Source organism: Mesoplodon mirus (assembly GCF_964341445.2).
Source record: "Mesoplodon mirus genome assembly, chromosome: 18".
Taxonomy (NCBI): Eukaryota; Metazoa; Chordata; class Mammalia; order Artiodactyla; family Ziphiidae; genus Mesoplodon; species Mesoplodon mirus.
Genome location: NC_138994.1, coordinates 23,555,121 through 23,626,983, shown reverse-complemented (window position 1 = coordinate 23,626,983; position 71,863 = coordinate 23,555,121). Strand labels below are relative to the sequence as shown.

Below are 71,863 nucleotides of genomic sequence, written 5' to 3'. Positions count from 1 at the left end.
TCTGCTGACATGACTTAAGATGTGGGTGGCTGGAAGCTGCAGGGGATTTTAGATTAAAAGAGTTTCTGAAGACACTTCTTCAAGGTCAGTGACAGGAGGGTCCAGGCACATCTCCTGCCTCCTGCCAAGAATTCCAGAGGCCAGGACCCTCTTCTGGGAGCCGAGGTTGGAGACTTTCCCAGGGAGCCCCCTCTCGGGGGCAGATTCCATCTTTCCCCATTTTCTTCCTCTAGAATCAAAAGCTGAGGGACACCTCAGCTTGAGGGGCCGGGGGCAGGAAAAAGGCAGACACGGATATGAATTCCATCTCTCCACTGATGAACTGTGTGATCTCAGGCAACTGACTTAACCTCTCTGATTCTGTTTCTTCACCTATAAGAGTAGATGTGAGGTGAATTGAGACACTGAGTATAGTGCCTGGAGTAGGTGGTAGATGCTCAATGTCATTTTCCTCTTCAGAAGATGGCTAGTGGGGCAAGATTGCATACGTGAATTACACTACCAAATGGGCTGCCCAATCGGATTTCATGCATGCATGTCACAGATAGATTGAGAGCTACTACCTGCCAATCACTGTCATGGGCACTAGGGATTTGGCAGTGAACAAAACAGGATCCCTAAAAGCTTGCACTCTGGTGGAGGAAGACAGAAATAAATAATCTGATAAATAAATCCGATAGACCCTTGAACAACACAGGTTTGAACTGCGCAGGTCCACTTGCATGCAGGGTTTTTTTTTTTTTCCATTAACACTACGGTACAACACCGTCCACAGTTGGCTGAGTCAGCAAATAAGGAACCTAGGATATATGGAGAGTCGACTGCAAAGTTATACACGGTGGCACCCCTAAACCCCGCGTTGTTCAAGGGTCAACAGTATTTAATACATCAATTAATGCTAAGTGCTAAGAAGAAAGGAAGCAGCCCACGGAGGCCAGAGTGCTGGAAACGGGGACACATAGGAGGACCAGGGTGGAATTTGATTGATTGATTGATTGGTTAACATTTTAAATAAGGACACCAGGACAGGTCTCAGATCAGATGACCTTTAAAGAGAGACCAGACTCAAGCCAGGCAGAAGCAGCTACAGATGCAAAGCCCCTGGGCAGATGCAGGGGACAGCCATGAGGTCAGAACAGCTGAAATGCCAAGAACAGAGGGGTGAGGGGTCAGAAGTGAGGTCAGAAAGACCCGGGTCCGTATCATGGAAGGTCTTGTTGACCACGGCAAAGACTTCGGGCTTTATTTGCAGCGAAATAGGAGCCATCTTATCAATCCTATTTTTTTCATAACTCATATTCGTTGGTGCCAGGCCTGGGGCGAAGCACTTTGCATACAATTAACTCTTACAAGAGCCCCTGAGGTGTAAGACCACTAGCCTCATGTTACAGATGAGGAAGGAGGCTCAGGCGTGGAAGCATGAGTTGATTGCCCAGGCCTAGAAGTCCCTGACTCCATACCCTCCTTCCGTCTTGGACTACCTTTCCCACTGGGCCTCCAACTCTCCAACTTATTTCCTTGTTATCCAAAGAAGAAGGTCATGTCAAGACCCGTGTGAAGAAAAACACAGACTGAAGCGAGGCACCCACAAGCCATCGAACCCCACAAGCTTGGAGAGAGACGTGGAATCTCCTTCTGGAAGGAACCTACCTTTCCAGCACCTTGATTTTGGACTTCTGACTTCCAGGACTGTAGAAAAAATAAATTCCTATTGCTTTCAGCCACCAGTTTTGAGATAATTTTCATGGCGGCCGCAGGAAACAGATACAGGTGTGCAGCATAATGGAATGAACCCTGAATTTAGAACAAGAAGACCTGGGTTTGAGCCCGGGCTCTACACCTCCTAGCTGTGTATCTTTGCTCAACTCCTTTACTTTCACCCAGGCCTCAGTGTCTTCCTCTGTAGAATGGGTACACTAATACCTGGCTTCCAGAGTTGTAGTGAGAATAACACGAGATCTAAGACAACATGGGTAAGACCTGACAGACTCGGCAGAGCTCCTATGGCATAGAAGGGTGGGCTTGGGCAGACGAGATGATGAGCTGAATCCCTGCTGCTCAAGACAGCACTCGGGGCAATGCCTAGAAGCAGGAACGCCTGAGCACTTGCTTCCAAACGATCTAGCATGTTGTTGGCAACGTGGCTTCTCCCTGACGTCACCTCCTGAAGAGGAAGAGTGCCAACGCCCTGGCACTGGATCCTCAGCCGGTGCTTCCTGCCAGGAATCTGGGTGTGTGCGGGGGGCAGGAGTCCCGTGCCAAAAGGGGAGTCTTAGGGCTTCAAAGCCCAAGAAAAGACAGTTAAGTTTATGGCGGACTTAGTCAGGAAACTGTAAACCTAGGACATGGCCCCCGTACAGAAGATCCTTTTAGCACCGTCTCAGAACACACAGAACAGTCTAGGACCTGGTTCCAACAAAACTGTCTCTTAAAAATAAATTCAGAGTCTAGACAGGGTCATCAGGACATCTTTGCCACCCCTGGGTCTTCATACGTCAGCAGGTTGGGGATCGTGCCCAGTGATAAACCAAGAAATTCCAAGTCCTGGGCCCCCAGCCCTAACCCAACCCCACCCTGGGTCTGGCTTTCACGAAGCCCCTCCCGGTGGAGAAACACGGGAAGGAAACTGGAAATGGTACCTCGCACAGCCCATCAAGGCGGGCCAAGTATAAGGCTGAATCAGCCTCCCATCAGGGGCTGACTCAGTCACTGCAGCCTTGATTGGTGAAACCAAGTTTACGCAACAAAAATGTTGCCTTCTGGGCCATGCACCAGAGCTAAACAAAATCGTTTCATAATGATAAATGGATCAGTGAATCAAGAGGACATAACAGTCCTGAACATTTATGCTTCTAATAACAGTGCTTCAAAATCCATGAAGCAAAACCTGATAGACCTGAGAGCAGAAGTAGACACATTCCCATTATAGTTGGAGATCCCAGCACTCCTCTCTATATCATTGATAAATCATGTAGACAGAAAATCAGCAAAAATGTAGTAGATTTGGACAACACTATCAACCAACTTGACCTAATTAACTGGAAGTAACCCAAATGCTCATCCACAGGGAATGAAAAAACAAATTGTGCTATATGCCTAAAGTGAAATGCTATCAGCAACAAAAAAGAATAAACTATGAATCATTCAATGAAATGGATGAACCTCAAAATTATTATGCTTAGCAAAAGAAGTGAACCAAAAAGGAGTACATACTTTATGAATCCTTTTTCTTTTTAAATCTTTTGGCCACGCCGCATGGCATGTGGGATCTTAGTTCCCTGACCAAGGATCGAACCTGTGCCCCTTGCAGTGGAGGTGCAGAGTCTTAACCACTGGACCGCCAGGGAAGTCCATGAACCCATTTACATAAAGCTCCAGAAAATGCAAATTAATCTTTATAGACAGAAGGCAGATCATGGTTACTTGGGGAGAAAGGTTTGGGGAGGAGAGAGAGGGAATATTAACAAGGGGCATGAAGAAACTTTAGGGGAACAGAGAGCTGCTCACTCTCTTGGTTGTGATGATGGCTCATGGATATAGATGTACGTCGAAATTTGTCCAATTGTACATTTTATGTGCAGCCTATTATATGTCCATTACACCTTAAGAAAGCTGTTGTTTAAAATGTCTTAAGGCTTTCCAGAAGGCAGAGGAGAAAGTCTCCCCTTGGAATCTTGTTTTCCCAGCTGCACAATCTGCTTGGTGCCCAGGCTCCTGTGTTCTGCTCCTGAGACATTCCTGGTTTAGAGAGAGCATCTCTAAGAGGCCTAGTCCGGGGGCCGAGTATCCCAGGTGAACCCCCCCCACCGAAGAAGAGAAAACAGACAGGGACACTTTGCAAGAAACAACAAAGATTTCACTGGGACAGAGTGACTTAGGGTTCTTGTTTGGACCAGTGCTGGGCATCAGGTTCTCCTGGCATCTGGAGCTACAACACCCAACTCCACAGCTGTTTATTTCCATCTGGGACCTGAGGGACTGAGGGTCTCTTGGGGAAAATCTTCTTGTACACAACTGTCGTTCAGTCATTGGCAGATGTATTTGGCAAACATGGGGCAGTGGTACTGGGAAGGACTGGGTCATCTGAGAATCAGTCGTGTTGGGAAAAGGACTTTAGCCAGAGGGTGGCAGACGTGGCCACAGAACCTGAAGATCAGGGCTGAGCGTGGCTCGGGACGGAGCGTGCTGGCCGGGCCTTGACCATGTGAGCCTGGGAGGGAAGTTTTTTGTGTGAGCTCAATCATCCCACTAACCTGTGATCTCAATGAGATACCATATCGACTCCCAGAACAGGTGTCTATAAACCACAGGCCAAATCCGCCCTATTGCCTGCCTTTGTAAATAAAGTTTTATTGGAACACAAACCACCCCATTCATTTCTGCTTGGTCCATGGTGGTCATACCACCATGGCAGTTATATAGTCGCGTGATTGTGGTAGAGAACATAATGGCCTATAAAGCCTAAAATATTTACTATCTGGCCTGTTAAGGAAACGTCTGCTGACCCCTGGCCCTATTTGCCAGGCTTTATTACGGTGCGAATAATCTGTTTAACCAGTAAGTAAGTTTAAGACATTTTATTTGAAAGAAACAGGTATAGATGAATGGATAACACATAGTGTGTACACACACACACACACACACACTGGAATGTTCTTCAGCTTTGAAAAAGAAGGAAATTCTGACACATGCTACAACATTGATGAAACTTCAAGACATTATGTGAAAAAGCCAGTCACAAAAGGACACATACCATATGATTCCACTTATGTGAGGTATTTAGAGGGGTCAAATTCATAGGGACAGAAAGTAGCAGGTGGTTGTCAGGACCTGGGGGAGGGGAGAGGGGGAGAGTTAGTGTTTAATGGGGACAGAGTTGCAATTTGGGAAGAGAGGAAAGTTCTGGAGGTGAGTGATGGTGATGGTTTCCCAGCAGTGTGAACGTACTTAATGCCACTGAAGCTAAAAACGGCTAAGATGGTCAATTTTACGTTATGTGCGTTTTATTAATTTTTTTAAAACAAGAAAGAAAAAAGAGAAGCAGGTGATGAAGTTGAATGTAATTTTCCAGGAAATTTCTTCTTTAGATAAAATAGAACACTTCAAAGAACTTTGGGACATCTTCCTTCTCCTCTGCTGTTCAGGACACACAGGTGGGCGGAAGCTGTCCCCAAGCACTGCACGTCCAGGGTCACGTGGTAGCTGTCCCAGGTGCTCTGAGGGAGTCATGTCCTCTCCTTCCTCTTTGGTCAAGGCGGGTCCCCTCGGTTCACGGGGCCCACGAAGGCCACTGCGCCCAAGCAGGCTTCTCAGGAGAGGGCGCCGGGGAGCAGGCTGCCCGACACGGTGGGTGGGGTCCCTTGGGGGACAGGTCAGCAGGGAAGAGAGGCAGTGCCAGGACTGGCGTCTCCCCCAACCACGGCATCAGAGATATCCGGGGAGAAGCACACAAGATAACGGAAGTAGATGTGGAAAGGCTCTCACAGGTTGAAAGCACGTGATGATGGTTGGCTGTTTCCTCTGCCTCCGAAGGGTCACGTCTGTTTGTACAGGTGGGGCAGGGGGACAGGCCTGGGCCGAGAGCTCAGAGGGCCTCCAGTCGGGCCCAGCTCCGAGACCTCCTGGTTTTGTGACCTCTGGCGAAGAACTTCGTGAATCTGAGCCTGTCTTCGGGGGTGTAGATGGGAAAACTAACACCTCGAGGGCGGCCACGATGAATCGATGGAGGGTTTATGGAAAGCAGGCACGCGCTCTCCCGAAACTGGACTGGACGCCATGGCCCCCCAGCCTCAGCTCAAGTTCCCACTCCCCACAGCGAGCCCACAGCACAAGGCAGTGGATGGGTTGCCCCGAGTCTTCTCCAAAGACCGGCCTCTCCTCCCTCCAGCACGAGGGGGCTTTCCACTGGGAGGCTGGTGAATGAGGTTATCGGACACCTGCTCGGGTGCCGGAGGGGCTCACGTCTGTGTCAACCTGCCCATCCTGGGCCCCCAGGCCTGTCGGGGTGTTGAATGAAGCTGAGAAACCTACCGCTGGGCCGACTTCTAAGTCCAACTGGGCGGCGTGGCCTGGGGCAGCGCTGATTATTTTGACAAGCTGATGGACGGGCAGAGCCGTGCGGTGGCCGCCACTTCTGTCAAGATGGAGCCTTCTGTGCATGAAAGGCAGAGGGAATAACAGCTAGAGAGCCGGGGACCATGGCCCTGAAGGAGGACCTTCCAAAGCACAAGACGCCCTCCTCCTGGCCACCCGGGGGACTGCGCCTGTCACAGCCCCTGCGGGGCTCCCTGTCTGGGGGTGGCCAGAGCCGACCACTCTGAGTGGGAACCCCCCACCCCGTCACCATCCTTTAGGGGCAGCGCTAGAGAGAGCTCAGCCAGCCGGATTCTTGCAGGACTCGTGCAACGTTGCCCTTGGACACAATCTAGACCTGGGGGGTTTGGCTGCGATCGGCTTCCCCTCCTGCTGGAGCTGGGGAGAGGGTGCGTGGCAGGGGGCTGGGCGTGAGGGCGGTGATGGAGACCCAGGAGAAAGGGCTTGACTTGCTGCTCTTGTGTTAAGAATTGCAGACACCTCGGTCTTCTTAAAAAAACTCGCGTTGACCCCCTTCACCAAAACAGCAGTTAAAACCTAGAAATGAAAACAATAATGCTTCTGTGCAGGTTTTTTAAATTAAATAAAGGGTGAAAGCAAAAGATAAAATCAAGTAGGTGGCTCTGGGCTAATTCTTCTCGTCTGACTCTCAAGCCAGGCTACACGTGCATGAAAGGACATTCACTTTTCTCCTCTTTCTGAGCGCGGTGGCATTGTCAAATGACACTTTGTTGAAAATATTAAAACCTAGAGGTCACGCCAAACCCAGCTTGAAAGCGAGAAGACATTCTTTCGTTTGAGCACCAGTGCATATTTGGAACTGTAGATGCAAATTCTTTGGAGACAGACTTGCTTTCCTGGCGGCAGGCACAGACAGCACGTTTGAAAGCAGGTCTCACTTTAATTTTTGACAAGCGTTAGGAAGACATACCCTTCGCAGCTTGAGAGAGATGGAGAATGAAAACCAGCTTGCGGGTCAGAGAGTGGGGAGGGAGGGCGGGGAGAGGCGGAAGTGGCTTCTGGAACGAACCATCTGACTCAGTTTCCACGTCCACCGAAGGCTCTCTCTGGTGTTAAGGAGGGGGTGGCAGGGAGGTCACGAGGGCAACTCCAGTGACATCATGGCAGCCGTTGCAGTGGTGCAGGTACCTGGGAACCTGACAAGGAATCTGAATTTTTCTAGGGGGGTGGGGAGAGGGGGCAATAGAAGCTTGGATTCCTGAAAACTCATGGGTGTTACCTAGTTTATAGTGGTTTGCATCCAGCCCTGAGCCTTGTGGTCCAGCTGAATTCTTGTAGGGCTCATGGGAAGTTGCCCTCAAAGTCTACACCTGAGGGATTTGGAATGGGATTGTTCACCATCCTTTGGGGGCAGCCCTAGAGAGAGAGCACAGTCAGCCGAATTCTGACATTGCCCTCAGACAAAATGTAGACCTGGAGGATTTGGCTGTAATCAGCTTCCCCTCCTGTTCGAGAGGGTGTGTGAGGTCGGGGGGATTATAACTTGTCCCTTCACCCAGCCTTCCTGTACTCATGCTCGGTCACGTATAAACAAGGCCCTGGGAAGATAAGGAGGAGGGACAAGCAAGGCATTTTGGATACGCACCAGGTGCCCGGAGCTGCCATTGTATCTTCCCACCAACCCACGATGGAGATGAGAAAATGCAGGTGAGGGCAGCCACGTAACCTGCTGAAGGTCCCCCAGCGAGCAAAGGGCAGAATCAAGATGCAACACAACCTTGCCTGGCTTTGAAGCTCTAGTTCCTTCTTCTGTACGGAGCCACCTACGTGTATAAGAGAAAATCAGGAGATGTCCAATGACCGGATTAAAGTCCCTTAGCCGTGGAAGAAATGAGACCAAAGCATGCATGTCTCAGTCACTTAGTTTGGGCCGCTGTCACTACGCATGAGTGACCTCTTGCATGCCTCACTGTTATTTGATAGTTAAGGAAAAACCCTAGTGTGGCCAAGAGAAATGAGTCTTGTTACCTCCTAGGCTCTCACGTGCCCTCTTAGCTTTCCTAAGCCATTCCCCAAATTCATCCCCATGGCCTTTAAAAAAAATTGAGGTATAATTCATGTACCACAAAATTCACTCTTAAAAGTAGACGATTCATGGGCTTCCCTGGTGGCGCAGTGGTTGAGAGTCCACCTGCCGATGCAGGGGACACGGGTTCGTGCCCCAGTCCGGGAAGATCCCACATGCCGCGGAGCGGCTGGGCCCATGAGCCATGGCTGTTGAGCCTGCGTGTCCGGAGCCTGTGCTCCGCAACGGGAGAGGCCACAGCAGTGAGAGGCCCGCGTACCGCAAAAAAATAAATAAATAAAATAAAATAAAATAAAATAAAAATAGACAATTCAGTGGTTTTAGTATGTTAACAAAGTTGTGTAACCATCACCAATATATAATTCCTCTAAAATTATAGAGGAATTTCATCACCTCTAAAAGAAACCTTGCACCCATTGTCCTTTCTACCCCATCTCCAGCCCTCAGGCCTTGGCAATCACCAGTCTACTTTCTGTCTTATGGATTTGCCTATTCTGGGCATTTCATATAGATGGACTCGTATAATATGTGGCCTGCTGTGTCTGGCTTCTTTCAGATAGCATAATGTTTTCAGAGTTCATCTTTGTTGTAGCATGTATCAGTACTTCATTCCTTTTTATGGCTGAAAACTATTCCCTTGTCGGAATAACTTGTATCTATTCATCAATTTGTCCACATCTTTGCCAACATCTGTTACTGTCTGTCTTTTTTACTGTAGCTGTCCTAGTGAGTGTGAAGTGCTACCTCACTGTGGTTTTTTTTTTTTTTTTTTTTTTTTCTTTTTGCGGTATGCGGGCCTCTCACTGTTGTGGCCTCTCCCGTTGCGGAGCACAGGCTCCGGATGCGCAGGCCCAGCGGCCATGGCTCACGGGCCCAGCCGCTCCGCGGCATATGGGATCCTCCCAGACCGGGGCACGAACCCGTATCCCCTGCATCGGCAGGCGGACTCTCAACCACTGCGCCACCAGGGAGGCCCCTCACTGTGGTTTTTACTTGCATTTCTCTAAAGGCTAGTGATGTTGAGGGTCAATCATATGCTTATTGGCTGCTTGCACATCTTCTTTGGAGATATGTCCAAATCCTTTGTCCATTTTTAAAATTGGTTAGTTGTCTTTTTGTTTTTGAGTTACAAGAGCTCTGGATATGAAGCCCTTATTAGATATATGATTTGCAAACATTTTCTCCCATTCGGTGGGTTGTCTTTTCACTTTCTTGATTGCGTCCTTTGAAGCAATTAATTTTGATGAAGTTCAATTTATCAATTTTGGGGGGATTTCTTTGCCTTTGGTGTTATATCTAAGAAGCTGTTGCCCAATCCAAGCTCATAAAGACTTACACCTATGTTTTCTTCTAAAAGTTTTAGCTCTTACATTTAGGTCTTTGACCATGCTGAGGTAATATGTGTATATGGTATGAGGGAGGGGTCCAACTTCATTGTTTTGCACGTGGATGTCCCATTGTCCCAGCACCACTGGTTGAAAAGACTATTCGTTCCCCACCAAATTGTCTTGACACATTTGTCTAAAATCAATTGATCATAAGTATATGGATTTATTTCTAGAATCTCTATTCTATTCCATTGATCCACAGGTCTATCCTCATGCCAGGACCAAGCAGTCCTGATTCCTATAGCTTTGTATACATTTTTGATTACTGTAGCTTACTCTATGTTTTGAAATCGAGAAAGCATGAGTCTTCCAACTTAGGTCTGTTTTTTATTTTATTTTATTTATTTATTTTTAAATTTATTTATTTTATTTATTTATTTTTGGCTGTGTTGGGTCTTCGTTGCTGTGCGCAGGCTTTCTCTAGTTGCGGCAAGCAGGGGTTGCTCTTCGCTGTGGTACGCGGGCTTCTCATTGTGGTAGCTTCTCTTGTTGCGGAGCACAGGATCTAGGCGTGCGGGCTTCAGTAGTTGTGGCATGTGGGTTCAGTAGTTGTGGCACACGGGCTTAGTTGCTCCATGGCATGTGGGATCTTCCCGGACCAGAGCTGGAACCCGTGTCCCCTGCATTGGCAGGTGGATCCTTAACCAGTGCGCCCCCAGGGAAGCCCCTAGGTCTACTTTTTAAAGATTGTTTTGTCCATCAAGCCCCTGACCTCGGCTGCCTTTACAACCACGCGGGTAAGAAACCAAGAGCTACCTACTCGCCCCAACCTCAAACCAAATCCTATTCAGTTGCCTTGACAAGCCAGGCCAGCCAGACACATCGTCCCCTTTCCAAACTGACAAGCGTGGTGCGTTCACGCTGGATCACCGTGGACCAAGGGGGTGACCAGCCAAATCTTGAAGGCTCATCCCTCTTCTGATCATAAATCCTTCCAGGCTTTGAATTTGTCTGTATCAAAAAAAAAAAAAGAAAGGAAAATACATTGCCCAAATCCAGGCATCTTGTGTCTCCTTTATATCTTGACTCTGCAGTGTAAGAGCTGCCCAGAAAGCCCACCTCTACCCGCTTCCTTCCTTCCCCTCCTCCCCTTTTCCCACTACTCCCCCCCCCCAACCCTTTTGAGCTGGGTTGAGTCAGCCTCGCCTGTGTCCCGCCCCTGCGGTCTCCGGCCCAAGCTGCCCGCCACCCCCTGGGCAGTTCCTTGGCAGAGATTTGAAACGTTTCTATTGAAATGACATTTGAACAAACGCGGAGGGGTTCAGTTGTACTTCAATCAAATTCCGTCAGATCCAGTTGGGAGCCGGGTCCCTGTGGACAGTGCACACGGAGTTCCCTCTGTTTTCTGATTTGAATTGCTTTGTTCTTGGTCCAGGAAGGGGGAAAGAGGGGGATGCATTTGGCCTAAAATGAAACATTTCCCTTTTAAGTCAAAAACTTGAACGTGGCTTGAAGGAGAGAGTTTAAGCTCCATAATCCCCGGTCCTGAGCAAAGCAGTAACAAGCCTGCCGTTTCCTTTCTGAAGGAGGGGCGTCAGGGCAACAGCTATTGGGTAGAGCAGCCTGGCATCCCCACGAGCCTGCCTGGAGTGGCATTTCACATGCTCCCGGGGCCACCGCTCAGAAATCGTGTCCCGCAAGGCAGCTGGGCCCGTTTCCTTTCCCAGTCTAGGCAGAGATGCTCTGTGTTTCAACTGCTGGGGGAAGGAACCCCAAGGCAGCTTTTCTGTGGCTCCCAGCTCTTTTCTTCCACTTTGGCTGCCTGGGTGTGTTCCCCCCGCCCCCCACTGCACCATCACAACAGCAGCTGCCACTGGTCTTTAACCAGCCCTGCTGCCTGTAACCAGCAGCGGTTCTGGCACAGTCTTTCTTCTCTCCCCGCCCACCAGCCATCAGCCAGTGATGAAGTCATGAGGGAGTGGAGTGGGTGTCAGGTCTTTGGGTACCAAAAGTTTGGTTGTTCTCACCCCAGACGTGAGAAAATCGGACCAGATAACACTCTAAATTATCATCCATTTTGAAAACCATTTGAATCGTCATGGAATAGCCTCAAAGGGATATGAGCAAGTAGCTAGTTAGATTTTCTCATTTTTCTAATGAAAAAGAGGGCATCTGCCTGAGTCCCAGCCTCCAGGCACGGAAGGCTTATTTGACTGTGACTTAGTGTTTCAAGCCCTCTCCCTCGTGACACCTTGTGCCGGTTATTTATTTTTTAATTTAATTATTTTAATTTAATTTTTATTTTATATTGGAGTACAGTTGATTTACAATGTTATGTTAGTTTCAGGTGTACAGCAAAATGATTCCGTTATACATACACATATATATCCATTCTTTTTCAGATTCTTTTCCCATATAGGTTATTACAGAATACTGAGTAGAGTTCCCTGTGCTATACAATAGGATCTTATTGTTTATCTATTTTATATATAGTAGTGTGTGTATGTTAATCCCAAACTCCTAATTTATCCCTCCCCTAACTTTCCCTTTTGGTAACCATAAATCTGTTTTCTATGTCTGTGAGTCTATTTCTGTTTTGTAAATAAGTTCATTTGTATCATTTTGGTTAGATTCCACGTATAAGTGAGATCATATGATATTTGTCTTTCTCTGTCTGACTTACTTTCTTGTGTCAGCTATTTAAACTCAATTGATATTTGTTTAAATAATGGGCAAATGCAGAGATGGATGGATGAATAGATGAACGGATGGATGGAGATGCTATCAGACTAACAGATGCTTTCTCTCCTGCCCAGGGTTCCATATCACAATAAACATGCTGAGGAGCGTGTTTAGAAACACAGCAGAACCAGCCCAATGTGCCCCATCTTTCTTTTCTTTTTTTCTTTTTTTTTTTTTTTTTGCGGTACGCGGGCCTCTCACTGTTGTGGCCTCTCCCGTTCCAGAGCACAGGCTCCAGACGCACAGGCTCAGTGGCCATGGCTCATGGGCCCAGCCGCTCCACGGCATGTGGGATCTTCCCGGACCGGGGCATGAACCCGTGTCCCCTGCATCGGCAGGAGGACTCTCAACCACTGCGCCACCAGGGAAGCCCCACCCCATCTTTCTTTAGCCATCCAAGTCTCACTTAGCTGTAGGTTCCTTTCTTCCAGGCCCCAGCCTTGCCTCTGTTTTGTCCATTCCGGAGGAGGAGGAGGTGATTTGATTTCCTTGGAACCTTGAATCTTTTTTCCAAGGAGCATCTTGCAAACTTCTGATCCAATTTCTTCATGTTAATACTTATGTACAAAGCTTACTATGTTAATCGAACACTTTGGGTTACAAGTGCCAGAAACTCAACCCAACCCGGCTTAAGGCCTGAGGGGAATTATTGGTGTATGTAAACCAAAACTCCAGAGGTGAATTTGCCTCTGCCTATAGCTGAAACCAGGTCCATAAACGATGTGATCAGAAATCTTTCTCTCACTTCATCTCTCAGCCTTGCTTTCCTCAGTTCTGGCTTCCTTCTTAGGCAGGCTCTTACACATGGAGCCTTCAAAAAACATGCTGCCCAAGTAGCTGCAAGCCTGCTTGGTCCTTAGAGCCAATGATCACAGTGGAAAGAGTAGGACTCGGCCAGTAGTTCTAGCTAAGTTCCCAGGGCTGACTCTGCTAGGCCTGCCTTGGGTCCCTTGACTGTTCCTGAACCAATCACTGTGATGGCGGTGGGGTGGGGAATGGAATAAGCCCTCTGATTGGTCAGGCCAGGTTAAGCAGCTGAGGCTGAGGATAAGCAGAATGGAAAGGTGGCTTCTATGTCCAGAGGGAGAGGTGTGGAGAAAACAGAAATGCCAGCGGCCGCTGCACCCACTCACCCACTCTGTCTCAGGCTGCAGCTGTATTTGTCTCCACGTCTCCCTCCGATACGTTCACCTTCATGAAAGCCCTAGGACTTGCGAAGTAGTTCTGGGGCCCAGGGTAAAGGATTCTGGCCGATGTCATTTTCCAAAGATGGCTGCAATAATGTCTTCTTTCCCCACATGCTCTTCTAGAACCTTGGCATCTCCCTGCCCTTGAACCAGGGTGGGCCTGAGGGCTGCCTGACCAGTAGAGGATGTAGAAGTGACACCATGTGGTGTCAAAGGCTAAGTCATAGAAATGCCGTGCAGCTCTGCCTTGCTCTTTTGGGGTGCTCCTTCGCTCCCCTCCCCCACCCCACACTTCTCTAACACATCTGTTTATGCTGCGGGGTTCACCTCAAAAATTTCCTCCCCAAGAAGGTTTCCGTGATCTGTCCCACCTTCGACACCCACCTCCTTTCTCCACATCCTCAGCCCTCTGCACGTCTGGGACGTGTCCTGCTCCCAGGTGTACACTGCCTGACAGTGGCTGAAGGGATCTGATCATCCTGCCCAAGAAAAAATCCAGGGGGACATGCTTCTGGGATTGGCACAGCATTTCTACGAGGCCCTCTAGGAATCAGGTTCTTTCTTTCCACGTTGTGAAACCCAGCATTTGACTTTCCATCCTTGGTTTGATCCCAATCTAGCTGCTACCTCTCCAAATGCCGTCTCTATACACAACCATTCTCAAGTCAAAAAGATGTGCGAGTGCTCCACACGAAATTCTCCTAGTGTCTCATTGGCCAAATCTGGTCACATGACCACCCCCTAAGCCAATCCGTAGAACTGGGGATTACACTTGGCTTGTCCAATCACGGTTTCTCCCTTGGGTCTGAGAGGGGGCCCATCTGTCCTGACCATGTGGTCACAACAGAGTTTTTTGTCTGTTATCACTTAATGTGAGACAAATATCACTATCTTCCGGCCAGACTGAGTTTTTCAAGGATAAGAACGATATCTGATTTACCCCTTTGTTCAGAGCAGCACACCCAGGGCCTGATATTTTAAGGAACTCAATGAATATTGCCTGAGTATAGACCAAGTTCATCCTGGAGTCAAATCCCTTGTGACTCCCATTTTCTTATTACTCCTGGCTACTCAGGGGGGCCCCTCTGAGGCACCTGGGGAACTAGCTTTTGTCTTCTCAGCATCGCTCCCTGCCTGCAACTTCTCACGAGAAATGCCAGCTCCCTGGTTGCTGGGATGGACACATTTGCTAGGATGGTCTAATCATACACCCCATACCATGGTGATGAACGGGACCCCAGAGCTACCAGCAGTCATGCTCTCTGCTTGAGAGAAAGGAGGTGCCCCCCGCGGAAGAAGCAGACATGGGAGCAGAGTGAGAGTCTCTGACTCTGAGGTCCTCAGAGCGGCCCTGTTACCCGCTCGGTATCCTTCGAATCAAGACCCACTTTCCCTTAAGCTGGTTCGAGTTGGCTTCTGTCACTTACGATGCTGACTAATACAGCCCCCTGCCTAGACTTGGCCTCCTCGGCAGGGCTCAGTTCTTTGAAAACCGGTAGGTCAGCTTTGTTCACTGATGTGTCTAGTTCCCAGAAGGGTGCCCAAGCCATTGCAAGGATGCCATAGAATGAATGATGACAACACGACAGAGGTGGGTTCAAATCCCAGATCTACCGTTTATAAGATGCAAATTACAGGAGCCACTGAAATGTACCGGAATTTAGCCCCCTCCTTTTTAAAATGGAAATAACACACTGTCTGTTTCTCTCCTGTAAATGTTATTAGAAATAACATAAACATATATGAGAAGTCTCCCAGCCTCAAGGGCCTCACAAGAATTCTTTCTGCCATGTCTTTCTCCCTGTGGGCCCAGCTGACCTGACTAACTGGAATAGCATCCATGCCTCGTGATGTCTTGGCCTATGGGAGAGGCATCTGTGTGTATTGGATCTTCTGCCACCATCTCCTTCCAAGCAGAGTGATCAGAAGTGGTGCCTATGCATGTGTTGCTGTGTTTTGAACCAACTGATGCTGGCACAGCCAACTGACATGAGCAGTGGTCTTGGCTGGCCAGTGGCCCTTGCGGAGCTTTGGTGGAAGAGCTCTACTCACCAGGAGTGACCTACAGTGGCCGTCCAATCAGATTCTCTCACTGAAAAATGAGGCTTGTAGAGAAAAAGAGAGAGAGGTATGATTATAGGGTGGGGAAAGCCACTGAAAGACACACAGAGAGAAGAAGACAGGAGATGTCATAGATGGTCTGAGACTTAGAAACTTAACATGGCAACATCCAGGAAACGGGAAGAAAGAAATCTGATGTCACTATGTCAATAGCAGCAGGGACCTACTGGCCAGGCAGCTAACAGATGCCTTCTGCTCAAAGGGCAATAGTATGACCAAGTCACTCTGCTGGATGACTGGCGTTGCCATGGAAATACCCTAACTCTTGAAATGCCCTATTGAAAAACCTGGCTATCAAAATCCCATAACTCCTGTTATGGTATAAGATGTTCCCGTTCTTTGTGGGGCATGGCTATGCAGCTGCTAAGATTGCTATCTCTCTAGATTCCCTGGGTCCCCTTATCATAAACCCCATTAACACAGCCTGAACACACCCCTGTTCCATACAGTTTATTTTATTTTATTTATTTATTTTTTAATTTTTATTTATTCATTTATTTATTTATTCATTTATTTATGGCTGTGTTGACTCTTCGTTTCTGTGCAAGGGCTTTCTCTAATTGTGGCAAGTGGGGGCCACTCCTCATCGCGGTGCGTGGGCCTCTCACTATTGCGGCCTCTCGTTGCGGAGCACAGGCTCCAGACGCACAGGCTCAGTATTTGTGGCTCACGGGCTTAGTTGCTCCGCGGCATGTGGGATCTTCCCAGACCAGGGCTTGAACCCGTGTCCCCTGCATTGGCAGGCAGATTCTCAACCACTGCGCCACCAGGGAAGCCCCTGTTCCATACAGTTTAAAAGAACCTATCATACCTTTCTCTCTGCCTAACATGTGCAGGTCTTACCTCAAAAGAAAGTTTGACGTAGACATTCCAGGCATTAGTGAAAAGACTAGCTGGTACATATATTTTAAGTAAGGAAACATAAAAAATCATACCACACAGACCACAGTGTCCAACTTAATCGACAGAACCAGAATTATACCACAAAGGACTGTAGTAATTATTCTTTAAAATAGCACTCTCTACAAAAGACTTGAACAGGACTTCACACACACAAAAAAAGATATCCAAATGGCCAATAAACACATGAAGAGGTATTCAGGTACTCAGCTTCAGTAAGGCAATGACATACCACTACGTGCCCACTGAAATAGAAAATACCAAGTGCTGGCAAAGAAGCAGAGAACAAGAAACTCTTACACACTGTGAGATGGGATGTAACCCGGTACAACCACTTTGAAAAACTGTTTGGTGAACTCTACCAAAGCGGAACACACATAGACCCTATGACCCAACAATTCCACTCCTAGGTATATGCCCCAAAGAAACACATTCACCAAACAACATGAAAAAAATTAGAAACAATCAAATGCCCATCGGCAGGAGAATGGGTAAAATCTACCGTGTAGACTCACAGTTGATAAATGTAGTTACTCGGTGGATACTGTATGTCAATGAGCTTGAACAAACTTTAGATAAACGTCATGGGCAAATCTCATAAACATACTGTATGATCCATTTATATAATGTTCAGAAAGTTCCATCCACATAAAGTTTAAATCAGGCAAAACTAACCTAAGGTGTTAGAAGTCAGGGTGGTTATTTTCTTTATCAAGGGGAAGAAAACTGGAAGGGGGTACCAGGGAGGCTCCTGGGGTTCTTGAAATGCTTGTGAAAATCCATCAAGCTGTACCCTGGTTGGCTGTGTGAGCCTCTCTATTTATGTCAAACTTCAATAAGAATGTACCTTAAAAAAGAAAAAGACTGCCTGGTTCAAAAATTACACTGAATAGATCAATGTTGATGTGATTCATGTGCCTTTGTCTTTTAAAAACAGTTCAATTCTTTCAAAAACGATTCTTTCATTGTTGCATCAATATAATTCATCATGGCAAGCTTTCCTTTCACACTGTACAGACAGCTGTGTCCTCAGGCCCCATGCTGGCCGGCCCTTTGTGCGGACTCATCTTGTTTATTGGCAAGGCCAGCTCTGCTCAGCACCTGTGCTCTCTTGGAACCTCTAACCCCATCCCAGATGCTTTGGCTAATTTTGCGTTCAGCAGGAAAAAAAAGTTGTCTGATAGACAACAGGGTAAGATGTAAAGAGCAGAGAACCAGATCTGCTTCTGTGGAGCCAGGTCTGGCTGATTAACACATTTCTGCTGCTTCAGGTAAGTTGCTTAACCTCTCTGAGCCTCAGGTTGCTCATCTGTAGAATGTGATGATGGCAGTTGTGAGGAATGAATGGGGTGATATAAAGTAGTCAGCCCCATGCCCGGCGTATTGAACTTCCTGAGTAAATGGGAACCCTTACTGCTGTTGTTGGAGAAAGATCTGAAATAAGTTTTTTTCTAATTTCAAAATTAAGGACGTTCTATTGCCAAACACACGAAAACCACAGGAAAGCACCCAGAAGGAGACAGAAATCGCTCAGCGAAAACCCCCGAATCGTAATTTTATTTTTATTTATTTATTTATTTATTTTGCGGTACGCGGGCCTCTCACTGCTGTGGCCTCTCCCGTTGCGGAGCACAGGCTCCGGACACGCAGGCCCAGAGGCCATGGCTCACGGGCCCAGCCGCTCCGCGGCTTGTGGGATCTTCCCAGACCGGGGCACGAACCCGCGTCCCCTGCATTGCAGGCAGACTCTCAACCACTGCACCACCAGGGAAGCCCCCGAATCGTAATTTTATGGTGTGTCCTCTTACTCCTTTCCTGTCCATACACCCTGGTCCCCAGCTTCAGGTGGGCAAGAAACAGATGTTGATTTCCTCTCGTTCAGCTTGAATTCTGTAATAAGCCCATCCCCCTGCAGGCAGGAATTCACCTCATCAGTTCAATCCCCTTCTTGTCCCTGGCGTCGTATCCAAATTCTCAGGGTGGGTGGAGGAGAGAAGGAGGAAGATGAGGAAGACCTGGGGGCCGGGGGATCTGGTCCATGGGTCTGGGCATCCATCTATGTGCTTTGCTGCCCACTGCCCCTCACTCCCATCTGCAGGCCCCGCAGGTCCCCTAGAGTTGGAGGCAAGCCAGGGCATGCCATAGAGGTGGTCTGAGGTCCCATCACAGGAGCCTCTCCACAAAGCACCCTCTCTCTGGGGTCAAAGGCCTCAGAGGAATTGCCTCCGATGCCCTTGGTTCTCAGAGCCTCTGAAGGATCCTCCACCTCTGCAGCCCCCGGCAGCCTGGGCCTAAGTGATGAGCAAGGCTCAGGGTTTTTTCTTTTTCTTTTTTTTGGCCGCGTCTCTCGGCGGGATCTTAGTTCCCCCACCAGGGATCGAACCCGTGCCCACGGCAGGGGAAGCACGGAGTCTTAACCACTGGACCACTGCGGAAGTCCCAAGACTTTTTCTCAGGAGCCCTCCAGCCTCTAAACTCTCAACCTCTCCCCCTCCCCAACATCCCTCTGTCCCTCCCCCACGCGAATCTTAACCCCAGAGGACATTTTCTGGGGTGGAGCTGGGAGAAAGTTTATCCATCATGCCTTCTGTTGTTGCAGCCCTCAAGACCCTTCTGTTTTTCAAGCCCCAAACCCTGAGACTCTCCTTTTCCACTGCTTCCTGTTTTACATCCCTTCCCTGAGGCAATAAGCACCAAAGAGCTGAACTTTAATTCTGAGATAGTGGTCTGGGAGGAGGTTCAGCAAAGGGTAAAAGGAAATGGAGATACAAAATTATCCCTTAATGCTTAAAAGATATTGTCTACACACACACGGGCGCGCACACATGCACCCCAGGAGGACGCAGCTTTGTGGCCTAATTTTTCCATTTAGCGATGACTTGTGGACCCATGCCTGTGTCATGATGGCATTTTTATTGACTTCATGCTGTGCCATTATATGGGGTGCAGTCACTTACCTTAGTGCACCCAGTGTTGGAGAAATACATGACACATCTTCCTTGAGTTATGATGGGTTTACATCCCAATAAACCCGCTGTAAATTGAAAACATCTTAAGTCAAAAATGCATTTAAATCACCTCACCTACCAAACATCATAGCTTAGCCTGGCCCACCTTAAAAGTGCTTAGAACACTTAACGTTAGCCTGCAGTTGGGCAAAATCATCTAACACAAAGCCTATTTTATAATAAAGTGTTCAATATCTCATGTAATTTATTGAATCCTGGACTGAAAGCAAAAACCAGAATGGTTGTCCAGATCCAGTGTGGTTGTCAGTGTGTTGGCTGTTTACCCTTGTGATCGCCTGGGCGCCGCAGTGGCTGCCTCTGCGCAGCTTCAAAAGGGAGGATCGGATCTCATATCGCCAGCCCAGGAAAAGATCCAAATGCGCACCACCTTAAAGTTGAGAAATCATAAGTCAAACCACTGTAAGTCGGGGACTGTCTGAATCTCCAAATCTTTATTACCGTAAATAACATTGCCACGTTCGTCCCATGGGCAGACCACTCCCAGCTGTGGGTTCTAAGACAAGGGTCATTATTTCTCTAAGCCTTAGTGTCTTGATTTATAAAACACTGGCACTACCTCACAGAGTCGTTGGAAGAATTAAATAAGACAGTAGATATAAAGTGCCCAGCAAAAACGTGTTCATTCAAGGATGATGAAGATGGTGATGATGGTGAAGATGACAGTCACACAACTTCTTACAAATCTCTATTTTTCTCAGGATAAAAACCTAAAAATAAAACTGCTGGGTGAGAGGTTCCTTAAAAAACTAAAAATAGAGTTACCATATGATCCAGCAATCCCACTCCTGGGCATATATCCATAGAAAACTCTAATTCAAAAAGATACATGCATCCCAGTGTTCACAGCAGCATTATTCACGATAGCCAAGACATGCAAGCAACCTAAATGTCCATCAGCAGAGGAATAAAGAAGATGTAGTATATAGATACAATTGAATATTACTCAGCCATAAAGAAGAATGAAATAATGCCTTTGCAGCAACATGGATGGACCTAGAGGTTATCATACTAAGTGAAGTAAGTCAGACTGAGAAAGACAAATATCATATGATATCACTTATACGTGGAATCCAAAAAGAATGTTACAAATTAACTTATTTACAAAACAGAAATAGATCCACATAGAAAACAAACTTATGGGGCTTCCCTGGTGGCGCAGTGGTTGAGAATCCGCCTGCCAGTTCAGGGGACACGGGTTCGATATCTGGTCCAGGAAGATCCCAGGTGCCGCGGAGCAGCTAAGCCCGTGAGCCACAACTACTGAGCCCCCGCGCCACAACTACTGAAGCCCGCACACCTAGAGCCCATGCTCCACAACAAAGAGTAGCCCCCGCTCGCCGCAACTAGAGAAAGCCCGTGCACAGCAACGAAGACCCAACGCAGCCAAAAATAAATAAATTTTTTAAAAAAGAAAACAAACTTAAGGTTACCAAAGGGGAAAGAGAGGGGAGGAGGGATAGATTAGGAGTCTGGGATCAGCAGACACACACTACTATATGTAAAATAGATAAACAAGGGCCAAGAAAACAAAACCGCTGGGTTAAACGATAGGTACGTTTTCTAAAATCTTCTGAGAACTATTTTGATTTACCCTCCATGGCCCCTGCCCAGAACCCCGTTGCCAGCCTGGTGCACCTGTCTCCCACCTGTTGGGTGCGTTGACTGCACAGGGCTCACAGCTGCATTGTCATTTGGAGCGTCGCCCTCTGGCCTATGGGAGCCACCCACGTGAGAAGTGCCTGGCATGTTAGCCCGCCCCCAGGGCAGGCCGCAAACAGTGGCTGACTGACACGGGGTGCAAAGGCCAGCTCCCTGGCCTCAAGGTGGGACAAGCCGTGGTTCCATTCCTGCTCCCAAGCTCCCCACGGGATCAGGTTAAGACCGGACTTCAGCTGAACCACTTCGTGGCTGAGTTTCTTCCTCTAGCCCACTTACTTCACTTCCTTAAAGGCTTTTCTCCTAAGAGCCTTCCTCGATCAGTAGATCATTTCCCTGGGAATCCCTTCCAAAGAATCCATCTTGAAACACCCATCCAATAGCAGTGGGGGCCGTCAGGTGGGGGATCTTAGGTGCATTGTGTGGTTGTCACTCTTTAAAGTGCGTGACCACACACACAGCTAGGCAGCATGAGCGTGTGTGCTGGTAGAATGGGGGTCTCCATCCCAGGACACCCTGCTCTGAATGGACGCATCTCCCCAAACACATTTGCATGGGCTGCCCTCACCCAACGAGCCAGTGAGTGTCGAGGCGAAGTAGGAACAGACAAGCCGTGCAATAACAAACAAGCCAGCGCTACGAGAAGGCGGCGCGGAGCTTCACTGTCCTTCACGGAGAAAGGCCGAGGAAGCCGGCAAACAGAACCTGGGGGTCCAGGAGCGGTGAGGGGGTGGGCAGGCTGAGGCAGCTGAGACAAAGTCCAGAATGGGGCCAATTGAAAAACAGGCACTGACCTCGTTCAAGTACATCCGTGCAACAAAGATGCTCATTGAATAAGCAAAGCACCTGATGCTTGCATGGTAGGAAAAATAATAATAAAACACCTGGCACTGCCTTTGGGTTGATCAGCCAATATCTTTATTCTCTCTCTCTGTCTCTCTCTCTGTCTTGGTTTCTCTCTCTGTCTCGGTCTCTTTCTGTCTCTCTCTCTCTGTCTCTCTTTCTGTCTCTCTGTCTGTCTCTCTGTCTCTCTCTGTCTGTCTCTCTCTGTCTCTCTCCCCCGCGATGACTGAAGTACCCACTCCGTACGGCCTTCTGCTCAATCCACACTGGTAATAGTGACAAGACTTTGATGTACTCCTTATTCAACAGAATGTTGTTTAGTTCAAAGTGAGGAACAGAGGCAATTCTTTGCTTTTAAATTATTAGCTCTCTAAGTCTTCTGTAATGATGTAGTTTGACTGAAGTGTGCAGTTTATTAACTACATAAAGACGACATTATCAGAGCGGAGAAAGGCGGCGGCGAGCCCTGCCATTCAGCCCAGCAGCAGGGGTTCTAGGTGCTTTGATCTCAATCAATGCTAAATGTCTTTGTGAGATAGAGAGCGAGCTGAAATTATCTTTGGCAAGGCAGCAGCATCAATTATTCAAGTCCTTTTCCTTATGAATTAAAGTGTTCAACTTCCACCCCATTTGTGGGTTTGGGGCATTTTTTTTCTTTTATTGTTGTTTTTCCAGTCAGGAAAGGCTCTTGGAATAAACCTCCGAGCGTCTGCTAATCATACCCCAGCTGATGACCTTTGAAAGGTCACATCTCCTCCTCCTCACTAATTGCTTCCCCACCCTCACTCCGAGCCCTGGTCCTCTTCGAGGTGACCCGGAGGACTGCAGAGAAAACAGGGGCATTGTTTCTATCTGGCTTCGTGCCAGGATGGTCAGCAGAGGCCAATGAAGTAGCCCCTTGACAAGAAGTGTTGGTTTGAAATCTGATGAAACGGAGGCATCCCCAGGCTGTTAGAACACCCCCGCCCCGCCTGACCTCAGCTGCCCACTGTACCCCCCAAGGAAGAGGTCAGCTATCAAACCGCCCTTCTGATCAAGACCCAGTTCCTTTGAATACACCCGCCCTCTGGGATGGTGATTTTTCCATCTGCAGGCTGAGACCCATGAGTGAGTCATCTAATCAATGTAGTGGATTGTGTCCAGCAGAACTGAAGAGAAAAGAAAAGGAAAGATCAGAATGCATTGGATGTATTAGGCTAAGTATTGTTCCTTGAAACTCTCTTTCAGATCTGAGTGCCCTGGGTCAACATACAGCATCACCACCACTTCCTCACCGGAGAAACCCTGAGACAAGGATCTGGGGGCAAGTCGCTGATTTGGGGGGGGGTGATTTCAGAAAGTTCTGTGCTAGGCAGGGTAAATGAGAGAAGAAGGAAGAAAGCCAATGAACTGCATGTTCATTACTGGGCTGCCACCATGGGCCACTGGAGCTCCGTCCCTCTGGGGACATTCTGAGTTGTTCCACCAAAAACGAGGGAGCTGAAACCTTGGTCCACAAGTGCTTGTCCTCCATCGGTCAGGGTCTCGCCTGGGTATTAGCTCCCTGTCGCTTCTAGGATGCTCCATATGTAGACCAAACATGCCCCCGTGGCCAGAGAACCCCTTCAGGCAGAGGGATGGGACAGAGTGGAGAGAAACTGTCTGTGATGACGCTGGGGAGACCAAGGGAACGTACATGGAGCACAGCAGCATCTGCTCCACCACGTAAGATGTATTTTGTACCATGGATGGCAGTCAGAACAGTCTGAACATCCCTGCCCTGAAAATAAAGGTAGGAGAGCCATCACCCATACCACTGGAGTATTCTTTAAGCCTTCTAGACTTTTTTGGTTTTTTGCTGTACGCGGGCCTCTCACTGTTGTGACCTCTCCCGTTGCGGAGCACAGGCTCCAGACGCGCAGGCTCAGCGGCCATGGCTCATGGGCCCAGCTGCTCCACGGCATATGGGATCTTCCCGGACTGGGGCACGAACCCGTGTCCCCTGCATCGGCAGGCAGACTCTCAACCACTGCGCCACCAGGGAAGCCCTAGACTTTTCTTGAAAGCTCTGTATCAACTACATTCACTAAATTAGTACATTTACCTTACAAGTTAGTGATGTTGGCACAGCAGAAGCCCATGTAGGTCAATGAGCCCAGCAGACTGCTGGCCTGGAATGGCTACTCAACAAAGGGTCAGTTGAATTTGAAACCAGTTTATGAACCACGGGGGTGGATCACTGAGTACCTACTGAATGCTTGACATGGCGCTTGGTGCTGTGGGCAATCAGGGCATTGAGGTACTGAGGATCTGATCAGAAGACAAAGCTAAGCAAAATGCGCCAGCTGGAAAACATCATGCAGGCAGTCAAAGACTGAATCAGGAAGTAGGACTTGTCCCTGTGTGATGGTTAGGATCGCGGTACCTGGGTATTTGGTCAAGCATTATTCTAAATGTTTCTGTGAAGGTGTTTGGGGATTAGATGAACATGTAAATGAGTGGATTTTGAGTAAAGCAGATTGCCCTCTATAATGTGGGTAAGGCTCATCCAATCAAAGACCTCAGAAGAACAGACTGACCTCCCCCGAGCAAGAAGGAAATCTGCCAGAAGACAGCTTTTGGACTCAAACTGCAGCTCTCCCCAGCCTTCCTCCCCCATCAGATGTTAGACTCACCAAGTCTCCACTATCATGTGAGCCAATTCCTTAAAATCTCTCTCTCGATATCTGTCTATCATCTACCTACCTACATATCTATCTGTGTATCTCCTTTTGGTTCTGTTTCTCTGGAGAACACTGATTAATAACACCTAGATTCTCCCTTTTCACTCACCCCAACCCCCGACAGCCCAGTCACCAAACTCTTTGGTTTCACCTCTTTATTATCTCCAGAATCAATCCCTCTTTCCCACCCACACCATCCCATCCATGCCATCTTCTTACCTGGATCACTGCACTCAACACATAACCAGACTCTGTCTTCCCACCACCTTAGGGACCTATGGCACATGTGTTAAATGTTGGCAGACTGGAAGCTGAGAACTTGACCTTGCCTAAGGTGACCTCAAGAGCTGAGTACAAAGGAGAAGAAGGCCAAGTAGGGGGCTGGAAGAGGAGAGAAGAGAGGTACATAAGATCTTCCTAGAGAAGGTACTGCTGGAAATGAGTCTTGGAAAAATGGATGAGTGTTTACCAGACAGGATGATAAAAGAGTGTGAGAACATTTCTGGAAGAAGGAAGTGGCATGATGGGTTTAGGGAACCAAACTCTATTTAAAGTGGTGTTTTTTTAAAAATGTACGTTTAAAATTGTAGTACCCACAGTAGGGGAAATGGGTGCTTACATATTCTGCTGAGAGTATTTTCCTGGAAGACAAATGACCAACAAGTATGAAGAGCATTTGAATTTTTCCGCTCACTTGACAAGCAATACTTCTAGGAATTTTGGTAAGAAACACCTGTAAAAGTGAAAGATTAGAAAAATCCCAAATAGCCAACAAAATGGGATTAGTTCAATAAATATGCTATATTCCCTACAATTGAATACAATCTGATTATTTAAAATGATGTTGAGATGAATATTTATTGTCATGGGAAAGTGTTCATGACAAATCAAGTGAAAAAAGTAGGTATTAAACTGGGTGAAAGGTACATGGAAACTCTCTGTACTACTTCACAACTTTTCTGTAAATCTAAAACTATTCTCAAATGTAAAAGTTTGTCTAAATACCTTAAAAACCAGATATTTACAGTACTGTCTTCTTTGTAATGATATTTGACATACACACTGAAGAATATATTTGAAGGTGATCATAGTGGTTATTCTGTGTAGTAGGATCAGGGGCACTTATTTTCTTCTTTTTACTTATCTGTATTTTCTATCTTTTCTACAATGACTGTGGAGTACTTTTGTCGTGCTTTTAATAAGAAAAATAAAGTTTATCTTAAATTTTCTTAAATTTATCTTAAATGTTCTTTAAAGGGAGCTTATCAAAGAGGGAAAGAAGAAAGACCAGTGGCTAGAGGAAAATAGTAGCAAGAAATGGTTTAACATTTTATTTTAGTCTTTATTCCAATGCTAAAATAATATATTCTAATCATGTAGAAATCTGAACATTACTAAAACGTACAAAAAGTGTAATCATCACACATAAGCCTGCTTCTCAGAAATGATCACTGGGGAGTGGACTCTGGTGCTCCACTGAGAGCCCACAGATTCCTTCGACCATTTCTGGAGCTCCTCTCCTGGGTCCAGTGTGGCTTTGCTTCTCACCACCAGCACCTGTGACTCTCTTTGAAGGGCTACCTTCAGGATCCTGGAGCTGCTTTGCCCGAATGTGCAGAGAGGGAGAGGTGGCTGGGCAGACTACACACGAAGGAGTAGAACATGTGGTGAGGCATAATTTACACTCCTGAGTTTCCCTGTGGGAGGAGACTGGAGCTACTCTTAACTATACTGAGACTGCATTCTGACTTGGCTTCCTCCCCATCCCTATCCTGCTTCCCCCTCCCTGACCAGGCTCTCCTGGAAGCACTTCCGTAGAAAATCACCTGCACACGAATCTCCATCTCAGGGTCTGCTTTTAGGAAAACAGCTATGTTGTTGCTGTTGATGCTCAAATGCATCTCCTTCCCTTCTTTTCTCTATACATACAACATGTGTTGCATGGCTCTGACACGCTGTACTTTACGGACAACTTGGCTCTGATCTTCCCAGAAGCCAGTGCTGAGAGAGCCATGATTGGTCACATGATTCAAGGCATCCATGGGATTAAAAAAAAAAAAAACAGCTGGAGAGAAGCAGAGGTATGTTCTAGCATTGAATGCAGAGAAACATTTACCCTGTGACTTGCAGAGAGCCACCTTCTCACCAACTGCCTGCAGTGATTACAGTAACAAAGTCCATAAGCTGAAAGCAAAGAGCTGAAATGGTGTGGTTGAGGAAAAGATGCTCTGATAAAATCCAAGGTTTAAATTCAGCATGTAATCAGGGATTGCACAAGCAGATGCCTGTGGAGGCAAGGTGGTGTAAACGAGGCACCAGTGAGAACAAAAATGATCGGAGGGCGCATTTCCTGTAGGAGCCACTACACAGCTCTAATGAGGAGGGGCCATGTGGGAACATTGTTGCCAGATCTTCAAGAGGACCTGAAAATCAGAATTTATATGTAAAATATCTCAATTTTTAAATACTGGAAATCTTTTTTTGTTTTTAAAACACCAGGCCAAACAAATATGATTGTGGGCCAAATTCAACCCATGACTAACAATTTGCAACCACTGTTCTACGGGGGGATATAATGCAGAGAAAGGGAAAAATAAGGCATGTTCTTCAAATAAGCCAACCAAAAAACTACCTCACACAATTTACCTTTTAACTGCATTTTTCTATTGCTAAAAGCATATTGTACAGTCAGCTTTATCCTCTATTTTCATTTATCACAAGCATTTTCTAACACCATTAAATATCACCTATGAAAATAATTTTAATGGCAACATTACAGAAGTACTTAAAGTGCTAGGGAGTTTTTGTTTGTTTGTTTGGGGATTTTTGTTTGTTTTTACTTTAGGAAATAACACTGCATTTCAGATAATTTCCTCCAACTAGACTCCTAGGTGTGGAATTACTTTGTAAGAAATTTTTTTAAGCTCTAAATTCATATCAAGATTTAGAAATGCTGTTGCATATATCAATAGTTCATTTCTTTTTATTGCTTTTTTATTGCATTCTACTGTATGAATATACCAAAGTTTGTTTATTCATTCTCCTGTTGATGGACACCAGGATGTTGGTGGAATAATAAAAAGGTCTTTAGTGCCAAGTTTAAGAACCACTGAGAAACACACAGAACATAGATGATCATAAATACCAATGAGGGGAGGAAAAAATAATATTATTACCTGTATACCTGTATACATCACACATGGTGGGTCACGTGGGTGAAGAGAAAGGTGAAAGAAAAAGTTGTCTGAGGACTAAGCATTTTTTTCTGTATTCTACATAGGAGTGATAACACCAGGGAATTTCAACTATGTCTTGGGAAAAAGAAGGAAGAGTTGAAGGTCACCAAAAATGTGGCTTATGAGGTCAAATATGTAGAGTCAGCCTACAGGGAGAAAGGACTAAAGAACACATATTTAGACACATAAGTAAGTGGTGGGGCTGAGGCATTTGCCTATGAAAACTCTTGTGACGTCGAGTGGCCACACAACACACATCCTCCCTGGGCGCCATCAACGTGCACTCATGGTCTCTAACCACCAGGGGGTCCTCAACGCTGCCAGGCACCCTCCACATTCCTCTGGCCCTTTCTCACTTCACTCTCCTCCAGATGCTGCGCTTGAATCTCTTCTCTTCTCTCCCTCTGCTCTGTCCCTCAATATCCTCCTCGAACACCAGGCCTTCGATGCTCCCATCATGTCTCTGAGGAAGCCCACAAAAGCTACATCACCCTTCCCGTCTCCTCTCCCAGGAACCCATTTGGCATCTTCAGACTCAACGCCATGAATTTATCTCCCCCAAACCACTTCCTCCTCTTGGTTTCCTGGTCCCATCAAAGGCAGCTCCGTTCTCTAACTCACAGGGTTCCCCAGTCTCAGCACCTTTGCCTTCACCCTTTCCTTTCCCCTGATGACATGTTCCACGCCTGTTCGACCTCTGGGCTGCTCTTTCCTTTCTAATCCCATTGCTGCCACCCTTGTGCAGTCTCCTTACCTCTCCAGCCCTATGGAGATTTCACAAGCTTGCTGTGGCTCTATCCATCCCAAACCCTGTCCCCAGATTTATTCTTCCAAAGTGTGGCTCTGATCAGCCACTGTCAGGCTCAGAAGCTTCCTGTGACTCTCTCATCACCTATCAAGTTAAGTCCATCCTCCTGAGCTCAGCTCTGGGGTCAACCTAAGTTACAATATCATCTCCTCCTGGCCCTTTAGTAAACGGGGCTCCTCACTGCTCTGGAAGGCTTCCCCCCTCTATCTCTGGCCACTGCATTGTCCTTGTGGGTCCCTCTAGAACTGGAACCCTTTCCTTCTCCTCTTCCCATCATTTAAGTTTCAACCTAAGCTCATCTATGAAAACCCTGATGGCACCAGTGGGGTGATTCTCCCTTCTCTGAAGCTCTGTACTCTCTAGGCAGTTGATCCCATTCTGCTTTGTATCATTTTAATGCAGGTTTTAGCGCTCTGACTACCCAGAAAGTCCTTGAGGGCTGAGGCCATGCGATCCATTCTTGCATCTTCCAGCAACAGCCATGCAGTAAATCCTCATAACGGGTGTTCAGTGAACCCTTAAATTACTCAGGCTGTTGAGACTTGCTGAGCCAGGCCACATGTGTGGATAAAGAACTCTCTTCCTTGGCTCTGCTGCTAAGCACACACACACACCATCTCACTGGCGTTTGCACACACACACACGCCATCTCACTAGCGTTTCCTCACAAGTCAAGCAGCCCAGACGCATCCCTCATTACAGACCCGCCCAACTGCTCTCTCTTCAGACCCAGATCTCTTGCCCTGAGGGTTTCCAGCCAACACCCACAGACTAGAATCTCAGTCTCAGGCCTTAGATGACTTCTTAGGGCCTCTTTCTTTGTCTTCTCGTCCCCAGCTTTTCACTTCTGGAACAACCCCCAGGCGCAAGAGCAAAGCCAAAGCTTGACCCCAAGGCAGAGTCCCTTCGGAACCAGCTCGAGAGCAAAAGAAACCCTGCCTTCCCCGAGATGAAAGCTCTGTGCAGCCGGATCACCCGTGGCCTAATGCCACGCTGCCATGGCAACATGAATTTTAAGCAGTCATTGGCAGAACCCGCCTCTCCTATTTCAACAACCCTGAAGCCAGCCTCTCCTGGGTGGGTCTTCCCACTATGAGCGTGCTGAGTGCACTTGAGGGACCTGAGTCACTTTCTGGGGTCAGGACGGCCCAACCTGGTAATTGATATCCTGGAACCTGTTAAGTGTGACGTCTGGATCACACTCACATCTCCAGACATAGAGTTTGTTGCTGGGGAAAATGTGGAGGCACCAGCAGCCTCAAGGGAAGAAAAACACCCAAAAGCAGGCTGAAAACAGATTCTCACTCCTCTACACTCCAGGAACCGGACTCTTCTGTATCTTTTACATCCATGCAAAGATGACTAATGTGTACGTGATCCCAAGGACGTCACCGCTTCTAGGGAAAATAAACCACATATTGAAACAACACAAAATGCGTTGTAACTGAGGTCATAATAAAGGCTCTTCCACTTCCTGTTAAGCTGTAGGCTGGGACCCCGGGTGACAGTGACACCAAACAACAAACACCCGCAGCCCCAGCGAGGCTGGGATGCCCCAGAGGACAGGCAGGGAGGCACATGTCCTTCAGTCTCTGTGACCGTCCCCACTGTCCTGTCCCCCAAGGGTCAGGGGTGCTCAGAGAGACTGAGGCCCCAGCACACTTGGCCTTGTGCCCTAGACTCTAGAAAAAAGTGCCCGAGCCCAGGTGGTCTCAGCGATTGAGTAGATGCAGCACAGACAATGTAACAGTGTCAATATCAGCTCTGGCTAGCATGCAAGGAAATGATTGCCCGCAGACCTTCAGGTTGGTAGAAATCTGAATTAGTACAGTTTTTAAAAAGCCAGTTTGGGGACTTCCCTGGTGGCACAGTGGTTAAGAATCCACCTGCCAATGCACAGGACACAGGTTTGATCCCTGGTCCAGGAAGAGCCCACATGCTGCGGAGCAACTAAGCCCATGCGCGCCCCAACTACTGAAGCCCGTGTGCCTAGAGCCCGTGTTCCACAAGAGAAACCACCACAATGAGAAGCCCGTGCACCACAATGAAGACCCACTGCAGCCAAAAAAAATAAAAATAAAAGGCAATTTGTTATGGTGGACTGGTCTTTAAAATATGCATACTTTTTAACCCAGGGATTCTTTTTTTGTTTCTGTCCTGGAGAGGTACTTGCAGATGTGCCCAGAGAGGAATGCACCAGGGTGTTGGTTGCAACATTGTTTGTTTTCACGAAAACTTGGAAACAACTTAAAGTTCATCTACAGGAGAATAATCAAACCATGATACAAACTAAATGTATTGGTTTCCCAGCGCTGCTGTGACAAAGTACTACAAACTAGGGGGCTTAAAATAACAGAAATGCATTCTCTCATAGTTCTGGAGGCTAGAAGTCTGGAATCAAGGTGCAGGCAGGTCAGTGTCCTTGTTTTCAGAGTGGAGTGTCCCTCTGAAGGTTCTGGGGAGTGTCCTTGTTTGCCTCTTCCAGTTTATGATTGCCCTGGCAATTCACAGCATCCCTTGGCTTGTCGCTGCATCGCTCCAGTCTCTGTCTCTGTCTTCATGTTCCCTCAGTGTGTCTCTGTATCATCTCCTCTTCTTAGGATTCCATTCATTGGATTTAGGGCCCAACCGAATCCAGCATGACTAACGTTTCAGTAAATTCACCATTAGGGATTTTTTTGTTTTTTTGACTGCATGGCACAGCATTTGGGATCTTAGTTCCCTGACCAGGATCGAACCAGTGCCCCCTGCATTGGAAGCACGGAGTCTTAACCACTGGACCACCAGGGAAGTCCCGGGATTTTTTTTTTTTAAAGACATAAAAGTTTGGACACCTGTAACTGCTGTGAAGTCATTGACTTTTCACCTATTTCAACAAAAATAATAGAAAGTAATATGAGATATAAAAGTGAGGTAATAATGGGGCCACCAATTCACAGTATTAGTCTCAATGTGTAGTGACGTATCTGGACATTTGCTGTGTCATCAGGAGATTTTTATTTTAATAGGTGACCCGACATCCTCAACCCCCTAAACCCCAAACTAAGCGTGGTACTGCCTTGGGGTCTGTACAAAGATGAGGTTATAGACGTGACTCCTGCCCTGGAGAAGTTCCCTTTGTTGAAACTGATTGAGGTGAGAGTAATGAGTAGTACAAATGCTTCCAGTTCTCTTGGGCCTCACAGCCCAAGAATGAGAGAGTATAGAGGATTCATGCAGGGAAGGACCAGCACCAGGGATGCTGCAAGGAAAGTAGAAACCCATAACCCAGGTCTCTCTAACATCTAATTAATAACATATCAATACATAATAGAAGCTAACGGCTTGGGTCAAAGGTTTGCGCCCTACTGGGAATGAAGCTTGCTCTCCTCCCAGAAGAGGTAGCCATGCTTCCCTGCTGGCTGAAATAGGCTCTGGTCTGTCCTCCTTCCCTGGGCTTCTAGAAACTGGATCCCAGAAGGTGTCTTAGGCCAGCCCTTCACCGAGATGGGTGTCTCCTTCATTCTATGCCTTCTCATTTTATATGGATAGCATCTCACCATGTTGTTTTGCATTTTATTGAAGGTCAGTGCTCTGAGATTATTTTTATATGTTTCACATGTTCCTCAAGGGAACGAAATCCTTCCCCATCGAAGCCCAACTCACAGAGAGCCACATTCTAGGGCCAGAAAGACTTTATGAAGGCTCTTCTTTGCGTCAGTACAACCTTGCATGTAAAACTTGCAAATAGTCGTCGAGCATTCACTAGGTACCAGGCACTGAATGGAGGTTTTTTTTACATAAAATTTCCCATAATTTTCATACCCCTGTATCAGGCAGGTATTACACAGATCCCAATTTTATGGATGGGAGAACCAAGTTTGGAGAGTTTTATTAAATGTTTAAAGTCACTCAGCTAGGAAAGGGTAGAACCTGGATCTGCCCCGAGGTGCCGTGCACCAGGCAGTGTGCTCTCTGCGCCCCCCCTTAATAGAGTGTATTCTAATTCTTAGCTTGAAAGTATGTTTCCCAACTAAACTATAAATTCTTGAGAGCAGGACCTAATTTTATTCATGGCAACATACCAAATGCCTAGTTGGCCTTCTATGAAATTGGATGGATAGATGGATGGATGGATAGATGGATGGATGAATGGATGGATGGAAATGATAGGAAGGAAAAACCTTTTCCCTCTACCAATTTATGTCCATTGCTTGGGGGCCTGCAAATTAACTGACAAAAGAACAGATTAGCAGATGAATTAAGGGAGGTTAATTCTCAGATTGACAGAGAAAAGACAAAGTTTATTCATGAGCATGAGAGCAGACAAAGAAATGGCTCCTGAACAACTAGTTAAGGGTCTATATGTCATCTTAATCAAAAGGGAGGTTAGGACTTCAAGGGAAAGCAAATGGTGGGAAACTAATGAGAAACAAATAGGAGAAACAAGCAAAGGGTATGGAAAGTTTTGATAAGGCTTTGTTTATTAATTTCTCATGCAGGTGCAAGTGGTCCATCTCCTTTCTGGCTGTAAACCTCCCAGAGAGGGGATTTATGGCAGCTGTATTTTTCAGGCTTTGTTTGAGTCAGAAAGAAAAAAAAATCAGGTAAGGTTTTTGCTGCTACTGCTGTTTGTTCAGATATTTTCAGCTTAAAATAGGCTTCATATCACATTGGTGGGTCCAAGTGGATACTATCAGATGCATGGTTGGATAGATGGATGGATGAGTGGATTGGTGGGTGGATGGATGGGCGGGTGGGTGGATGGGTGGATGGAATGATGAAAGTGGATGGTATAAACTCATCTGTGCGTTTGGGGTGGAGAGTAAAGAAGCATTTTACAGCAGGGCCAGAGCCACAGTCAGCCTCACAAGACGCCCCATATAAATCTCCCTGCCACCAAATTACATCCACAGCTTGCTGAGGTGCCTACAGTTCTAAGTTTGGAGATGCATTTTCTTGAGCCAGAGATCCCTGTTTAAATGGAGCTACAATAGAGAGGGAAATAGTATAATTTGAGAATTTATATGAAATGTATACTTATAAATATATGTGTATAATAATATATATTATATATGTTATATGGTATATATACATATATATTATATATATACATATCTATCTACCTATCTATATGTGTGTGTGTGTGTGTGTGTGTGTATATATATATATATATATATATATATATATATATATATATATGTATGTATATGTATATATGTCAGACAGCTGTGCTGCAGTGGAAAAGAAGACCCCAGATGAACTTCCAGTTCCAGCAACAGGACAGCTGAGCTAACACGGACACCCTTCTGTTATAAAATGCAGAAATAATACTAAATGAAGATAACAATTACATAGGCCCTGGGGGAGAACAACAGGAGGTTCAGAGACTTGGCGGATCAGACCTAGGTCCCCTCCATCAAGCTGGAATACCTGAAGGGCTGCCCAGGACAGGAAAAGGGGGCTCAGATAAAAGACAGGACTTCTCCCTAAGGTATAACAAACATATAACAGGAGCTGCCGAAAGAGGACAGAGGAACGTTATTCAAAGGACAGTGGATGAGAATTTGGAGAATGGAAACAAGACACGACTCCTCACATTGAAGAAGCACCATCCTGAGCAGGACACACAGAAGCACGCCCACCTCTAGACACACGGCAGGGAAGCTGCAGGACCCTCAAGATAAAGACCTCTTCTTGGAAGTGAAATGGGGAAGAAAATCTATAAAATAACAACAATTGGACTTCTCATCAGCAGCAAGACAGGGCGGAAGGATGAAATAATATCTGAAATGCAGAGAGGAAACTACTCTCGACTTATTCTCCATTCAGCTAAATAATCATTTAATGGTAATGATAAAAGTCGTGACAGGTGGACATAGAGAACAGACTGGTGCTTGCCAAGGGGGAGGGGGTTGGGGGAGGGATGGAGTGGGAGGGTGGGATGAGCAGATGTAAGCTTTTATATATAAATAGAATGGATAAACTACAAAGTCCTACTGTATAGCACAGAGAATTATATCAATATCCTATGATAAACCATAATGGAAAAGAATATGAAAAAAAGAATATATATATATACATGCATAACTGAATCACTTTGCTGTATAGCAGAAATTAATACAACATTGTAATCATCTATACTTCAATAAAAAATAATAATAATAAAAATAAAGAATAAATAAAACTAAAGCAACACTCAAAGAAAAAAATAGTGTTAGGGTACAATAAGAATGAGGGTAAAACAGAGACATTTTCAGACAAAAAACTCAGTTTCCTAATCAAAGCCATTGATGAAAGATCACTAAAAGATGCATTCCAGTAAAAAGAAAGTGGACCAGGGCTTCCCTGGTGGCGCAGTGGTTGGGAGTCCGCCTACTGATGCAGGGGGTGCGGGTTCGTGCCCCAGTCCGGGATGATCCCATGTGCAGCGGAGCGGCTGGACCCGTGAGCCATGGCCGCTGAGCCTGCGCGTCCGGGGCCTGTGCTCTGCAACGGGAGAGGCCGCAGCAGTGAGAGGCCCGCGTACAGCAAAAAAAAAAAAAAAAAAAAAAAAAAAGAAAGTGGACCTGGACAGAGGAAGTGGGATCCTAGGGTGACGGTGAGCAAAGAGCTGGGTAAACATGTGGTTGAAGCTAAATCAGCATTTACTATAATAAACAATAACAACAATCACAATGACTCATTTGTTTAAAACCGTAATGGTACTAATAATAACATCAAGGTTGGCAAACTTTGACCCCGGAGCTAAATCCAGTCAGCAGCCTGTTTCCATATGGTCCTTGTGGTAAAAATGGTTTTTCCATTTTTGTGTGTGGTGGTAAAATACATGACATAAAAATTACCATTTTAACAATTTTTAACAGTTCAGTGGCATTAGGTATATTCACGTTGTTGTACAACCATCACCACCATCCATCTCCAGAACTTACTTCATCTTCCCACACTGGAACTCTATCCCATTCCCCTCTGACCCTCAGGCCCTGGCAACCACCACTCTGCTTTCTGTTTCTATGAATTTGAAGACTCCAGGGACCACATATAATTGGAATCATACCGTATTTGTTCTTTTGTGACTGGCTTACTTCACTCAGTGTAATATCCTCAAGGTTCATCCATGTTGTGACCTGTGTCAGCGTCTTCTTCCTTCATAAGGCTGAATCATATTCCACTGTATGGATAGACCACATTTCAGTTATCCATTCTTCCACTGATGGACACTTGAGTTGTTTCCACCTTTTGGGTCTTGTGCATAAAGATGCTATGAGCATGAATATGCAAGTATCTGTCCAAATCCATGATCTCCATTCTTTGGGGTATAGACCAAGAAATTGAATTGCTGGATCATATGGCAATTCTGTTTTTTATTTTTTGAGGAACAACCATACTGTTTTCCAGAGCGGCTGCACCATTTTCCGTTTCCACCAACATCACCTGCTCAACGGAGGAGCTGACGAATCACTCAGGCTGAGGAGGGGGAGATGAAGGGAGCTTAATCAGGTTGCGTTGCCAGGAGTTGGAGCTGGACACGGAGAGATGACCCTCAAAGGGAGGAATGCTCTTGGCCGTGGTCCACAGGCCAGCGAGGGAGTTTTCTTTCTGCACGAGGTTTTCGGCAGAGTCTCAACACGTATCCGAAGCCACTAGAAACAGGGCACAGGCCCCTCATCCCCTGAGGGCACAGCAGCCAGGAGACCCTGCGGCGACCCGCCCCCTCCCCCGCCACCAGCCACCATCAGCTCCCACCTCGCCGGCTCCGGGGTCTCTGGGGCTGAGGACGAGGTGAGTGGGGAAGCCCAATCCCCTTTGCTCCCCACGCCACCCCAATCCAGCTTTCCAACAAGGAAAGGACTTTCTCCACAACAGGTCCCTGAATCCCTAAGGGGAAAGCCCAGCCGCCTCTCTTTGGGGAGCCATGAGCCTGGGACGCCCCCTTCTGGTGAAGTGTGGGGAGGGGACTGTCCCCAGAGCGGAGGGCGGGGCCTCTGAGGCTGAGGGGAGGGAGGCCCCGTGTCCCCAGACACACAGACCCTCGGCTCGCCTTCTCTGCACCCTGGGACCCCAGAGCCCTCGGCTGACGCAGACGTCACGATCCTTCTTCCGTTTCCTAAAACTAGCAACGGGCAGCACTGTCTCCTCTAAGGATAAACGACTTCACAGCTTCCAGGGGGCCACTAAGGGTCCCCTCCCCAGAGGGCCAAGGGACGGACGCCTGAGGACTCCTGGAGAAATGGCCCTGATGGTCAGTTTTCAAAAGGAGGAAAATAAGCACATTCCCAAAACTCTGACAAAGGTAACGGGATTCTGTCTCTGTTTCTGCTGTGGCCCCAAAGACTGAGAATAAACCGGTAGGTGCCCACCACTCGCCCAGGTCCAGACAAGGTGCTGGACAGGTGTGCCCACCTGGTGGACCAAAAGGCATCCTTGCAGTCCAGCCTGTTGGGGAAGACGGGTTGTGCCCTCTCTTCAGTTAAGTGAGGGGGTGTCACAGGGCCATTCGGGGCGGCTTGGCTTGTGCTCCAGAGTGAGAAGGGCAGGACTGGAGGAAAGTGAAGCTCAGTTGAGGCCACGAAACAGAGGGGACGGAGGGAGGACCAGGTGTCTGTTGGGGCAAGGATGCTGGCGTCGGAGGGGCTGCACTGAAGGGAGTGGCTGCAGCCATTTGAATCTCGCCCCAGGCAACTGGAGATGTGACCACAACTAAGATGTGGACCAGGGGATGCTCAAGGGCCCAGAGAGGTCCTCATGCAACGAGCAAGGGGACTTGTGGTCCCTTCTGACTATGGAAGCCGAAGCCAGAAAGCCCTCAAGGATCGAGGAAACCCCCCACCTAAGTAAGAGTCAGCAGGACTGGTGGTCTCTGCGCCCGTCAACTAAGCGCTTCCCTGTTCTCCCACCTCCCCGCTCCAGGGGCCAGAGGCTCCACAATGAGTGAGAAAGGAAGAAAAGAAGAGCAAGTCAGACAAGAGAGAAGAAGCTGACCCCTGTCTCCGCAGCCCGGGCAACCGAGGCGGCCCAGTATGGAGCAGTGCAGGCTGCAGGAAGGAAGGGGCTTGACCTCTGGATGAAGTTCTGAGTTCGCTCATTACGCTAACATTTGAACTGCAAACAGAATTAGATCAGGATGGTTTTTGTCACCGACAGTGCTTGGAGGATTTGTTTTCTGAAAGGGACCAGAAAAGATACAGGACTTGCCAGAGCTTTCATTCAGGGTTAGGAAAAGAAAGAATGCACAGTGTAGGTTTAAAGGGAGAATGGGGTGTGTGTGTGTTGGGGGGGAAATACAGTTGTTTTCTTCTTGCACCCTATAAAGTTCTGAACAGACAAAAAGTTACATATGTATCACCTCATTTTATGTATCTCCAAATAACCCTAGGAAGAAGGTCAAATGATCACCTTGGGTTCACAGAAATCAAGGAGCTGTCCCAAGCTGGAAAGGGGCAGGGGGAGCTCAAGCATCTCACAACGCTACGATCCACCAAGGACCCACAGACCCAACTTCCCCACCTTCTTCTGAGCAAGAACAGAGCTCCATAGGTAAGCAGCTTTCCTACCCCCTTTCTTGGTGTATGGCACCTCACAGGCATTCCATCTGAATGAATGAAAAGCCACCCGGCCATGGAATAGAGCATGGCTGCATTTCATAGATATTTACAAACTATTTGGCTACATAAAAACTAATCAGCACTCCAATCCTCTCCTGCCCCACCTCCTGCATCCTCCCATTTTCCCATCCCCCAACCAAGACAGTGTAACCATTCCAGTGTGGGAGTGCCTATGTGGCCACCAATATCCATTCTCCCCACCTTCCTTCCCAGTATTAGAACCTCCAGAAGTTCAGCTAGTCACAAGCTGGACTAACGAAAGACTACAATTCCCAGCCTCCTTTGCACCCAGGTGTTGCCACGTGACCAAGTACAGGCCAATGGGAGGTGGGTGGAAATGACACCCACCCCTTCCTCTCTTCCCACTGTCTTCCCAGGCATGACCATGGACATGGGGCTGGTGAATCAGCTTCAGTCACTACCCCAGGGCAGTGGTTGTCCACCTTGTCTGGACCTTGGGATCACCTGGGCAAAGTCTCTAAAAAAGCCCTCTGATGCCAGGGCTCCACCTCCAGATTCTGACTTGATTGGACCAGAAGATTCTAATGTCCAGACAAGACAGAGAATAATCATACCAGCGCCGAGGGGAGGGGTGGAGCAGCAAGATGGAAACATCTCGGTACCTGGATTTCCACTCTTCCTTGGAGCCCACTCACCCTGGGCCACCTCCTGCCTTTGAGCAAGGATGCGACAGAGATAGAAACTCCTCCACGTGTGAACCACTGCCTCCCTTCCAGGGTTCTTTGTTACTGCTCTTTGGCCTGGACCTCACCTAGTCCAACCAGGGAATCCTCCAGTCTCCCATAATTGATGCCGGGAGCCATGTGGGCTTGGTTTCTCCGTAGGACCCTGGGGGCCTAGGAGTACAGCCCCCTAACACAAGTATGCAACTCCAGGGTTGAAATTCTCCTCATTTCCAGACACACTGGCTGCTGGTAGGGTATGGATTTGCCTTTAATCTCATTGTAGACGAGCTTTGCAAGTAAAGGCATCAAATCAATTGGCCTGCTCGCCTTCCAAGAAAGCGATTTTGGCAGATTTTGCTTACTCTCTGGGAGAAATGTTTCCTTTCCCCTAGACGAGGGACTCTTGTGAGGCCCAAAGAGCGGATTCTGTAGAATCTAAGATGAGATACTCTTTCAGTGGTGAAGCATCTGTGTTCCCTGCAGGGGCAGTGAGTCTGGGTCTTGGGCACACACCTACCTGCGTTCATCTTTAGAGGCCTGCAGAGAGATGGCTCAGTGGCCCCAGTACTTATGGGCTAAATAAGGTAAGTTGTCTGAGGTTAAAAGCAAGTGAGGGGCTCCTACCTGCTAGTTGGATTCTGATGAAGCTGAGGATTAAATGTGAAGAGCATAATGAGTGTTTGGCAAATCACTTACTATCTTTTTTCCTATGAGGACTTTCCAGGCAACTTTTAAGAAATGTTTTATTTGCCATGTAATCTCAACCCACTGTCCAATCCAAGTATGAGCCCAGCGGGACCCTTTGGGGCAACACTTCAGGGCTTTGGGCAGAAACCAATGACAATATCGAGCAGCACAGGGCGTAAAACCCGCAACTTCTATTCCAGGGCTTCTCCACAGCGGCACTGAAATTTTAGATCAGATCATCTTCTGTCGTGGGGCGTGGGCTGCCCCGTTCACTGTAGGACGTTTAGCAACATCCCTGGCCTCTGCCCACTCGATGCCGGGATCACTCCCCGCCCTAGTCATGGCGTCTGCAAATGTCTCCAGGCCCTGCTCAACGCCCCCTGTGGGCAGAGCTGGACTCTGGTTGAGAACCGTCACTCTAGATGAATTCCACGAATTGAGAAGTCACAGCTGCATCCACGAGGGCTCAGCGCAGACTGCACTCATAGGGGGTGCTCCGTCAATGCTTGTTGGGGCTCCATCAAGGCGTGTTGAGTTAATAACTGGAGAAGAGGTGGGCGGGGTGCATCGAGGCCCAAACCTCCAGAAGTGCCTCCTACGTTCGTGCAGCGGACGTGAAAATGTCCGCTCAGGAGGCAAATGGACTGAGGGTCCCCAGCACGTCCACACCAGGGCCAGGCTGCCCACAGGGGCTCCCAGCCAATGACCTTGCTTGGTGGGGGTCCTAAGGCAGAACCATTCTCACAAGACACAGGCTCAAGGACACCCGGGCAGCCTGGCCAAAACTTTCTTGTAAATGTTCCGCCATCTGAGACTCCCTGCCCACCGCCTCCCCAGAGGTCAGCCCCGCACCGTGGTCTGAGAGCCCTCACCCTGTTCTCCAGCCTCCACCCATCATCCTTCACAGGCGTCTCCCCCAGCAATCCCCTTGCCCACCTCATCCCATCTTGGCCTCTGCTTCTGGGTGGATCAGAGCACACCTGGCGTTCTAGAAGGACGCTTTTCCCCAGCCCCCTCTTCCTGTGTGATGCCAGAGCCAGGGGCTTCCTCCCGGGGGGCTCCGTTGATGAGAGCATCACATAAAAACCAGTTTAGACAGGGAGGGAGTTCTTTGAAGTGATTCAGTTCCCTTTGTCCAGAAAACCAAAGAAGACGAGATTATCTCATAAATAGCTAATAAAACCAGACACACACTAACATTGCAATCCAAAAACACTTTGACAAGGTAACCTTTTATCGCTTTTAAGGCAGCAAGTCAAGTCCTCTGGTCCACATGCCTTTCTTCTGACCAAGGGTCAGGGTCGAGGGAAGGGGTAGGCCGGGGGAGCCCAGCCAGCGCACTCTTCTCCATCATCCATCCATCTTGTCTCTCCAATCCCCAAATACGATCTTAATGCACTTTGGTTTAGAGCAAGCATGTCCCGCGGCCCCATCCAGCCGAGTGTGCAGGAGTGACTGCCTAGCCCGGGGCCCCGGGCTCAGCTAGCTTTGCCCTCGGCCAGGCTCTCCCAGGGGCAGATGACCTCCTTTTCTATGGCCTGGTCGCTCCGTTCTCCTGTCCTCGTGTCCTCCGAGTCCATCAGGCAGGTCCCGCTCCCCACAGGCACATCCATTTTGATCTGGAAGAAGCTTCAGGCACAAGAGGAAAGCAGGTGTGTGGGGATAGGAGGTCACCAAATCCCCAACTCACCCTGACATCCCTGAAGGAGCGTGGACACAGGTGCATTTGCCAAAAGCTGTGTGTGCAGGGATTGGCTCGGTGGACCCCTTTCATTGGGGAAGGAGGGAGGCTCCTATTTTCCTGCTGAATGAAGGATAATTCAGAAAATGCTTTACTTTCATTTTCAAGGGGCTTGAGTTTTTATGGTTTTGATGAATTCAGGATGTTCCTATAGGACATGCCAGGACTTAATCCTCAGCCCCTTTAAACTACCTTCTGATGAAGTGGTGGCCACTGAGAACAGAGGTTTTAAAAGCCCCAAGCCTGTATGTGTGGCCTGGCTGTGGCCACAAAGCTAGAACATTCCCTCAGCAGAGCCAGTTGGGAGGAATCAACAGATATGTTCACCCTGGATCCTGACCCCTCCCCTCCCCCATCCCCGGATGCACAGTGCACCGCAGAAGCCAGATACTTGTGTATCCATGGCAACCTAAGACCTCAGCAGGCGCCTTCTTTCAACAAGACCTGGCAGGGCCAGACGCAGGAGCCTGTTGGTTGGTGCAAGGTTGCCCCCGCCACCTGCTGTCTCCCCCCCGAAACCAAATAAAGATGGGGGCTGATTCTTTGTTTTGCATTGTCTGTAACTTTTCTTTCTGCCCTGGTCCGCGAGTGATCAAGCGCCCCTCAGAGCCTCTGTTCTGCACCCAGAGAGCTGCTTCGGGGCAGGGAGTTCTCAGAGGTGCGAGCAGCACCACCCACGATGGGGTTTAGAGGGGCCACCCCTGCGCAGAGACTGGACACTGCCAGCGCCCCTGCAGCCCCTCTGAGCCACCGGGCAGGTGTGTGCAGGAAGGGGTGGGGGAGGGGAGGGAGTGCGGGGCCCCAGCACCACCTGTGGGTCCCACTGCTGCCACTGAGCTTTCCAGCCCTTTTAAAAATGCGATGGATTCATTAGATTAACGTTTTGGGGGTGGAGCAGGGTGTGTGGAAGAGTATAAAAAGGGGAAAAGAAGATGGAAAAGAAAGACACTCTTCTCCTTTTCCTCAGAAAGACAGGAGAGGGCAGCACTGAGTGTCTGGAAACTACCCAGAGGCCGAGGGATTTAATGGGCTTGTGGGTTGTGTCTGTTCTCCCAGAATCCTCCTTACCCAGCCCCCTACTGCCCCCCTAGCCCAGCCCCCAGCCCCCAGACCACAGAGCCTCGGTCCTCACCAGACATCCACGCAGGCCCGCGCGTGTGCGCGCACACACACCCCTCCATCACACACACACCCAAGCCCGCGCGTGCACACACACACACACCCCTCCATCACACACACGCACACGCACACACACACACACACACACACCCCTCCATCCTTACTTGGCTGCTCTCCGGGACCTCGGTCGTGGCAGCTGCCGGCCCGCGTCCCCCAGCGGCTGCACCTTCCCGTGGGGCACAGGGGGGCACCTGGGGGAGAGCCTGGCAAAGACCGGGGAGGCCAAACAGCCTCGTCTCAGGAACCGGCCGAGGGACAGGGTCACACGGGCCTTGGGAGGGGCCCGGGGCCGGGGCTGGTCCGCGGAGGCCCCGCCGGTCTCAGCGTCCGAGCGCCCGCGGGCGGCCTCCCGCTTCGGCTCCTCGCCCGGGGAGCCCTCCAAGGCCACCTCGATGGGCGAGGGGCAGACAGTGCTGCTGGGCCGCCGGAGGAAGCGGCTGGGCGAGGGGCAGACAGTGCTGCTGGGCCGCCGGAGGAAGCGGCCGGGCGAGGGGAAGGGCCTCCGCGGCGAGCGGCAGCGCGGGGAGCGGGGGCTGGACGGAGAGGGGGGCAGGTGGGCCCCGGTGTACACGGCCAGGTGAGGGCTGGGGGCCGCGCGCTGGCCCGGCTGCAGAGAAGGAGGGAGAGAGCGCCGAGTGAGCGGCGTGGCTGGTCCACGGCCCGCGGGCCGCGCTCGGATGACTCAGCCACCTGAGCACGCCGCACACAGACCTCCCACCAAGGGGCCTGACCGTCCCCAAGCCCTGGCTACGTCCCCAGGGCTGGGGGATTGCATCCCAGGGCACAGACAGCCCTTCTTCCAGGCCTGGGACACGGAGTGTGGCCAGGCTGGATTTCCAGTCGGCCTTGGACTCCGCCCCCAACGAGCAACGCCTGCACCCACGGTCCGTCCCGCCCTCCCTTCTCCATCCACGGTACAGCGTAAAGTCTGGAGACATCTAACACCCTTTTCACAGAGCAGCGGAGGTGCCAGGGGGAGAGCTGATCCTTCCAGGCCTAAGACCACCCGTCTTGTCCTGAGCCCTGACCCATGTCCACGGGTCACCCCTGGGGATGACCGGGCCCACCCTTTCCCATGCCCTTCCCCGCAGGCAGCGCAGCAGGACCTGGACCTTCTGCGGAGAAGGAGCCTGGAAACACAGACAAGGAGGTTATCGGTGGGGTAAAGGGGAAGTAGGTCAGCAGGTCAGCCTCCCTGGGCCATGGGGGCCAAGCAGGGGGCAGCGGCATGGGTTCAGGCACGCTGTCGGGAAGGCGCCCGAGAGAGCTTCATCTGAGCTGACGGCGGAAGTGAGAATCCGGATCCTCAGCAGGAAGGCTCTCTGCTCTCACTTCTCCTCGGCCTGCTTTGTGTCCCGCCCCTCCCCCGTCACCCCGAAGGCCTGCCCTGGCCACGTGCCACATCAAAGCCCAGTGTGGATGGAGCTGGGGGCTGTGCTGGTCCTGGCGGGGAGAGGGCTCCAGGGACAGCTGGACCAACACTGCCTCCAAGAGAGAAATGCCTTCAGGGAGGAAAAACCCTTTGAAACTGTCACAGCCACACAGATGTCCCGCTTAGAGGGAGCCACCTGCCCCCAGGGGCCTGGGCACTGCCCTGGGGCCCAAGGAGGGCAGCTCCGGGCGCTGAGCTGGAGTCTGCTGGCTTCTGAGGAGGGTGCTGGTCCCGACCTGAAGAGGGAAGGGCACATCCGAGAACAGCCCTGAGAGGAAAAGCAAGGCCAGGGGGCCACAGGGAGCTTTGCTGCCGGGGTGGGGGAGGGCGGTCTCTACTCTCTTCCACCAGCTCCCTGAAGCTCAAGCAACACTCGGTTCTGAAACAGCAGCTTGGAGGCACTGATGCTGTTCCACTGCTCAGACAGGCCGACAAACCAGAGCCAAGGCCCAGAGCCGAGGCAACTGGGTTATTATACTAATCATCATTGTGATTATTGTTAACATGCAGTGACAACTTAGCAAATGTGAGCTTTTGGGCTGAGCACTTTATGTGGACTATTGCATTTATCTCCCAGAGCCACTCGGTGAGGCAGTCAACTCTTATTATGCCCATTTTACAGATGAGAAAACTAAGGCTTCCAGAAGCCAAGCCCCAGGAACGCGGGGAATGGTGATCAGATTTTGCAAAACCAGGCTCACTGGCTCCGTAGTTTGCATCGCGCAGGGTGTCCGTTACAAATGCAGATCCCAGGCCCACCCCAGACCCACTGGAGGAGAACCTCACGGGGGGCACTCAGGGAAAGCAAAGTCTCACAAACTTTGCTTGTGAGAAGGAGATGCTTTGCAAGTAAGCGAGACCCAGTAAGTTCGGGGAGCTGTGCACTGCGCTTCCGACACCTGTCTCCTACAGGGCACAGTCTGCAAAGGAGAATAACAAGAGGGACGGCTGGGCCCTGATGAAGGGTTTGGGAGATGACTGTCAGGTGTACGGCCCTGCAGTTTATGAAGCACTTAAGATGTGCCAGGTGCGCAACGCATCTATTACCACCCCATTTTAGAGACCAGAATACTGAGGACCAGAGGGGTTCAGTACCGTCCCCAGGCTCCTACCACAGACCAGTGACTGTGGAACACAGAACTCTAAGGTGGCACCAAGATGCCTGCCCCTGCCCTTCAGGATGGGTGTGAGCTGTGGATGTCATGGGGCAGTCATCCCCCAAGGTCAGGCTATGGCATACGGCATAGGCGACTCTAAAAAGGGATTATCCCGGCGACCCTGATCTCATCACCTGTTCCCTTCAAATCTGAGTCTAGAAGCCAGAGAGACAGACGTCAGAGAGGTTCGGAACATGATTAGGAATTCAACGAGGGAGGTGTTCTCCATGGTTGGCTCTGAAGATGGAGGGTGTGGAGCACACAGCAAGGAGTTCGGGCGGCTTCTGGAAGCTGAGAGCAGCCCTCAGCCGACAGCTGGCAAAAAAAATGGGTCCCTCAGTCCCACGACAAGAGACGGAATCCTTCCAACGTGGAAGAGCCTCCAGATGAGAACACACACAGCCTCGCGACACCTTGACTGTGTACCCTGAACAGAGTCCTGCCCAGTCCCACCTGGCCAACTATGAGCTGGTAAATGGTGCTTGTCGGTGCTAATTTGTCCCTGGGGGATCGCTAACTAATCCAGTGACCAAATGAGACTCTGACTCCAGGTCCTTGTAACCCCAAAGCCTTTGTTTTTCCTACTGATCCACGCTGCCAGCCCATTGCCTGGGGGCTTTGTACGGGACTTGGGGTCCTGAGCCAAAACGCCAAACTAGGAACCAGGCTTTATTCAGAGAGATGGAGAGGCCTCAAGTTAAGCGAGGACACACCCACCCCCAGTTCGTTACCTTAAATCCCACTCACTCAGAATTTGCGGTCAACTCCTGCTATAATCCTCACTTTACAGATAAAAAAACAGAGGCTCATGGAGATGATGCAGCTTGACCAAGACGATATAGCTTAGCACAGCCAAGCCCCGCCAAGCCCCGCCACATCCCCCCGCCCAATTCTGGCCCTTCCTCTCCACCCCACCCCTCCCCCCAGCACCCGCTTTTTTCCAGGATGAATGACAGGACACGTTAGGAAGGTGGCTACTGTCCTGCTTCAATTACCTGGCCTGAGAAAGTCCCTTCTTCTGGGCAAACAGGCATCAGCCCAACTGGCCCTGGACACTCTGAGCAAGATGCCTTTTTCTACCCACTCCCACCACGACCCTGGCCCCTCCCATACCCACCACGGGTGTGAAGCAGCAAAGCAGCGGCGTGCGAGGCACGTGGCAAAGAAATGACACAACAGAGACACAGTGAAGGAGTGCTTGGCTTTGTTTTGTGCTGCTGTTTTATTCTGCTGCAGAAGGAGCATGACATGGAGTGCGTTCAGTGGCACGAGAACATGAGCACAGGCTTTTAATGAAAGGCAAAGCAGATGATGCAGAGATGCAACTCACTTTCCGTACAGAAACTGGCTGAGAATTTGCAGGAGACCCTGTGGCCACTTCCTGGGAGCAGGTAGGCGGAGAGGGCTGCCTTCCGGGGGCCGCATGCCATGCACCGGTTCCCCCTTCCCAGCCCCTCTCACTCGCCCTTTCCCTGCTGCCCCCAAAAGCAAATGAGCACAGTTGGACCTGTGGGGAAAAATCCACATGGGCGAACACCCCATTTCTCCTACGGGTCAGCTCATCTGCCACCGCCCAGCGCAAGACCTTCCCATCTTGAACAGACGAAACTGGGGACCCACAGACTGGCCAGTCACTACACTGCTGCTGGTCAGCCCTCTCCTAGGAACTGCGGACATACGACATGACATCAATTCCCCACTCTCTTCCCCTCAAATATATCCTAATGGTCCCTGGAGAGCTAGACTCTGAGAGAGAAGAGAAAGTAAGATGGTTTGGGTCAACAAGGCTTTCAATACACCTCAGGAAATGCCCTAAATAATAAAGAATAACGAACCACTGTACTGGGCAACACTGACAAATGCAAGGAAGAACAAGATTACTTTAAGACCATGAAGCTACTAGGGTTGGTGATGATGATACTGATGACAACAATGACGACAGTGATGGCGATGATGGTGATGATGGTGATGATGATGATGGTGATATTGATGATGATGATGGTGGTGATGATGGTGATGGTGATGGTGATGATGGTGGTGATGGTGATGGTGATGATGGTGAGGATGATGATGATGGTGGTGATGATGATGGTGATGATGGTGGTGATGGTGATGGTGATGATGGTGAGGATGATGATGGTGGTGATGGTGATGGTGATGGTGAGGATGATGGTGATGATGGTGATGATGGTGAGGAAGATGATGGTGATGGTGATGATGATGATGGTGGTGATGGTGATGATGGTGATGATGGTGATGGTGATGATGATGATGGTGATGATGGTGGTGATGGTGATGGTGATGGTGATGATGGTGGTGATGGTGATGGTGATGATGGTGAGGATGATGATGATGGTGGTGATGATGATGGTGATGATGGTGGTGATGGTGATGGTGATGATGATGATGGTGATGGTGATGATGGTGATGGTGATGGTGAGGATGATGGTGATGATGGTGAGGATGATGATGGTGGTGATGGTGGTGATGGTGATGGTGATGATGGTGAGGATGATGATGGTGGTGATGGTGATGGTGATGATGGTGAGGATGATGATGATGGTGGTGATGATGATGGTGATGATGGTGGTGATGGTGATGGTGATGGTGATGATGGTGGTGATGGTGATGGTGATGATGGTGAGGATGATGATGATGGTGGTGATGATGATGGTGATGATGGTGGTGATGGTGATGGTGATGATGGTGGTGATGATGGTGAGGAAGATGATGGTGATGGTGATGATGATGATGGTGGTGATGATGATGATGGTGGTGATGGTGATGATGGTGTTGATGATGGTGTGATGGTGATGGTGATAATGATGGTGATGGTGATGGTGAGGAAGATGATGGTGATGGTGATGATGATGATGGTGGTGATGATGATGGTGGTGATGGTGATGATGGCGATGATGGTGTGATGGTGATGGTGATAATGATGGTGATGGTGATGGTGAGGATGATGATGGTGATGATGGTGAGGAAGATGATGGTGGTGATGGTGATGATGGTGGTGATGGCGATGATGGTGGTGATGGCGATGATGGTGATGATGATGGTGTGATGGTGATGGTGATGATGATGGGGATGATGGTGGTGATGGTGATAATAATGATGGCTGTGACGACGATCACGGCAGCTAGCATTTACTGAGCACTTATCTGCCAGGCATTTTCCTAAGCACTCTACTCTACTCCCTAGCCCTTGTATTTCCACTCAACCCTCACAACAAAAGCAGTCTTTTCTCTAAAAGCCAAGCCTGAAAATGAATCCTGGTACCTTATGGCATAACTTATATTCTAGCATCAGATATACACCACGTGGGTAGAGAAACTCAAGCTGTTTACAATATGGCATTAATGGAATTAAGATGGTGCCTAAGTACGTGGCAGAATAGAGAATATCAAAGTAATTTAAATGTATCAATACTATTGTCCAAATAAATACTATTTTTACACCATTTGAGATTCAAATGGACCCTGTGGGGCTACTGTTAGTGCATCAAAGCTGGCAGGAGCAGATACCAGTGGCTGGAGTCTAGAAGCAGACACACTTCCAAAACCTCAAAACTGGGTAGGGCTCCTTTCTACCAAACATGAGAATTTCCTGGTGGATCCCCCTCGACCCCCCAGGCCAGACAATTCTCCCCCATCTCTGTGCTCCGCTAGTGTGTTGTACACCACCCAGCCTAGATCGCCTCCATGCACCCTTGTCAGCCCCTTGAGGGCAGAGAACACCTCGTCCATTTTTGCATCTGTGCCATAGCACCCACCATGGGCTCTCACACAAAACAGGTGTTTAAAATACATTTGTGGATGGAGATTAAGAGGTACAAACTACTAGGTATAAAATAAATGATACCAGGACGTAACGTACAGCACAGGGAATATAGCCAACGTTTTATAATAAGTTTAAACGGGGTATAAGCTATAAAAATATTGAATCACTATGTTGTACACCTGAAACTAATATAATATTGTAAACCAACTATACTTTAATAATAAAAAATATATAGAATACACTTGTGGAACGCATCCAGAAGTGAAGCCAAGTGTCATCTCCCTTCCTTCAGACGGGTAATGTGGTAGCAATCATCCGTCCAATAAGGAACGATAACCTACTTTGTTGACATGTCTGTGCCTCTCCTTTGACTGGGGATTCTTGTGTGTCTGACACTGAGAAGGTTTCCATCAATGCGTGCACCACACCTACTATGCGTCTGACACAGAGCACTGGGTACTCTGCAGGAGGATGACAGGCACATGACGCAGACATGTCTCATGAGTGAGGAGTGGGCTGGTGAATCGCTGAGTCAAAGATGAACAAGACATACTCTGTGTCCTGAAGAATTCAAGGTGCATTTCAACCACCCTACCACCATTTTGCTAGGTGTGTAACCTCAGCTCATACAGGGGTAACTAGGATGGAGGGCAAATACCTGGAGTTCCATGCTTCTCAAACTTTCCCACAGAAGTAGGCCAAACAGCAGGAGAACTGGGCAACCATGCTCTCCCAAGAGTCTGAGGGCAAAAGCCTGAATCTGCCACAGCCAGGCATGAGATATCTTTGATGTCTCAGCTTTTATCTTAAAAAATTCATGCACATCTTGCAGTCTAATTCATAATATATTCATGATTATTTTAGTGTAAAAATTTAAAAATTATCTAACTTCCTTCCCATTGCAAATCTTCAAGTAAAATTGATGCCCCAGGCTGGGTATGCTCCTGGAATTCACTGAGTCTGGTTTGAGAAACATGGATCTGGTCCCAACCCCTCATTTCAAAAATTATGAAGCAGAGAGGTGAAGTGACTTGCTCAAGACCACATGGCTAGCGACAGAATGAGGACAAGAGCCTAAGAGGCCTTCTCCAATCCCAGGGCTCTTTCCACCCATCCATCCATCCATCCATCCATCCATCCTTGCAATATGTTTATGCAGAATTCACTAGATCTAAAGCATCAGATTCCAAATAGTGAGTGAGATACGGTCCCTTCCCTCATGTCACTCAGTTTACAATGGTTCATCACCTGAAACTTCTGCTTGAGGCGCTCCCCTTGAGTTGGAGGACTCCAACATTCTTCAAAAGAGAGATGAACAAAGCATCTCTCTAGCTGCTCTTCCAGAGTGTAAACTAGTCTATGACTGGGGAAGACGGGGAGAGTAATAGAATCCCTTTGCTAACATGAAACCAAGAGCCTCAAACCTCTTACAATGGCCTGGAAAGCCCTCGATGGCCTGCCCTGCCCACCTCTTGTACCACTGCCCCTTTGTCTACCAGGCTCCTTTCACCTGGCCTTTCAGTCTGAGCCATTTCCCACCTCTGGGCCTTGGCTCATGCAGCTCCCTCTGCCTGGAAAGTTCTTCCTGCCTCACCTGCACTCCTTCTATGGCCAAATCTTTTTCATCCTCTGCTTATCCGCTGCCACCTCAGAGAGACCCCCTGAGTCTACACACGCCGCATCCTCCCTACTACGGCACCATATGCATTAAAGCACATTCTATGGGTTTTATCATATTTTTGTTTGAGTTGCCGATTGCAAGGATGGCCTCAGTTCTTCAGCCCTCCACATCTCCCCGTCTTTTGCCAGGAGACTTTGAAATTTCTCTCACTGAAGAGGTAGAATCGATTTCCCCAGCCCTTGATTCTAGGCTGGATTTGTGACTTGCTTTGGTTATTAAGATGAAGCACCAGTTCCAGGCCTTCATCTCAAGAATCTTATGTGCTTCCACTGACTCCCCTGCAATTTTGCCATCCTCATAGGATCATGCCCAGGCCAGGCTGTTGAAGGATAAGAAACATGTGAGCAGAATCCTTCAACTCATCCCGGCCTAGGCTGCCAAAGATCAACCCTCACCAGGCATGGGAATGAGCCCCACCAAGATCAACAGAACCACAGAGATGACCCTTTATGCATAAGCCATGAACACTTATTCTTCTATACCACTCTAGTTGTGTGCTTGTTTGTTACACAGCAGCAGCTACCTGATACACTTGGCTTCCTTATTTTTTTGTCAGTCCTGGACTATAAGCTCCATAAGGCAGGGACCATGTCTATTTTATTCACCAATGCCTGGCACATAATAGGTGCTCAGTTAATTTGCTGAGTGAGTCTTCTTGATGTAGAAGGTCGGTACCTTGCTCATCCACTTGCTTTATCTCTTTTGCATTCTTACACAGGTGTACAGGAGCAAACCCAACTTCAAGAATTACCTTTAGGCCTCCAAGGTCAGAGCTGGAACTGTCCTGACCACCCCCACCCCCACCCCTGACCACAGGCTGGCCTAATCTAAAGCTACGGAGGAGGGAAGGACCAACATCTAGATAATATCCCAAAGAGTACTATCTTTGACCCTGACTCATTTTGAAAATGTCACAGACCTCTAACCATCTCTCCTCCCATGAATGAAGACATCAGCACCTTCGTCCTTTAACCAAAAAGATGCTCCATTTTACCTGGACTTCTCTGGAGGCCTCTGGCCTAAGTCCTTCATTCCTACAAGCTACTAATTATCCTAGCATCATGTAAAAGGGGGATGGGGAGGCAAAAGCGAAGAAGAGAGCCCACCAACCCTCAAAACTTAGGACTAAGAACAAGCTCAAAAGAAATGTCTCAGCAGAGCTTCTCCAGGCAGGTGTGACAGAGGGGCCCCAGGAAAGGGCATCTACAGGGGAGCCCTGCAGACAGCCCCTGGTTGGGGGGCCCGTCCCCAGCTGCTTTAGAGGCAGAGTCTAAATTGGAGAGACGGGAGGAGGAGCTTCTGGAAGCTACTGGAAACAAACATGCGGAACGACGCCCTGGGGGTAGTTAACCACGCCCTTCTCGCCAATGGGGGTTCACGAAGCAGCTTTTCTCTCTGGTTCTCACCCCCAAGGACTCCGGAAGGTAAGAGAGGCGATGTCACAGCAACGGAGTCAGGTGCAGCCCCCCTCTCTCCCCCTCCCCCGTGCCCGCCCGGCCCCTTGGCGATCTGGAGGGGTAGGAGGAAGCCCAAGACAGGGGTCCGAGGAATTGGGGGTGAACCCGACTGGCCCACCGCCCCATGAATGGGGAGCAGAACCCTCTAGACTCTCCCCCACCCCCAGGAATAAATAAGTAACTGTGGATTTATTTGGGAGGCAGCTCTTTTCTGAGTTGGCTCCTGCGGTCCAGCCTGCTCATGACCTGCGTGATGTCCACCGTGTTGGCCGCTTCCCGAGCCTTGGCTTCTTCTTCCAGCTGCCTGAGGACGACGGGGCTTGGGCTGGAGCGCAGGGTACGCCGCATGAACGGGAGGTTCGAGCTGAAAGGGAGGAGAGAATGGTGGTCGGTGGAGAGTCACGCGCTCCCCGAAGCGACACTGGCACATCTGGCGGGAGGTGAGGCCGGACTGCGGATCGGCCCCTTATCCCCGCGGGAACCTCACGGGGGGCCCTCAGAGGCACGTCCAGCCGTGGCTCTTTTCTCCCCGCTGGGAGGATGGGACCAGACTGAGGACCAGCTGCCATCAGATCTTAGTCTTAGACGCGGCCAGGAAGACTCAGATGGTGCCAAGTACAGACCACCTTTCATGAGGTTTAGAAATCAACGAGGCATCTTATCTTCCTGGAGGCCCTTCCAGAAAGAAGCGGACAAGGAGGGTCTGGATACTGGAAACCCAGGGGTTCTTGCCTCCAGGGAGAATTGGAAGGCTTGTTTTCAAAAGCCAAGGTTCTGGGGCTTCCCTGGTGGCGCAGTGGTTGAGAGTCCGCCTGCCGATTCAGGGGACGCGGGTTCGTACCCCGGTCCGGGAAGATCCCACATGCCGCGGAGCGGCTGGGCCCGTGAGCCATGGCCGCTGAGCCTGCGCGTCCGGAGCCTGTGCTCCGCAACGGGAGAGGCCACAACAGTGAGAGGTCCGTGTGCCGTAAAAACAAACAAACAAACAAACCACAAAAGCCAAGGTTCTGCAAAGGAAGGAAAGAGCGGGGCCATCGAAGAGCGAGCCTGCACGGGCAGAGCAAGGGGAAGGGTCCGGAGGAGGGTTGATGAGCAGGCGTGCGCTGTGCGTCTGCGCCAGACCCGGCGGACCCTTCCTCCAAAGCACTGTGCGCATGCGCGAGCCGTCAGCCCCTTCCACGAAAGCCAGTCGTGGATCGCCGACCCCAAACTCTCCACCAAGACCTCGGGAGCCACGACAAAGCTCCAGGTATCTGAGTGAGGCAGGCGATGGAGAGCAGGCTTGGAAAATAAGCATTTCAGCAGCAAGGGGAGACTTAAAACCTAGGACCTCCCCAAATTTCAGGACCACATCAGCCCCTGGAACTCTAGCATCCACCCTAGGGAGGAAGAGGGCTCCCCTACCCGTAAGTCGGGGCTCCCACCAGCCCTGCCTGCCTGGAGCTCCATTTAACTTGTTCTGGAAAAAATTAAGTTTTGTGCGCTGTCTCACGCCTGAGAGTCACGGGACAAACTCATACCCGCCCTGCCATCCCCACATAGTTCCGGACCGGGCTTCCCACGTCCCACGGGGGTGTTCTCACCCCCGGCAGCGCTGACAGCATCACCGGACCGCGGTACCCGACCTCACAGGCGAGCACTGCACCTGTGGTCTAGTGCCGCCCCAGCCAAGCACCCGGATGCCCCACAAAAGATCTCAGCTGATTTCTCAGGTCTGTGCCAACTTAAAAACCATCTGGAGAGAGACTTACGAAGCTCTCCTCCCTTCCCCACTACTTTCTGGCAGAACTTCTGGAGCTATTATGGCCCTTTCTTGTGGCTTAAAGAAAAGCTTTCAAGTCCCCAGGGACACTGAACTCCCTTCCTTACGCCGTGAACTTAGAAGAATAACACCACAAAGACCTCCTTTCTCTCCTTTTCATAACAGGGCCATTATCCTCAAGAATGAAACCAAGTTGGGTTTTTTTTTAAGCTTCTTTGACAAAGGCTCTGGTCCAACCACCCCTCTTTTGAATTGACTGGAGACTCTGGAAAAAGAGCCCAGCGTGGGCTGAGCTGGCAAACGGTGTGGGGGGGGCATCTACTAAGGGGGGGCCGGGGGAGGGGGGACAGGACATGCGCTGGCGCTGGGAAAACCTCCGCCAAAGTCCTGCGTCTTTGTTCAAGCTGCCGTTTGGCTACTCTTTTGAATCTTCAGTCCCTGTAGAGTTTTCTTTTTCCCCCAGATAAGGAGTTCAAACTGCCCCTCAGAACATTTCATCCTTTGCCCAAGGGCTTTGCCAGATGGGATGCTCCATATCTCCAATGAGGAAGGTGAGAATGAATAAAGAAGGCAGTCCCCCCAGGTCAGCAAGAATACTTAGAGTTTCCCTGTACATTTTCCCTAAGAGTCTATATTTTTCTTGGGGTGCAATCTGCTCTTCTCTCCATGGTCCTAGGCCATTACAAAGGACATTACCAGGATGTAGCTAAATTAATTCTTACACATCAGTTTGGAGGTGGAGAAGTGTAGCAATTAAAAAGCCAATGAGATGCTTCCATTTGTAATAAAGGTCATTATCCCAACTCATAATCAAAACTCTTTGAAACCAGTGTTAGGGAAACAAAACTTACTGGCAGTAATTACTATGTACATCTTGCCAGCGTGATTTCAGAGCATGGTGAAGACAATAAGGCGGTCAGACCCTAAGATATACTTCCCCGTCCCCAATATTTTCATCCAGCAAATATCTTGATAATAGCCATTTGGCTGAAAGAGACCCTCCTTCCCCTGTAAACAAAGCAGCAGGCAATGAGTGATTGCAACCCATTCCACTTGCCTTCTCTTGGTGGTTCCCTGAGGTTCAACTGCTTTGGCCAGCATTTCCTTATAGACTGGGGATTTTAAGTAGCGGGCATAAGAGTCCTAGCGGGAACAAGAGAAAAACAGTTATTATGAGAGGGAAAGTGTCACATCAAACGAAGACACTTGCCGTTTCCCCAGCCTTCCCTCGGCAGTGAGATTGCAAAGTTAAGAGGATTTGTATCCTTGTGTGCAAGGCATTCAGATGTGTGTCTAAAGCCACGGTGCTCAAGTGCAGCCCCCATGCCGGCAGCATCCATTTCACCTGGCCACTTGCTAGAAATGCACATTCTCAGAGATCCGAGGCGTGGGACATGCTGAGTCTTGGCCAGATGCTGCTGCCTTTCACGCTAGAGAACCCTTGTCCATAGCCGCCCCCGAAGAATCTCGAGGGATCTTCAGCGAAGTACTCCTGGAACAGCAGACCCTTGCTTCCAACCTTGCCCACCCGCTACCTCCACTTTGAAGCCCACTCACAACCCCTTCTCCCCTGAATTTCAGTAGAAAGGCAAGAGAATACCAAACCCAACCCAACCAAAAAAAGCCCCAGGCTCAGACTCCTCTTGTGTGGCTATTTGCTGGGACCCTCGGCAGGTTCAGGGAAGTCGCTTCCTGAACGCTTGCTCCCCGCAAGCCGACTACAAACTCTAGTCATAACATACACGGGACAAAGCCCACAGAAAACATCTAGGAGAATTTCTCAACAACCAATTGAGAATTTTAAAAAATTTATTGAAACGGTACCATTCTAAAGACTAAGTAGTAGCAGTCAAAGTCATGAGAACTGTGGGCAGAAGACCTAAATAGACATTTCTCCAAAGAAGACATACAGATGGCCAACAGGAACATGAAAAGATGCTCCACATCGCTAATCATTAGAGAAATGCAAATCAGGACTACCGTGAGTTATCACCTCACACTGGTCAGAATGGCCATCATCAAAAAGTCTACAGATAACAAATGCTGGAGAGGATGTGGAGAAAAGGGAACCCTCCTACACGGTGGGAGGAAAGTAAATTGGTGCAGCCACTATGTCATGACGGTCTATACGACGACTGCAGAGTGAGAAGCCTTAAGAAGGCACGCAGGGGCTTCCCTGGTGGCACAGTGGTTAAGAATCCACCTGCCAATGCAGGGGGCACGGGTTCGAGCCCTGGTCCGGGAAGATCCCACATGCCGCGGAGCAACTAAGCCCGTGCACCACAACTACTGAGCCTGTGCTCTAGAGCCCGCGAGCCACAACTACTGAGCCCACGTGCCACAACTACTGAGCCCACGTACCACAACTACTGAGCCCACGTGCCTAGAGCCCGTGCTCCGCAACAGAGAAGCCACCGCAATGAGAAGCCTGCGCACTGCAACAAAGAGTAGCCCCCGCTCTCAGCAACTAGAGAAAGCCCGCATGCAGTAACAAAGACCCAACACAGCCAAAAATAATAAAAAAATAAAAATAAATAGATTAAAAAAAACAGGGCACACAGCCTCTGCAGGCAGCCCTCCCTGGCCAGAGGGCCCAGGAGCACAAGGAGGGGCCAGCCCAGCGGGCAGGAGGAAGAGACAGCTGACAGCCCTGCATCTAACACCGCAAAGCAGTAACCACGCATTCTCTCCCTTTTCCCCACATCTAAAGAACCCTCCCGGTACCTGGGGAGGGAGGCGCTTCCAGGCCTCCGTGCACCCTCACCACGGCCGCGCCTACCTTCTTCATGAGCATGTAGATGTGGGTCTGCGCGGCGTCCAGCACGTAGCGGTGGGGATGCTTCAGCCCCTTGACTGTGATGTCCATGGTTTTGCCGTCTATGTTTATCCACCGCCTCGCCCCTGGGGCCAGGAACAGCCTGAGACGGGGAGGAAGATGTCAGCAAAAGTAGCCAGACCAGGTCAGTGAATGAAAAGTTCACAGCTGCTTGGGAGCGAGGGGTTGACAGTCGTGGGTTGGGTCCCCCGGGGTGAAAGTCGGCCTTTTTTAAGGAGACACTAAAGCATTTGAACAGGCCGTCAAGCAACGTTTCCTAGAAGCAAGAAAACAGCCCTGCCAGCATCGGGAATGTGAACTTGTGTTTGACTTTGGAATTCCCAACCTCTGGCAGAGAGAGAGCAAAAAGTGGGTGGGGTGACCCTCCCCCAGCTTTCTCCCAGGACCTCCAGCCTCCCGGAGCAGGGGTGAGGTGGCCACAGCGCGAGGTGAGGTGACTGATGGGGACGCGAGGCGTGGGGGGCCTCCATCCAGTCTCCGACCTCAAGCGTAACCGGGGGGGCGTGGGGGGGCAGCTGGGGTGTTGGGGGAAGGCCTCCCCACCAATCTGGCTTGTAAATCATCCTCACTTGTAAATCTCCTCCGCTTTCTCCTTGACCTTGGACTGATCTCCGTACTTCAGATCCTCACAGGCTTCCCAGAATCCCAGATTCTCCCCTGCGCGGGTGGGGTGGGGGGGTCGGGGGAGGGGGGGAGGGTCCACGGGGACAGCCGGACAGGAGTCCAGATGGGAGGGGAGGGGAGGAAAGAAGAGAAACGGGTCAGCTGGGGTACATCCCATCCTGGAGCAGTGACCACGTCGGGGGCGGGACCACACGTCCTCCGTCCAGAGCCCAGAGAGGCTTGTTACCCCAGTGAGCGCACCTACGTGCTCCAGCGGGGCACGTGCCCTGTGTGCAGCCTACGTGTCTGCCGGGAACCTGCGCTTTCCCCCAGGGCACACAAGTCAGAGCTCAGATGAACCCCCAGAGGCGGTCTCGTTCCTCTTCATCCAGGATGTCGCACACATTGCTTGGACAAGTGACATCTGATTAGGCTGGGACACATGCGTCGCTGCTCTGTAGGTTTGCTCCGTGAAGGGTCCTGGTGACTTTGCTCCTGGTCGATGACGCACGTGACTGCCACCTCCTTTGTGCACAGAGAGCCCGTCTCTTAGGGCTCCTTGCAGGGTGTATTTCAGCCAAAGACCCTCACGGAGACGCTGCCGAAGCGGCGATGCTGACGGGCTGGCTCTCAGGAAGGCCTGGTCACCTGAGCCGGAGAGTCTGCACCTCTGGGCCCAGGAGGAAAGCCAGCTGCTGCCCCACCCCGTTTCCTTCCAAATTCTCTAACTGGAAGGGGGGTTCTCCCAGCCCCCAGTAGTGGGAACACCTAGGTGCACCATCCCAGGTAGCCAGTTTTCGCCTGAGAAAATAAACGGGGTCACTCCAGTGGGAGAGCAAGAGCTTATGTGTGCATGTGTATATGTGTGTACATTGTGCGTGCGCATGTGTCTGTGTATTCGCGTCTGTGCATGTGTGTGTGCCTGCGTGTGCATGTGGGGCAGGGGGGAGGTGAGTCACGGAATGCCACAGTGGGCGGAAATGGACCAGACCATCCCCTCCTCTCCATTCCCAGTATTCTCTGGAAGGCTCCCAGGTATTTTAGACTGGAAAAGTTTGCATGATCCTAAGCTAGTTGACCTCTGTCCCATAACTCTATAGAGATCCTTCCTCTTCAGCATAAAATTCAGGGTGTTCTTGGGACCGAGATCACAAGCATGAGTAAACAGGCCAGCAGTGCTCTTAAGTGACAGCCATTGGTCTTACAGCAAGTGCCCTGTAGACCACCTTGCCCAGGGCAAGACAGTTAATTGCTTAAGGGTAAAATTAAATGAGCAACTATTCACGCTAGTCAAAAGGCGGAAACAACCCACACGTTCCTCAGCAGATGAATGGATAAACAAAATGTGGTGCATACATACAATGAGTGTTATTCAGCCTTAAAAAGGAAGGAAATTCTGACATAGCTACAATGTGGATGAACCTTGAAGAGAGCATGCAAAGTGAAAGAAGCCAGACACAGAAGGACAAATACAGTCTGATTCCATTTATATGTGGTCCCCAGAGTCGTCAAGTTCACAGAAACAGAAAGTAGAATGGTTCCCAGGAGCTGGCGGGGAGTGCAGGGGTGGGGAGTTAGTGTTTAATGGGGATAGAGTTTCGGTTTGGGAAGATAAAAAAGTTCCGGAGACCGATGGTGGTGACAGGTGCACAGTGATGTTAATTTCACCAAACTCTACACTTAGAATGGTTAAAATGGTAAGTCTTACGTTATGAATATTTTACCAGGGTAAAAAAAAAAAATTAAATGAGCACAGAAAAATGTGTATGTGAATGTTCATAGCAGTACTACCCATAATAGCCAAAAAGTTGAAACAACCCAAATGTCCACCACCTGAGAAGTAGATAAACAAAATGTGGTATCTTCACAGAATGGAATATTATTTGATCATGAAAAGGAATGAAGCACCGTTACATGCTCCAACGTGGACGGACTTTGAAAATACTATGCTAAGTGAAAGAGGACAGAAAGCCACACGTGGTATGCTTCCATTTATAGGAAATGTCCAGAATAGGCAAATCCATGAAAATAGAAAGTAGACTAGTGGTTGCCTAGGGCTGGGGGTGTGGGCCGGGGAGCTGGGAGCAGAGGAAGACAGAGAAATAGGGAGGGACTTCTATGGGTCAGGGGTTTCTTTTTGAGGTGGTGAAAAGGTTCTAGAATTATATAGTGGTGATCGTTGTGCAACTCTGTGAATCTACTACATGGCACGGAACGGCACACTTTAAAAGGGCATGCGAATGATACGGTCTGTGAATTTATAGCATGTGAAGCATATCTCAATTTTTAAATTTTAATTAAATGAACTGATTATTTATGTGTTCTGTTCATACTGGAAGCCTCGGGAATCTCATCCCGAGATCACCAATAGCGCTCTTTTAATAACGCAGGAAAATCTTGGGGATGGATTCTTAACCAACACTAAGGAACGCCTGGGTGGGATAAGCTCAGGGTGTAGTTTGTTAGTCGACCACTAGATGGCGCCGGATCCACTTATTCACCAGTTGCTTCCGGCCTGTTCTAAAAGCAGCTCCCTTTCCCATCCAACTATTCTGGGTTTTATTACCTCACGGCAATTAGGCTTAATCAGAAAAAAGCGATTTTCAAGAATCCATCTTAGCATGTAATGTGTGCATCCGGCAGTCAAACAGGCTCATGGCAAGTCCCGTGGGATACTTTCAGGTGCAACCTCACAGGCCAGTGGGTCTTGGGGAGCCAGGCTGTGTCAAGGCTCAAATGCGATGCTCCCCATGACTGGGGACTTGGAGAGAAATAAAGGAACCCCATAAAAGTAAATTTTTCAGGGAAGGTGGTGAAGCCCATGGAATGCTCCACCTAGGGAAGTTGGTCCTGATCTGGGCTTTGCTTTTCCCAGGTGTCTCCCACTGCAGTGTATTTACGAGGCTGAAGGGGCCTCCCATGATGAGCCGTCCAGAGCTGGGGTATAGAATATGGCCCCCTCCATTCCATTCAAATCCTCCAAGGAAGCAGACCAGGAGCTGAGACAGTGGCTCTCGATCATGGCCACATGTCAGAATCACCTGGGGGGGTTTCAAGACTTCAGAGATTCCGCCCCAAACCAATTAAAAAGGAACCTCTGGGGATGGGATCCAGGTGAACTGAACGGGCGGCCACGGCAGAGGAGCCCTGAGCTGAAGAAAACCAGGCACCTGGCGGCAGCAGACCTGGGAGCTTGGGGGTGGGAGACCCAGGGATCAGGGTGAGCCAGTGAGGGCAGCCAGAGGGGATGGAGCCTTGGAAACCTGAGTCATGTCCACGTGGATTCTGTGAGCAAAGCAATTCCCCCGACTGTGGGGCACCTGGGAGCCAATGGAGAGACCGGGTCCAGGATGAGAGTCAGCCCGAGCAGAGCTATGGAAACACCAGCCGAGCATCCTCGGAGCCCTAGGCTAGACATTCAGGAATATTTCTAAAAGCAAATATTTTATTTAAAAAACTCAGAGACCCACCACTGAATTCTTTCTTGAGAAAGTACTGGAAGCTCTGTCGACCCTTGGGGTCTCGGATCAGCTCGCTGAAGTTGAAGGCCCATCGTTCCACCCGCATCTTGGTTGGGATTTCCACCCTGCAAGGACCACGATGTGTAAGTGCTCCAGACACTCAGGCCGCACCCAGGGGGCCTGCGTGCGGCGAGGGGGCTTCAGCCCCTGCTAACCTCCACGGGTCCCCCGGCCCAGGGCACGACCCAACCTTCCCCTCCCCCATACCCGCACAAACAAGCCGAGTAACCCCCTTGCTTGGAAAATGCAGCCTCAGACACGTCCCCTGGGCCTCATCTCAGGATCTGGCCTCCCCAGCGGGGGGAAAGGAGGCCCCCAGCAGAGAGCCTCACGCTAAACCTTCAGGGCAGAGGGACATGCACGCCTCCTCCAAGGCCTGTGGAGACCAGGGGGCCAGCCTACCATACCAGACCAGAGAGAATCCCAGAACGGCCCCCGTGATGGGTGCTGTGGCCACTGCCACCCCCTCGACACCCCTTTCCCATGGGAACACCTGGTGACCCTTCCTGCCCTGCTTCAGGCCCTGTGCCCCCAGGCAGATACCCCACAGGCCCTGCCGGCAGTGCGCCCTCTCCCAGAGCCTCCCCTAGGATGCCAGGCCTGCTCCACCCCCGCTCATTCTGAACATGCTTCCATCTTAGGAAGGACACGCGAGCCCAGCTAGCATGGGATGGGTCTCACGGTCTAAAAAATCCAGAAAACTGTTGGCTTTTCTCCTATTCCTTATGGAATTCTCCGTAACCCAACACAGCCCCTGGGAAACAGGGGTTCCCAAGTCCCAGACACCACGTTGCCCACTGGTGCAACAGCTGAAACCATGACTGGGTACAAGTGATGTCTGTGGGATCTCAAGTCAGTCAGGCAAGCTTACACTTCCCTAACATCAGCGTGGAAACAATAAGAATCCCAGAATAACAGCTACCACTTACGGAGTCACCATCTGTGACGCGCTGTGCTTTACACACACACCCATTGCTGGGTCCCTAAGGGAACACGGCCAGATGGATAGCATCATCCCCACTGTATTTCCAAGATGACGGAGGCTCAGAGAGGGTAAACGCTTGCCCGGGCCCACACAGTAAGAAGCAGGGCCCGGCGTCAAACAGGTGTGCCAACTTCAGCGGACATCAGAATCCCCTGGGAGACTCAGTAAAACACGGACTGCTGGGCGCCATCCCCCAACTTCCTGATTCAGTCTCGGGTGCGGCCCAAGAACTTGCATTTCCCATGAGTTCCTGGAGGATGCTGATGCAGCTGGTCCATGGCCAACCCTGGGAGCGGATGCTCCGAGCCAGGCTTGTGAACCCTCGCTGCTCACTGAAATCAGTGGGTTGATGGGGCTCGGGAGGTAAGCCAGGCCAGCTAACAAGAGGCTTTGGAGATAAGGGCTGGATACTGGGGTTTTGTCTGCTTTGTTTTGTTTGGCCACACTGCGCGGCACATGGGATCTTAGCTCCCAGACCAAGGTTTGAACCCGCGTCCCCAGCATTGAAAGCGCGGAGTCTTTACCACTGGACCACCAGGGAAGTCCCTGGTTTTTTTGTTTTTTTTTAAGCTTCCCATGTTAATATCGTTCTAAAATCTAAACCATTAAGAAGAAGGCCTCCCATTTTTGGGGGTGGGGTTCATCTGGCATCCAGCCAGTACCCTCTGATCAAGGGCTCCTACATAAGCATCACCTCTTTTCTTCACCAGCAAATCTCTACCTCAAGCTTCCATACTCCACTCTCCATTTCACGTAGCATCCGGCAGCATCCACGCCTCCTTCCCAAACCCTCTCAGGACAGTCCCTGTCCTGGCCAGGTGGCCCTGCCTTTTCCCCCACAAGAGCCGACTTCTGCACATCCTTGTGTACAGGGAGGTGCCGGCTGCCTCTCCCTTCTGATAACTGCGAGAGAGACACAAGCTCCAGAAAACCGTCCTAATAACTGGAGGCCCCGGAATACTCCCCAGAAGATGGTTCTAGAGTCTTGGGCTCTGCAGTTGACCCCTGACTCCAGATGAGCGCCCTCCTTCACCTGTCCGCTGCCCATAGCAGGCTACACGGAGGGAGTGAAAGGCCTCCGCGGCTACGCCCGCTCACCTGGCCGGATCTGTGCCACCTGGGTGTTCCTCATGCCTTAGGGGGTGATGGCCTTGGCGTTGACCCAGCTGTGGCATGCACCTGACGCTCTCTGTTTTTCCAGCTCCCCCACCCACCTCACACGCTCCTTCCAGCCCCTTCTGCCCTCTCCTGCTCCAGCTTTCCCTCTGAGTTTGCCCTCCTCTTCCTCCTCCCTATGTTAGCTTGGGCTTTTCCCTTCTGCATCTTGGCCTTTGCCCCCTCTTCCAGACGACAGATTTATGCAGGCACAGGTAGCAGCAACGACTGTTCAAATTTCATAAACAGCAAAGGAGTGAGTGATGTAACTCCCCAAGGCAGGCTTAGGGCTCTGCCTTCCAGGAGCTTATGTTTACTCTAATCAGAAGTCAAAAATGCGAAGCCACAAAGATGATTGTTTTCTTTTCAAAAACGGTCTATGGGCTTCCCTGGTGGCGCAGTGGTTGAGAGTCTGCCTGCCGATGCAGGGGACACGGGTTCGTGCCCCGGTCCAGGAAGATCCCACATGCCGCGGAGCGGCTGGGCCCATGAGCCATGGCCGCTGAGCCTGCGCGTCCGGAGCCTGTGCTCCGCAACGGGAGAGGCCACAGCAGTGAGAGGCCCGTGTACCGCAAGAAAAGAAAAAAAAAAGATCTATGTATTGTTAAAGCAGAGTTACCACTTGACCCAGCAGTTCCATTCCTAGGTACATACTCCAGAGAAATGAAAAACATAGGTCCACATAAAAACTAGCACACAAATGTTCATAGCAGCATTATTCACAATCGCTAAATGGCAGAGACAACCCAAATGTCCATCAACTGATGAATGGATAAACAAAATGTGGCATATGCATATCAATTAATGTTTTTCAGCCGTAAATCGGGATTGAGTATGAATACCTGCTTCAGCATGGATAAACTTTGAAGGCATTATGCTAAGTGAAAAAAGCTAATCACAAAAGACCACATATTGTATGATTCCATTGATATGAATGTCCAGAATAGGCAAACCTGTAGAGACAGAAGGTTTAGTGGTTGCCTAGGACTGGAGGGTTTGGGGGGAGGGGGATTTGGAGGGTAATAGCTAAAGGGTAGGGGGTTCTTATTTGGGTGATGAGAATATCTTAAAATTGTCGTGATGGCTGCACAATTCTATGAATATAGTAAAAACTGTTGAATTGTACACTTTAAATGGGTGAATTATACGGTGTGTGAATGCTAACTCAAAAAGTTACTTTTAAAAGGACCCCGATATCTCGAATACATACAGTTTGGCATTTAAATCCCAGAACTGGGTGTCATCTGTTACCCAAGGATTGCTAGGAAGGCAGCCCGACATGATGGCGTCGTTGGACGAGAACTGCTCACTGTACTTGACGATCCTGAAAAGCAAACGGAAAGCGATTTCCTAGAAGTTCAACAGCCCAGAGACCAAATCAACACTCAGGTTGATCGACCAGCCTGCCCTCCTTCAACGTGATGGATTTAGTTACATACTTGTTACTGACTTCTTAGAAAAACGCTCTAACAGCCCTCAGGATTGGCAGGTGTTAAACAAGATCTGTCCTATTCTAGTTGTGAAATGAAACGTCGTCTCCCAAACCAGTTCTTTGTGACTAATCTGTACGTATTTCATTAAAATACAGCCTCTTTACATTTGATCATGAGTTTTCAAAATGCAAAGCTGACTCTGTTTGCACGTGTTCAAACAGGTGTCTTGGCACCATCTTGGAAGCACAAGGTCGCCACGGACTCGGTGAGATTCTGTTGCCACCCTGGGGTCTACCCTTGGTCAAATAATGCGTGCATTTGGGAACTCAGACCCAGTATTCAAAACGGTGGTCTCACTGAGACAAGTGTGGGCAAGAGCTAATTCCTCCTAGTCGGATTAGACCTTCTGAGTCAACACATGTCCTGGTATCTGGCAGTTTGGAAAAAACCTGGCATGCCTTCACCCTATAGGTGGGGATTGCATCCGGAGTATACACGTAAGGCACCTGCCATGAAGTCTGCCCACAGCCATGAGAGTTTGATAGAACAGGACCATGCCTGAGAGATACACCAGAGATCCCGGTTTACAGTTCTGTGCAGAACTCAAGCCCCTGGGCTCCATTTCCCCCACGACCTTCTTATTTTTATCAGACCTTTACAGTGGAGCAGCTGAAGGGAAGTGGAAAAAATGCATCCACAGGTCCAAACACTATAATGATGTCAAAATTATGGTAATGAGGCTCTGAGACAAATAAAAATTGGAAAGTGGGCCTACGAAGCATCCAGTGTAGCCTTTGAACCTCCTCTAATGGACTTTCTATTTGGTTTCATGAAGATGGGTTTCTGGAACATCAGAGTAGATGGGTCTGACTTTATCACAGAACAATGAGCATTATTATAACCCAAAGTGAGCGCCCACTGAGCACCCGGGTGCAGACCCATCTGTGACTCAGCAGCCACAGACAGAAGTCACTGAAAAGGTGGGTGAGGTCAGGGCATGTATTTTCGGGCAGGTGGTAGTTTTGCAAACTACGGGTTTGGGAGGATGTCAAAAGATATTTGAAGATTTTTACAAGGGCCTAACCCTAACCACATTGGAAGAAAAAGGCACTGGACAAAACACAGTATCTCTCACTCCGATCGGTACCTGTGGTCAGAATAAATGACTAGTCATGTCGTGTGTCCCCAGAAATCAGCCAAGTCCATTTTCAAGTGTGCAGAAAAATCGCAGAGCTAGAAAGGTGAGCCTCCAAGGAATTCCACATTTTGAAAGGGTAATTGCTTACATTTGGGGGCACTAAACCTTTTCATGTCTTCCAAATAATGCCCTCTGGGAGACTGGATCAAAGTAGCCTGAACATTCAAGAATCAAACATAAATTTCCAGTTTCTCCCAATGGGATTTTTAATCAAACATTAACAACGGATACTTATCAGTACATTGAACACAGAATCCAGCCGGTGAACTTCTGACTCTTCCCACCTTCCCATCCACACAGACAGGCTTGTCTAGGACCTCACCCAACCCTGATTTTGCCTAGCCCGAGACCTGGAGACTGAGTGAAGAACCAGGAACTAAACCCCCAAGAGACTGCTTTTGTCCCTGTGAGTCCTTCAGGCTCTTACGTCAACCTATGACTTGTCAAATTCGCCTTGAAGCAGTTCCCCTCCTATTGTGTAAACCTCACCAAGACCAACAAAGCAGGGACATACCCGCCAAGGGACACAGAAGACTTCACCGTGGACCTCATTAAGGCCTGTCGGTAATACATGATCTGGAAGAGACACAGTTGTTAGATGTCCATCTGCCCCATGGGGGTGTCGCCAATGCCGACACATATATATGGCTCCAAACCAGAAGCCATGTCCCCATCAAAGCACCCCATTCCGTTCCCTCAAGCCGGCCACCCCAAGACCAGCAGGGCTCAGGTCTGCAGCAGATGGGTGGCCCCCAACTCCAAATAAGGAGCCTCCTTCACTCATCTCATCGTGTTAGTCTCGGAAAAGGCACCAACTGGGGAAAAAAAAGTTCTAAGGTGCGTTAAAGTGAGACATGGGATAGACACAGAAGCTTAGCTTTTCCCCCAAATGCCTCTGACTCACAGAAGCAGATCTAACTAACCTCACGGCCAGCACTTCCCAGGGCTCTCTGTCTTGCACCCCGGATACAAGATTTGCCAACAAAGGTCGCTTGTCACCCTGGACAGATGCTGAGCGGCCCTGTAACTGTAGCAGCAGAAACCAGGGTGGATGCATCTGCTCCACGCCCCTCAGTTCTGTGCCTACGGAGGGCATTTCACATCCTGAGCCTCAGCATCAGCTCCAGCCAGATCTTACATGAGATTCTTTGGCATTCTGTGCTGTCCGTTAATTGGGAAACAACTGTTTGAACATTACACATGGTTTTCATTTCATCACTGAGTACAGAGCAAGAAGCCAAAGTACATATGATTTGTTAGAGGATTAAAAATCAGACTTCCCTTGAAACTGGGAGACTAATTACCTCTTTTCTGACAGAAACCACTGTTTGTTTCTGTAAAACAAAGAAGCAAAAACCATTAAACAGATGCCATGAAATTATTACAGTCCAATTACCCACTTGAAAAACAAAAACCCTTCCCCAGAGAAAACTGCCCGCCTCTTTTGACTTAAAAGATAGAATTTCCCCATCACCACCCCTTCCACCCTATTCCACACAACTTCTAGAGAATAAGATCAGCTAAGAGGTTTGCTGAGGGAGGGGATGCTTTACCACTGTAACTTTATCCTACTCTCCTAAAAGCCGAGATGAATTGAAGACTAAGTTTGGGATTGCTCCCAACCCACCGCAGAGCCTACAGAAGGTCTGAAATGGAATGGGGGGCGGGGGGGGAGAAACTAGCGACTTGACCAATATCATGTTGTGGGGGGAAAGCCACGCTGTCAAAGCACACAATTAAAAGACTCAAGAGAAGCCTCCACTGCAAGCTGAGTCCAAGAGCTGAGCTGTAACATGGAAGCGCTCACACCGGGCCCTAACCTCTCTGAAGCCGCTGAAGCAAGTTAGCGTCCTCTCTCTGGACTTTTCGAGTCATAGCCGAGGAAGGATGGCTCCAAGAGAGGCGCCATGTTTAGGGTCTTGGAAGCTCCTGGAAACCATTCAGACCTGTCTCCTACTAAACTCTCCTACCATCCGACATGCTTCCCTGGTACCACTTGTCTGCCCCATGCAAATCTTGGAGGCTGGGCACGGTGGGTGATTCCAGTTCAGTTTTCCTAGGTCTGGTCCAGGGGCTGCCTGGTGCTGACTCTTATACTTCAAGCTGAGCATCTAATTGCTGGCTGCTAAAACCCATGCTGCTGAGTGCAGCCAGGTTTGCGCTTGAAATAGAGTCAGAAGTCCAAGGAGGACACGATCTCCCTTAGCCAGTTAGTAAAGTAAGTACTGGACCAGAGCCCATTAATGAGGAATGAAGGAAGGTCTGATCTGGAATGTCATACGCAAGTCTCTCCTTTCTAATCCACACTGGGTTTCATTTTGCATCATTAGATTTTTTTTTTTTTTTTTTTTTTTTTGCGGTACGCGGGCCTCTCACTGTTGTGGCCCCTCCCGTTGCGGAGCACAGGCTCCGGACGCGCAGGCTCAGCGGCCATGGCTCACGGGCCCAGCCGCTCCGCGGCATGTGGGATCCTCCCGGACCAGGGCATGAACCCGCGTCCCCTGCATCGGCAGGCGGACTCTCAACCACTGTGCCACCAGAGAAGCCCTAGATTATTTTTATGTGCTTGCTTTTTGCAGGAAATCCTTCTTCCTGGGTGGGGTAGGGAGAGTTAACTCAGAAAGGTAATGCTCAGGTAGGCCTCTCTTAACTGCCGCCCCCCCACAAACTTCCTTCTTCATAGCACTGATCACAAGTATAATTAGATATTTGCTTGTGTGACTCTTTGTTTAATCTATGTATCACCCATTAAGCACCATTAAGAGCAGGAAGATCATGTTTATCTTCCTGAGCATAATGTATGGCACAGAGTAGATGCTCACTAAATGTCAAACAAATGATGACTGCAGTGTGCTTGGAGGCCCAGAAAAATGGAGATGTATTTTAAGGTTAACAGAATATTTTTCCACTTAAAAAATTGAGAACACTCCCCAAATATTTTGGCAATCACACTGATTATCTGTTCCAATTCTCTAACAGCCCTAACATAGGGCTGTTTTAGAAGACACATGTTTCAGGTAGAAAAAAACCCTGGGGTCAGAGTAGGGAAGCTGGACTTTTGTGTAATAATAACCACCAAGCAATAGTACAAAGCAATTTACACCTCTCTGAGCCCTTACAGAGTTTGAGGGAGGAAGGTTTTATTTTTCTGATTTTCAGCTGAGGAAACCAAGGCCCTGACATCTCCTGGTCAGTAACTAACTGAGGCTGGATTCAAACCCAGATCTGCCCTTTGCAAAGCTGAGGAGTGATCCAGGAAAGACAGAAAATGATCTGCTCTCTCCACCAATGTCTTCCTCCTTGCCCTGAAGCTGAGGATACCGCCGAATGAAATGTCTTCTCTGTCCGGCCATTTAGTTTAAAATTAAAACAAAAAGAGTGCTAGGGTCCCAATCACAAGAGGAAGCACACACACAGAAGACACTCTGTAATTAACACTAGTGATGGTAAAACACACTCCCAGCTAGAAGGGAAATAAGATCTGGGGACCTAAAGCACAGCATGGTGACTATAATTAACGATACTTGTGAGTTGGTCAGAAAGTAGAGCTTAACTGTTATCGCCACAAAAATCGCAATTACGTCAGGGGATGGAGGTGTTACCTCACCTCGTTGGCAGTAATCATTCTGCAATATCTACACGCATCCAATCACACATTGTACACCTGAAACCTACATATGTGATGCGCCAATGATACTTCAATGAAGCTGGAGTCCAGAAGCACGAACACTGGTATGAAGATGGCAACTGTACTATCAAGCAGACACCATCCTAAACACCCTCTTTTGAAGCGCCCAGGCCCCAGGATGAGCCGTCCTGGGGGCCACTGTCCTCTGGCCTCGGGGACCCTGCGTGGACGAACACAGACAAGACAGGCAGACTCTCAGCCTGTCCGATGGTCTCTGGGCTCCCCGGGGAGCTGTCCTTGCAAACCGGTCACCAGCACACCCATTTCTAGTCTACTTAGCATGGTCTGACTTCAGCTTAATACCTTTATTTCTGGGGTCATTATCTCAAGCTTCAGGGTTTTAAAATTTTTATATGTTAACTCCCTTCTTGACTTTGCTATCCTTTTAGGGCTCTGTGTCGAAGGTGTGGTTTGCTGTGGGTTTTCTGAGTCACCAAATTATCAGCTATCTCCTGGGAATCAGACTGCAGTGGATTTGATTGAGTCTAAGAGTTTGCCCACCTCCACCCTGGATGGTCCGTGTGGATTTCAGCATTTCTAGCTTTAAAAACAGCTGTCCAGGGACTTCCCTGGTGGTGCGGTGGTTAAGACTCCGCACTCCCAATGAAGGGGGCCTGGGTTCGATCCCTGGTCGGGGAACTAGATCCCACATGCATGCCTCAACTAAGAGTTCGCATGCTACAACTAAGGAGCCCGCGAGCCAGGACTAAGGAGCCCACCTGCCGCAACTAAAGACCCAGTGCAACCAAATAAATAAATAAATACTAAAAAAAAAAAAGCTGTACATAGGATCTGCCTCCTGTGGATTGACATACAAGGTATCTCTGTGCTTTTAGGAATGCATGTGTATCTGGGCAGTGAGGGAGAGGGTTCTGGACTTTTCTGAAAGACGGAGAGAGAATTTGATGGGGTGGGAGTCTTTAGAAGAAAGAGTATCGACTTTGGGGTCAGAAAGGTCAAAATCCCTGCTTTGTCACTAATGGGGCCCTGACTTTGGATGACTTATTTGGCATCTCAAAGCCTCTGTTTTCTCATTCGTAAAAGGGAATAGAAAAGGGGGGATTAAATGACAGAATCCTTAAGTGACTGGCATAAGGCGGGGACTCAACGTACCCTGGCTACTGATCAGGGTTCAGATACTGCCGCTGAGAAGATACAGGGTATGGCATTAGCCCCGATCACGAGATAAAATACAGGATGCCCAGGCAATATTGGGGACATATTCACGCCAACAAAAGTTATTTGCTGCTTATGTGAAATTTAAATTTAACTGGGCATCCTGTATCTTACTTGCTAAACCTCACAAACCTACTTTCAATATGATTACCTAGCCAAAGGCCATAACATTAAAGTGCAGTTATTAAAAAATACACACACACACACACACACACACACACACACACACACACTTCTAAGCAATTCAAAGAAAGCCACCTCATGGTAAAATAAGAAATAAACATTTGTCGCACCTTGGAAGGCATGCACAAACCCCGGCTTTCTCAGCAGCTGGTCCACCTGGGATGAAGTCACTTCTTTATCCTTCATCCCAGTGACACATTTCGCTATAACAGGAACCCTCCGCCTAAGGAATTGTCAAATACTCTGCATTCTTGAGATTCTGACTTAGGATTTTTCACTTGCAGAGTTGCCCAAATAGGGACGCATCCAGATCTTGTTTACACAGCTCTGCAGCCAGCTTGCTGGCCCTGAAACCCAGATGCAGGCTGCAGACGACTGTCACAGGGCAGGAAGGGTCAAGGCTGTGCCCTGGGAGACCCTGGGGTGACAGTGGACAGAGGCGCGGGAGCCCCAGAGAGGGGTGGGCAGGGACCCTGGGGTCAGGCAGCCAGGCAGGAATCTGTGCAAACAGGGCTGAGAGCCGGGCAAGCCATGGAGTGAAACGCAAGGCGGGGAGAACCACAGGGAATTGGGGAACACAGGCCTTGAGAGCAGAGAAAGGGTCAAAAGCCAGAAACCAGGAAATCCGGGAACTGAGGCCGTTAATGCAAAGCAGACAGGAAAGAGATGGGGGCAGCCGGCCAGCCAAGGAGCCGAGAATCCGAGGCTGTGAGCATCCGAAGGAGGTCTGTCCTGCCATGTCCTTCCCGATCAGGCCGGGGGGGAATGACCACACAGCTTCTAGGGCCCAAGGCAAGATGAAAATGCCCGGCCCCGGTCCGAAAAAGTAGTAAGAATTCTAAGACAGCAGAACATCAAGGCAGGTGCGGACCTGCTGAGCGTGGAGCTGGGGGCCTGAGCACAGGCCGTCTGCTCCTGAAAGGGGCCCTGGGTGCAGGACCGAAGGGTGCGGTCGGGGAGCAGAGGTGGTACCCAGAGGACCTAAATGTCCCCCTGGCTGGCCCAGCCTGGGCAAACGGCTCAATCTGTCTGTTTCCGTTTTTGACCTCTGAAAAAGGGAACTTATATAAGCCTCACTTCCCAAGCTGCTGGGAGAAGGTAATAAAATCCAGCAAAGCTTCTAGAAGCTGTGTGACGGACATCAGGGCACGTCAGCAGGACGCGGAGTGGGCTCAGGGGCCTGTCCGCTGGGGCGCAAACCCCAGCTTCACCGTCTCCGAGACGTGTGACTCGGATACATTGCC

At 49.3% G+C, this 71,863-nt stretch overlaps 1 protein-coding gene across 1 annotated transcript; it reads right to left on the bottom strand.

Annotated features, from left to right (window-relative positions):
• Positions 1-40,619: 40,619 nt before the first annotated feature.
• On the bottom strand, positions 40,620-70,798 carry RGS9 (regulator of G protein signaling 9). Its single transcript, XM_082604232.1, has 11 exons — positions 70,730-70,798; positions 66,877-66,906; positions 66,087-66,148; positions 64,152-64,265; positions 60,751-60,866; positions 57,247-57,334; positions 56,621-56,759; positions 54,899-54,984; positions 52,326-52,443; positions 42,674-43,176; positions 40,620-41,278 (listed from the first exon to the last, which is right to left on the bottom strand). Exons 1-11 carry the CDS (start codon positions 70,739-70,741, stop codon positions 41,128-41,130), a joined length of 1,419 nt encoding a protein of 472 aa, XP_082460358.1. The 5' UTR covers positions 70,742-70,798; the 3' UTR covers positions 40,620-41,127.
• Positions 70,799-71,863: the final 1,065 nt, after the last annotated feature.

Excerpts from the sequence above, each read along its gene's own strand:
- RGS9 (XM_082604232.1), bottom strand. Across the intron at positions 56,760-57,246 it reads AAAGCGGAGGAGATTTACAA|GCTGTTCCTGGCCCCAGGGG; the intron begins GTGAGGATGATT and ends TCCCCGTCTCAG. Across the intron at positions 43,177-52,325 it reads ACACGGTGGACATCACGCAG|CCGGGCCAGCGCGCGGCCCC; the intron begins GTCATGAGCAGG and ends CCTTCTCTGCAG.